Raw genomic sequence first — 72089 nt, 5'->3', positions numbered from 1 at the left:
AGTTTCTTGAAGAACTCAAGAACAACTCAAGAACATGAAGAACAAAGAAAGAACAAAGGAATTCTAGAGAGAGAAGTTGAAGATTGGAAAGGTGTGAGTTGAATGGCATGGAATGGGACTATTTATAGGAAAAATCTTGGCCCTCTCCTCTCTCTCAAGGCCGCCCCCCCCCCCCCCCCCTCTCTCTCCATACTTCAAATTTTGACACTTGTCAAGCACTTATGGAAGATCAAAGTCTAAATCCTAGGCTTGCATGGCTAGGATTTGTACTAAGGATGATTATGGAAGATTTGTTGGAAGGAAAGGAGACAATGGTACAAGATTTGGTTTTAAACAATTTGAAAGATGTACAAAGGAGGTCATTGGGGTTAAGATTTGGTTAGGAAGAGTAACCACCAAAGATTTGAAGTACAAGGAAAATCAATGATCAAGGTACACATCAAATCTCCTCTCTCTCTCTCTCCCTCTCTCTCCTCTCTCGGCTTTCTCTCTCCTCTCCCTCTCTCTCGGCCTCTCTATCCTCTCTCTCTCTCTCTCTCTCTCTCTCTCTCTCCTAGTACACTACATACATATATAAAAGTACAAGTAAACAATAAACAATGGGTACCTTTGGTACTAGAGTCAAGGAAACTTAAAGGCTAAGTTTCTCCTACTAACAAATAAATAAGCACATGTCCCCTTAAATAAATAAACTAGTGTACTAATGTACTCTAGGAAGTTCAACTCCCCAAATAAATTAATTCAATTGGGTACAAAACCCCAATATAAAATAATAAAAAGTACTTAGGAGAATCTTAGGCCTTAAAGGCTATTAAGTATTTTAATAATAAAATATATGTACTTTCATCACATGGGCAATTAGGAAAAAGACTAGTTTAATAAACCCATGTACTTGGTTGAAAGATGGGCCTATTACCCAATGGACAATAAATTCCCTAACTTTTATTATCCAATGGACAATAGTAACTAGGAAACTTTTATATTAAAATAATCAAAATTGTCCTTTAAAGCATGTGACAAAAGCCCTATATTTAAATATAGGTGTGGTACCAAGTACCCCAATTAAATAAAAAATGCTAGGATTCTCCCCATTAGATTATAATAGAGTACAAGTACTAGGAAATCTAGGGTTTAGATATACCCCTAATATTTTAATGCATAAAATCACATGAAAAATCCATACTTGATTATTTAAATAGAACCTTGTACTTGGTAGGAAGATTAGGGCTATTACCCAATGGATAATAATTTCCCTAGCAGGTAAAGACCAATGAATAAAAGAAGTACAAGTACTTTTATACTTAAAATAAGATTTGAAAAGACTACATGTACTTTAGTCTAATATAATAATGAAAAGCTTATTGTCCAATGGACAAAAATTACCCTAGCCATTATGGACCAATGGGTAAAGGCAAAAGGTTTAAGAGGTTCAAAAGGTCCAAAAGGTTCATCTAGCAACTAGGCAAGTTGGTTGCTCGATTCCTCCAACTAGTCGGTTAGAAACTAACTAAATTGGTCAAGTAGGGTTTCTAGTCGAGAGTTTAACAAATGACCAAAATCTAACTACGACGAGAATTAACAAGAAATCATATAGCCATTCAAGAGAAAATAAGTAATTCAAATAAAATTCAAATATTTAACGAAATTTTTACTGACCAAAAATCAGGGTTGTTACAGTGGGCGATCCCAAGCAAAAGTTAGAGCAGCCTGCTAGATCGAAAACCTAAGGAGGCGGTACTAGGCAAAAATAAAAAGGCAAAAGTCAAAAGCTCGCTAGACCGAAAACCTGAAAAGGCGGTTCTAGGCAAAAAGTTAGAGTGTAAAAAGGAGAGGTAAAATACACGAGTGAACCTTAGCCTGAACTACGTTCTGACCTGATTCCTTGAAAAGGGATACGTAAGCAATCTCACCTTGAGATTCGGTCATATTCTATCAAAGTTTTGATCCAGGGTTGATATTTTCTGGTCCACGTCGCAGTTTGAGAAGGTCGAGCGCAAGTCAAAGCCGCATTGAAGAGGATCAGAAAAAGGGGAAACCCATCGTCTTTCGACTTTATTGCAAATTACAACTTTTGATACATAAGCTGAGCATAAAAGCCTTAAAACAGTTAAAGCATGAAAAACAGAACAAAATGCTTAAGAAGCCTAACGGCTCGCAGTTTATTCTAAGCATAGCAAAGTGGCCCGGAGTCAGTTAATGTTTTCCCTTGCGTTTACATCCGCTCTCAGCCACTGCCTGTAGCGATTCCATAGCCTTGGGGCAAAATCTGGCATTTCAGCCTGAAGGGCTCTAAGGCCCCAATGGCTCTGGTAACCATTAAGTGTTTGGGCATTGAAATTCGGGACACGGAAGTCCCCAATACTGATGCGGTGATTCTCCTAAGAAGCACCCAGTTGGCGAAGGACACGGCCAGGAATGTAGAAAGTAAAGCTCGACAGTCCTGCAATCACCAGCCTATCGAATCCATCGGAGTGAATAGCCATATCTGGGAGGTCCAGCCAGGGGCACTACAGACGATCTCGTCAGGCTGCATTTGTTGCATGAACTCGTACCAGCCTTCTATATCCATGTCGGGGTACCGCATCTCCCTTTGATGAATCTCTTCGGAAAGAGATTCCAACTCGCCACTAGTGGGTGCAGTAGATTCAGTTTGTCTGACAACCACAGCTGCATGAGCGAAACGACAAGTAAGAAGTCAAATAAAGCCTGAGCGAAAAGACAAGTAAGGAGCTAGGGAGCAGCCTAAGCTGAGCGTCGAGGTAAAACGAGAATGTGTGAAATGCCGAAAAAAGGTGAGCTGAGTGAGGTTACCTGAAGTAAAAGCGGGCTCCCGCTGAAGACAGCTGACTGGCCCGTGTATACCAGATCCAAACCCAAGAGTGTCTCAGCCAGGACCGAAGGGATCATGTTCCTTCGTGCCCCCATCTAGGCAGCAACACTCACAAGTGAGGGGCTGACCTGCCCGTGGGCAGGAATGAGCAGGTAGGCGGCAAACAGGCAGATTACTAAGGCAAAGCGACGGCGCGCTTGAGCTTCGTCGCTATCCAAATCGCCGTCTGGATTGTACATCTCAATCAACCGCATGATGTTCATTTAGCCACCCTCAAGGATAGTATTCGCCAAACCCCGGGAGATGTTGAGCGAGCTAGCTAGCAGTTTGGGCATGCTCGCTTGATAAGGTGAAACAACAAGTGTAGGGGACGAGTAGGTTCGAAGGTATGCCTGGAATTCCTCAACGGTCGGGCACATCTCATCATCGCCAAAGCAAAAGACATGGACGTCAGGGTCCCAGAATCCAAGGGCAGCCCGTAGAAGCACTGGGCGGAGCGGCATGTGTCGAAGAAAACGGAATGAAGCAAGACTGTGATATTGAAAATTGAGCCAGTCAACGCTCAGAAATTGTGCCAACCAGGGCCTAAGTAAAGTTGGGAGGGGGTTGTCCATAGAAAATGCCAGAATATGCTGAAGAAAAGGGGAAGCAATGGAGCCGTGAAGGCCACAATGCATACATCCCAGCTTTATAGGCCTTGGCCATTCTTTCCATTTACTATGATTCATTCAAACAACATGCTAGCTTCCAAACTACACCACAGCAAAGGACTCTGCCTTCTGGGAGCTCAGAAACCGTGTGCAAACCGTGTGAGGATAAAAACAAAGTGCCCCCAGAAAAAGGACAGTTGGTCAGTCAAGTGGATCTAGCTCTTAGAAACCTGGCGTACGCCTATGCGTGTCCCCCACTTACTGGCGTACAGGGCCCAATTTCTGGCGTACGCCAGTAAGGTTCACCAGAAACCAATTTACAGCAGCTACTGCCTCCGCATGGTCGTTTTCAATTTCGGGGCTGGCTTTGCCCATTTGTTGGTTCCTACAGGTCACAAATGTCATTTGGGACTATGGCAAGGCATTGGATTCCAAAAGCCACGCCCAATGAAGATTTCGGACCCTCGGCGGCCCGTTTCAAGCTAAAATCAAGGATACAGGAGGTCAAATCTCCTTTTCAAGGGCTTTCGCCAAGTTTTATCATACCGTACATGTTACATAGGACTTATGTGACTATACGGGGGTGTTGGTTTCAGTCCGGGACCATGTCGAGTCATCTTTTGCGTTTTATGTCCATTTTTGTGGCATTTTTAGCTTTTCTTCAGTATTTTCCTCGCACCGGGACGATTGTACCAATTTTGGTAGTTCATACAAATCGTTATGCGCCTATGTTATCTTTTCAAAGGGTCAGTTTCCTTCGCTTAGGAGAATGTCGGATTTTGGCCTACTAACGCCCGAATTTCCCGTATCCTCCGCGTGTCTGGGATATGTGTCGTATCCTAGGACTTCTCTGTCCCTCTTTTCTTCGAGCTAAGTCAATCGTGTGCATATGCAGGTGTCTATTTGTTGATTCAGAGCATTCATCAATGCATGTTTGATATTAGTGGATGGTTTGTTCTTTTCCTTTACCAAATCTCATCAAAGCAAGGGAAAACGATAAATAGAAAATGCAAAAATTATATACTACCATATCAAAAAAAACAAAGGCAGAAATGTATCAAAGCGGCACAACGGCCCAGGCAGAACCAAAAAAAAAGGGGTACCAAGGCACACTCGCCCAGAAGTCAAAAGGGCACACAAGCCCTATCCCAAAAGTCAAGTATCTATCTTAAAATGTCAAAAGTAGCAGTAAAGTAAACCGAGGCTTGGTGATAGCCCTCAGTCATCAAAAAGGTCCTCGTCATCGTCGTCCTCCTCGCTCTCCTCCATCTCTCGCGGGTCCATTCGGAACCTAGGGTCGTCCGCGGAGTCAGAGCCGCTGCTGAGGGACGTTTGCTCCTCTTCTTCTTCCTCCTCTCTCCTCCTCTTTTGTGAAGGTCCCTCGGCAAGCCTCTTCTCCGTGGGCCTCTTCCTCAGTTCTCGACGGAACTGGAGCTCCTCGCTAGCTGGAGTGATCTGCACTCCCCTCTGCACGCTCGCCGCTGGCCGAGAAGAGCTCGGTGCTATCTTTTTTTGTGGAGGGGGCCGCGCGCTCTTCCTCCTAGGGGCCACCCTAGCACATCCCTGCATGTTCATTCAAATCATTTAGCATACGTTGTGCATATTGTATATATTGAAATGCTAAGTGCAGGAAATTTTGAAAGCAATCCTATCTAAGAGCAGAATGGGAGATTATACCTGAGGCTGCACAGCAGGAGCTGGAGCAGGCGGTGGGTAGTGTAGCTGCAAAGAGGCACCGCCGGCTATCTTGTGAAACTCTTTCTCCATGGCCTTCATCAAGCGCGCCACCTCCCGCACCCACTCCATCGGGGCCTGTGTTACAATTTTGGGCAAAATCAGAACACAAGCCAGATATATATGGTAAAAGTGAAGTAAGGAAACTACAAGGGATGAAGAGTATCGTACCGGTCCTGTGATCTCTGCTGGCTCTGTCCTGGTAGGCTCAAACCGAAATGTGGCCTCCTCTCCTTGTGCATCCCGCACTGCTAGGGTCCAAGAAAGCCGTGGCAGCCCAGTCGCTTCTCTCTCTCGATCGAGCTGCCCTGCTCTCCCGACTCTGCCTCTCCTCGCCAGCCTCCAGCGCCTCACCCTGCACGGCGATATGCTCCAGCACCCCGAGTGGCCTCGCCAGGCGTTGTCTCCGGTAAACGGCATAGTCATGCTCAGGCCTCAAGAAAGCAGCAAGGCCAGCCGGAACAATGAAGCGTCGCAGCTCAGCCAGAGTGTACTTGTCTATTTGAGAAGCATGAGGTGGAAGTGGCCCAGGAACCTGGTACTCAAGAAAGCCCAGTGACTGTCGTGTCACCCGGTCACCTAAGTACCACCGCCACCCAAAGGCTGACTCCAACAGCACCCGACTCGCTGTCACCACTCTGCTCCTCGCTAAGTACTCAGGCTCAGGCTCTGCATTACTCCAAGGGTCCCACTCTACCTGCAAAACAATTGTAAAGATTCAGAGTCAGATATGCATCAGCGACAGCATTAAAGCAATTCTAAAGGCAGAATGGTCGGTTTGACGTGTTGCTTACTTGAGTACCTGACAGCTCGTCAAGGTATGACCTGAAGGCTAGGAGGCTCCCCCTCGATTTCTTTTTACCGCTGTACATCGGGCCCCAGATCATAGCACGTGGGAGCATCCTCAAGTTTGGACACTTATTCTCCGGTGGGTACATCTTCAGCACCTCGTAAGCCCACAACTGCAAATGTTCAGACAATCAAAGCATCAGAATACAGTTCGTATTCAAATCAAAGACAAAGAGTAAGAAAGGAAAATGGGAAGTGAATTGCAAGCTTTGTTTCTTACCTCCCACACTCTCCAGTAACCGGCAGTTGCCTTCTTCCCCCGCGAGAACTCCCCCATGAAGCCAAAGCACGTTCCCAGAGCTGATCCCCCCCAGTCAAAGCGCGAAGCTGTGCGTAAGTCATAGAGGGCCGGCAAGTAAGACAGGTGCACTGTGGATCGCTTGTTCGGGTACAGCATAGCCCCGAACAAGTACAACAAGTAGGCCCTCACCATCTGCTCCGCCTCCTGCTCTGAGTCTGGCGCCCTCCCATGCAAAAAACCATTTGAACTGGTCATAATGGATGGTCTCTGCTTCGCCCGCCGGTGCCTGCCCTAAGAACCACTCCAGCGCCCCGGTATCTCTGTAAATCTCTGAGTCAAATGGGATAGGCTCTCCTCCTACCCTCAAGCTAGTGAGAGCTGCAAAGTCTGACGGAGTCACCGTCATCTCCCTGATCGGAAAGTGGAAGGTATTTGAGGAATCCCACCACCTCTCGACCAGTGCAGTAAGCAGGGCATGGTCACTCTTCACTGCCGTCAACGTGAGAATGAACGGCCGGAACCCCGCGGCATCTACCAAGGCCCTGACTCGCTCCGGCAGCCCTCGGTACAACTCAAGTGAGCTCGCAGGACCACCGTGACCCCGAGTGCTGGCTGCTCCTCTCTACATACAAAGACAAACAACAGAAAGAGGTTCATCAGCAATTGCAATCCAACTAGTCAGTCAAGCTCAGAATTTCAAAAGTAACTCTACGGTCGAAACAAGCATCATAAAGGTCGATCAAAGCTACCAGGTACTCATAATACTTTATCCAATTCTGCTATCGGTCGAATCAAATCTAAGGCATTTCTCAGTCAAGTTCTGAAATACGGGGCGTTATTTTTATCGAGACGCACTTCTCAGTCGATTTCAAAAGTATTCTGTTTGACATCCGGTCGATTCAAACTATTGGGCATGCCATCCTGGAACTTATTATGTCATGGCAATCTATCCAGCCGAATTCGAGTTCAAAGGACTATGTTATCAGTTGGGACAGCTTATGATTAATTCAAGTTTGGCCTTAACAGTTTTCGTCGAAGTTATGGGTGCTCTGCAAGTCGATTCAGCTATGTCGAGTATTCTATCAGTCAAGTCAAGTTTTAAGGTCGAGGCATACTATCCAAGTTCTGCTTTCTAAGTCGAGCAACAGTTCAAGGTTTTGACCTACGTACATTGCAAGCTATGCTACGCCAGTTCAAGATACGTACTGTTACAATGACAAAGCATGAATATCAAAGTGAGTTCAAAAGTATACCTGTGCCCAATCCACGGATAGGTGTCTCTGTGGGTCTCTCAGTATGAGCTCTGCGTCGTAGCTATCCTGCAGAGGTGCGAGGCTCTCAACCCCGGACGGTATGAACAAGTGTGGCTCGGGCAAGACATACGTATCTGCGACAAACCTAGCACGGGGTGCCTGCCGTAAGGACTCTGCAAGTGTCACTGCACGCTCAAAGGACCATACCTCCCCCTGAGCCTCCTCGGCTACCTCGGTCTCACGCGCAAAGGCCTCCTCCTCGGCCCTGGCTCTCTCAGCCTCTGCTCTCAAGCGCTCCTCCTCCTGAGCTCTCTCAACCTGTCGGAGCCGATCCTCTCGCGCTGCTAGCCCTGCAGCCACCACCCCCGGGTTCTCTCGGAGCAAAAGGCCAAGCTTTTCCTCTGTCACAAACTCAGCAAAGTCCCTACGCGTAATAGGAACGTGCGCCGAAGACCCCACTGTGGGCTTAAACTCAACCTCCTCCATAGGCACCTCCTCGGATACACCCTCCTCAACCACGGGATCCTTGCCCCTTGCTGGGTCCCTCGATGGTGTCCCCGGTCGATCATCACCACCACTGCCGCTACCGCCGGCCCCAACCGAACCCAAACCGGTGATCACTAACCCTTCCATACCGCTCCTTGCATCCAGACGACGAACCCGTGGACCCACTAGTCCAGCAATAGCTGGCGTACGCCTCTCTACTTCAGGCGTACGCCCCCCATTGCCGCCACCTGCCTCCGCTGCATGGGCACCATTGCCGTCGTGGCCGCCTGTACCTTCTGCACCAGTGCTCGACGAGGCCCCTACCGTCGATTGATCGTCGATTTGAACCCCCAAAGTTTTGATTTCCTCCCGAGTTTGCCTCTCCTCTTCTCCGACACCACCATTGCCGCCGCCTCCACCGAATTCAGCCATGGATGGACTGGTTTGAGTGTGTAATGGAAGGGAGTGAAAGGTTTTGAGAGAGATTGAAGTTTAGAGAGGGATTTGAGGGAAGTTGGAGTTGTTCGGAGTCCAAAACCGAAGGATGGCAGTTTCAAACATCCTGCAGAAGTTATGCGACGTGGGGGCCATGCTGGGCCGGGTCTGGGCCGGTTTGACCAAGATTTCTGGCGTACGCCAGTATTGTTATGCCGTACGCCACTATTGTTTGGGCCTCAAGCCCAACTCTCTTGTAAAGTCCAAATTTATTTCCAAGTCAAGGCCCAAGGTGGCCCAACTTTACATTGGTTCACGTGGACTCCCCTCAAAACATAATCCGTCCAATTTTAAATCAACGACGATCTATCCGTCCAATTTCAAATCAACTACGATCTATCCGTCCAATTTCAAATCAACGACGATCTATCCGTCCAATTTCAAATCAAACAGGTTCTTTAGAATTCTTGTATTCTTGATAGCCTCGAAGAGGGTGTCTAGAAAACCTTTGACATTACTTGTCTCCAGTCAATGGTACCCCAAGTGCCGTCAAAGGGGGGCTACTGTAGACACCCCATTCTGGACCATCCAGATAATGCTATTTTACGGTTTTTTGTTGCCCCAATGATGATTATGATCAAGAACAGTCTGAGGACGATGGTGTGCTTGAGCTTTAAGCATCCTAAACTCTTCTCAAATTGGACTCCATTCCAAACCCTTCAATCCAGAGCCAAATGACCTCAACAAAACCCTGCTTTCATACACCAGTACTGTGCTGGCGTGCGCTGGTAAGCTGCCACGTGTCAGTCATCAAACGTTGACTCAGTTTCAAATGGCGCACACAGGTATATAGCTAGCGCACGCCAGTCAAGCTCGATCAAATCAACTTTATTCAGCCACATGGATGAGACTTTTGTGCCACCCTGACCTGGGCTACAGTCCCCCTGATGATTACACTCGACAGGGACGTTTCCCCTCTCTCTTACACCTTCGATCAAGCCAAGTCCCATGCATTTAATGCATGGGAGGATCCCTTCTAACCTAACCCAACCTCCTAACCCAACTGATCAACCCCTTCCTCAGTCTCTCTCTCCCTTATAAATACCCCCCTTGCATTCATTTGCAAGGGGTTAACCACATAAAAGAGCCAAAAACCTTCTTTTCCTTTCTCTCTTTCCTCCTCCATTGAAAGAGGAAGAAAAGGAGTTCTTCAGTCACACACTCCACTGATATTGTAACGCCCCGAATTTTGGGTACGTTAAAGAAGACATTTTTATTGAAAATAAACTGAGTCTAGCTCTTTATTACAACAAAACTGAAAATAGGTACTTTTATTACAAACGGGAGGGAACTAAGGTTCCTAACTACTGCTCCGTTTGTTCTTCCATCACAGCTAGCTCCTCGGCTCCGAAGGCCTCCAAGGTATAAAGCTCGCCCTGCTCATCTATGAAATCTGACATATTATACCAGCGTCGCCACCGATATAATATGCCAGAGTCACCAAAAGGGCAACACCGTGAGCTTAAACGCTCAATAGAATATTCCAAACCCTCTAACCCTTAACTTACAACAATACAACATATAGTCAAAGATTTCCACATAGCATGCTTATCGAACCAATTTAACTAACAACAATGCATCCGTATTCGATAAATCAATCAACGTTGGTGTCCAAAATTTATGAGTTTCTCCTACGTGACTCCTCGTAGACCGTGTCAACATTTTCCATATTTCATAAACGTATCACCTTTTCAAAAACTCAATTTTTAACACACCCAACCTCGGTTCCGCCGTTCCGGTCTCCCGAGTATCCTCACAATGGTTCCGCCGTCCCAGGCTCCCATTGGCACACGTTGCATTGGCTCTGTAACGCGGATAACCAAGCCATACCTCACCATGGTTCCGCCGGTCCGGGTTCCCATGGGAACGCACACAACCTCACAATGGTTCCGTTGATCCGGAATCCCATTGGAACACACACATCCTCACAATGGTTCCGCTTTTCCCGGATTCCCATCGGAACACACACAACCTCACAATGGTTCCACTTTTCCCGGATTCCCATTGGAACACACACAAAACACACACCACACAATGGGCTACTACGTCCGGCCACATTGCGGTTTCCAAAACATTTCATACCCTTCAAAACACGCCTTTTCATAAACCACACCCTAGGTGTCATGTTTCTACTTTCTTGATTTTTGTGTCTCGTTTCTCATGCATAGACTCCGCGGTGGGACTTTTCACATAGGATATCATTCATTGTAATATTCAATCTAACAAGATCATACATTTCAAACTACTTGACATGCTTGAATCACTTAATAACGAACAACATGCATTTCATACGTTTCCAACAAAAGATAACATTATCTACTTTAAATGAAATGATTAAAGATACTTCCAAATGAACTTATGTTTGGGTACAAGACTATACTTGGGAAGGTAGGTAAAGATAACTACTTGGGATGGAAGATAAGGAGATCCTACCGTGCTTCTTGGCGGTAGTAGTAGGTTATGAAAATTCGGTCGTCGGTTTTGGATTTCGGCGGCGTAACGGCGTCGGTTTGCTTCGAAAGGAAAAGAGTTGTACTTTCTTTTCCTAGAAACAACTTTCTAACTTAACTAAGCTACTTTAAAAGATCTAAAGGTGGTTTTGGAAGGTGGTTTAGTGGTTTCTCTCAAGAACACAAGAAAACTAGAACTTTGAAAGCAAGAACTTTTGGAATTTCTAGAGAGAAGTTGGAGCAATGGTTTGAAGGTGTGAGTTTGAAGCTTGGAGTGAGCTTCTATTTATAGGCAAACTCTCCCTCCCTCTCTCCTTGGCCGGCCCCTCTCTCTCTCTCTCTAAGTCTCTCCTTTCTTTCACATGTCATGGTGATTGAAAGGTTGATGGGTGAAGTTAAGGCTTGGTTGGAAGATCAATGGCTAAATGGTAGGCTTGCATGGCTAAGATTTGTACCAAGGATTGGATTTTGGAGATTTGTTGGAAGATTTGGAGACAATGGTACAAGATTCTTTGTTTAAACAATTGAAAGATGTACAAAGGTGATAGATTTTGGAAGATATTCATCTTCAAAGTTTGAAAGGATGAAAGATATCAAAGTACAAGTCCCATCCTTCTTCTTCTTCCTCCTTCCTTCCTTTCTCTCTCTCTCTCTCTCTTTCTCCCTCTCTCTCCCGGCCTCTCTCCTCTCTCTCTCGGCCTCTCTCTCCTCTCTCTCTCTCTCTCATGTACTAGCTATATACATGTATATATGTACTACTAATGCAAGACAAAAATAAAATAATGGGTACTTTTGTACAAAAGATCAAACTAGTCTTTAAGGGTCAAGATTCTTCTCAATAAACTAACAAATGGGTACATGAGTACTAAGGCAATTTACATCATCCAAGTACTTATATAATATATACATATGTACTAATGTAATCTAGGGTTAAAAGGGTTAAAAGGGTCAAGATTCTCCCAATAAACAATTAAAAGGTACAAGTACTTTAATTAATATAAAAATGTACTTTTGTACTCCCGGGAATCTTAACAAAATATTATTTTAATAGGATAAGTACTTAGTTGGAAGATGAACTCATTACCCAATGGATAATAAAACCCCTAACGGTTATTAACCAAAGGATAATAAGGTACGAGTACTTTAAATACTAAACTAAGTTTTTTTGAAAAAAGACTACATGTCCTTTTTATTACACATGTGAATATATATATATATATATATGTACTTACTAAATAAAATAAAGGAAAGGCTTTTGTCCAATGGGTAAAGATTACCCTAACGGTTATCGTCCAATGGATAAAGAATAAAACCAAAACAATTAAAGAAATAAGTAAACAATTTCTAGTCTAGGGTTTTGAAAAGGTTCAAAAGGTTCAAGATGGGCAAAATGGTCCATCTACGGTTAGGGAAAATTAACTAGGTGACTTCCCAGTTTGGTTTCTCCAACAAGTCGGTTAGAAGCTAACTAGGCTTGCTAGGTAGGGCTTAAAGTTCAAGAAACGATCCTTGAGGGGCTAAAGTGCAATTAGAGTTTCTAGTCGAGGAATACGGTGATACGGTGTTCAATTGCTTGAATACGAACTACTAGGAATCAAATAAGAAAATCATCGAGAAATTAAGAAATCTCGAATAACAACGAGCTTTTATTGAATGAAAAATCGGAGTTGTTACACCAAAAATCTAACTACGACGAAAACAAGAAATCATATAGCCACTCAAGAGAAAATAAGTAATTTAAATAAAATTCAAATATTTAACGAAAATTTTTATTGACCAAAATTGAGAGGCGTTACAAATATACCCCCCCCCCCCCAATCCAGTCTCAACCTTCCTAAACCAAAGCTCAAGTCATCCATTCATCCCAACCAAAGGTATACCACCTTTGTGTTCCTTTCTATTTTCGACCCCTGAGGGGAACTAGTAAGGTCCAGGCTAGTAGTCAATACTAGTCCTGGCTTTAAACTGGTAAAACACAACAATCGTGTGAGATGAAACCTGGCGCACGCCAGTATAGCCAAGCCGTATGCCTGTCATGGCAGTATGTGCACTACTGGCATGGGGATCATGGATCGTCCATTTTTACTTGCTTACACTTCTGTTACCACCTTAGCATGCTAATAACCGATTTTACAGCTTTCCGTATCCTAGAATTGTTTAGCTGTAGCGTTCAATAATTACTTCTATTTGCTTTGGAGGGCTTCTGGAATCTTTCTGGTCATGTTCCTGAACCCAAACAATGCAAAGCCAAGCACTGGCCAAATGGTAAAACTGGCGTACGGCTTTTTAGGACTGGCATACGGCAGTGTTGCTAGGATCCAGTGGCTGGACCTTGCATCTATCTTAGTCTTGGCCTCCTTTCATGTCCCCACATTGTTTATGGGGTATTCTGTTTCTTCTCATGGTTTCTAGCCATTCCTGTTATCTATGGTTTTCATATACATGCTGATATGAATTGCGTGGTTTGTCCTGAGTGTGCGTTGGTCCCTTTCTAGAGCCCAGAGGGTTGCAAACAAAGATTGTGAGACCAGATAAGTGGAGTACGCCAGTCATGTGGTGGCGTGCACAGGTAGTACCAACATGCAGTGGTTCGGCTAGTGCATGCTGGTGCGGGACCTGCTCGCGTCCCTTCAAAGCAGTGTACTCCAACTTATCCGGACTGCTCTCAGTGCTTGTTCTCAATCTATATTCACCATTGTAAGTAAATCATCATCTATAAACATTTTGTCACATAACTACAACTTGTCACAGTTTTAATCCCCCATTAACTGTTTCCCCGCCCTAATTGGCTAAAAATATGATTAATGAGAGAAAAATGCAAAAGTTTTACAAAATGCCCGAGTAGAGACCGATCTCCAGATTGGGCGAGAGGGGTGCCATAAAACCCTTCCCCTCTCGTAACCTGGCTCCCGAACCTCAGATATTGAAGGTGACGACGGACCGATCTACGCCTTTTCAAAATCAAACAAACGTAGCAAACGTTTTCGAGTTCGGTTCCTTGGGTGCATACCGTGAAAATCTGAGTGGCGACTCTGAATCGAAGCGCTTCGCCGCGCTTTTCCAAAAAAAGAGGGCCGCACCCAATTTTATAAATGAAATTTTCTGGGGCACGTGCCCACATATATGAACTTCTATTTGGAGTGTATGATGTCCCCCCATACTGATGCGTTTCTAACGACACACCCCATCGGACATACTCTTGGAAGCTCCAGTCCGGCCAACCACTTCCATTCTTGTCCTGTTTACCACTCCCATTCTTGATCACCACCATGTTCCTCCACCATATCACCCTCTGACAAGAAAGTCTCTAGAGTTGATTTTAATACTCTGCTTTTAGCCTCTAACACACTTTTAGGCTCTTATACTACCCTTGTTAGATGCTAAAAGACAAAAAATTAAGTGAGCGAGATGCAAAATGGAGTATGATACCACATTTCATTTTTTATGGGTCTGTTTGCAGATGTGTTTGGTTTTCCATCTAACCAATGCATTCATTTGACAGCCATCTATAGTTGATTGCAGTAATATATACTAATATGTAACTTCCGACTCTAGGCTTGATAAGCTGCATTAGACTTTTGCTTATTACTGGTAAATGCTCGAATATAAGTTTTGCTTTCCCTTGTCCATCATAACCTGTGCACCTTGTAAGCTGAAGGGTTATGAATGACTTTTGGTTTGACGGGTTTCTTGCTGAATGTCATTTGTGTGTTGTGTTATAATCCTATTTCATATGTGTGTGATGACTGTTAGATGTTGTCTCTGATGAAGTAGTTCTTTGAAATATGTCGAGTAATATGACATGTAAAGTGTTTTTTTTTTTTCTCTTTCCTGTAATTTCTCCATTGTATGGTCTGATTTAATCAAAGGAGAGGTTTGTGACAGGATTGCTGCCTTTTGTTGTCTCTCACGTAACTACGGTACTCGTATCAGTAAGGATCTTTTTGCCTACTGGTTTGATGGCATATGTGCAGGTTTTGAAAGGTGATTTTGCTTTGGCTTTTTGGAAAGGCTCAGTGAAGTCTTTGCATTCTTGTTAGCTCATGGTCTATTTTTAATTATTGCTTTCTTATATTGTCTACTATTGGATGTTGAAGTATACTCCACAAAAGGATTATAGGATAGTCAATTATAAGAAATTGTGTAGCAAAGCCTCATAAAACTTAGGTACAAAAGTAGTGTGGATTGTAAAGCATGAGAGCACCCTCACTTCAATAGGTTGCTTTTGGGGTCGAGCATGCCGTGTTAGCACACTCTACTTGAGGAGGGAGTGTAACGAAGAGCACAAGGAGGATGTGAAGTGAAGTCTCACGTTGCATGGGTACAGAGTTATATGAAATATATAGTGTGAGGGCACCCTTAGTTAAGTAGCTACCTTTTGGGGTTGTATTCTACCTAAGACCGTGTGACATGCTATGAACACGTTGCACGTTAGGGCGTGAAGTGAAGTCTCATTGTACTTGGTTTCAAAGGTGATGTAAAGTACATAATCATGAGGGCACCTCCCTTCAACAACTAGCTTTTGAGGTTTAGTGCAACCCAAGATCGTGTAGAATAATTAGCCTGCATATAACTCTAAATAAGACAGCAAATGTGGTTATATTGCCAAATCAGTCTTTCTTTTTCTCGTTGCTTATTTTCTCTCTCTTTTATCTGCTGCTTTCATGCATCAAAATGTAACTGATGTTTTTCTAAAACCAGGGTTGATAATTTAATGTATCTGTGCTCTCCTGCTTCATGGTACTTAAGGTCATGCTCTTAATGCCATACCAGGGGCAAACCCATTGAATCCGATCGCCTTTGCGAGTCTCCATCCATGTCGTCCAAGCAGCCTCAGTTGGAAATTGTCTAGTCACACAGTGCTCCATGTAATGGTCTGAACTATAGGGAAGCCGCTCTGGTGCATCCCATACCCTCAGCTTCTTAAATAACCATACCTATAAAAAAACAAGGGAAAATTACAAGTTGTGAGAACACTTGAGTCAAAACAAAAGAGCGATGAGCGGAAGGATAACTTGGCAATAAATGACTGCTTGAGAACTGGGATGTTGAATTACCTTTCACTGCATCGAGACCCATCAAGGTCTCTGCTAACACTAAACCAGCAAAGCCCACATGTTTACCAATCTGTTGGGCAAAGTCAAGCAACATAGAATCAGCATGACCAGAGGAAGGGCCCAGCAAGTAGTAATGGAGAAGACAGGCGCATAGCGCATGAAAGCATGATTTCTGTCGAGGAACTTGAAGATGAGCTTCGGCTGTACCAAAGCGCCGAACAAGCTGTAGGGTTTCCAACCTTCCATTCACCATGAAAAACCTAACTTCATGTTTCTGAACTTGGAGCAAAGCCTTTAGCAGGTTGCCACGGTTAAACAAAGGGTTAAGGACAATGAGACCTTCTCTATCCAAATGACCCATGACAGCTGCAAACTCCTTGATAGTAGGGCACAATTCTTCTCTTCTAAATCGAAAGACATGAAGAACAGGATCCCATAAGCTGGTGGCCGCACGGAGAAAAGAAAAATTCACAGGAACTTGGCGAAGGGAGAAGAGGAAATCCATGCCAAAAGACCTAAAGAGTAAATGGTCAAGGCCATTGAAGGAATCCAACCACTGATCAAGATTTGGTTGTGCCATGTGTTAAGGACAGTTGCTGACAAACTATCAAAGTTCGTAGAACGTGTACTTATAGGCTAGGTCGAATCCCAGTCCGAATCAAAATCAGATTCTAAAATCCACATTAACCAAGTCAGTCTCTCAGCCAGATCTTTGATATAACGGCCGTAGGATTGATTCCCCAGCCCATAAAAATCAAGGCTGACTCAAAGTCAATCCAGGAAGACGAATCGATCCCTCGGCCGCTTAATTGATCTCTCGGCCGCCAGAATGACTGTTTTACAGAGAAGTTTCACGGTTTTGTCCAGTTCATTAAAATACGAATTTCATACTAAACAAAACAACACAAATGCAGCATACACAATCACATATCAGAGCAAAAGATTTTATTTCATATAACAAAAGCTTTTTACATCAAAAAGTGAATCATCCCACATTTCCTAAAAAAACTATACATCGGTTTCCTGTCAGACTAACCTATGCAGGAAGAAATATAGAAAAGAAAACAAGAAGGAGAAGAGGATGCCGAATCTTTCGGTGGTCCGAACACCAGAGACCAGTTGCAAAAAAGAAGAGGACACCCCCAGGGTGACGTATGCCAGAGAAGTACTATGGTGCAAAAGAGACACCACATGGCTCAAAAGAATCACCACATGGCCCAGAAAAATCATCATACCGCGTACAAGCGCCACCCTAGGAGTTCTGTGTCACGGAAGCAAACCCCCCATGCAAGGGTCCTTAATCAAGCATCAAGGCAAGATCGAGACCATTGTGGACTCCCTCTGCGATCGCTGAACGCATGTCACCCATGGCCCGGACCCGACGGGAATGAAGGATAGAAGAAGTGAAGAGGCTCTTGGTGGAGATCTTCGGTAGAACGGAACGAAGAGAAAAAGAAGAGAAATGGAAATAAAACGCCGAGGTCGTGGCCTTTTATAAAGCTCTAGAAACCAAGCGATTACACGACTGAGATTTTGATCCTTCGGCTGAGGTATCAATTATTCGGCCGCTGGATCTATTTCTTGGCCCCTTAATCAATCTCCCACAGTAGCATCAGTTTTTGCTCAGTGCACCAATCCAAGCAATTATGAAATTCTGGGTCCGTGACCGACAGAAACAATGATGGAATCAACCTTGGGGGCATGGCTGGGCAAGAAGAATGTCATACACAAGCTTTCTCCGTAGCGTAAGCTTACCGATTGCTGGTCATTTAAACTCTCACTCAGGCTCTACGCCTAAGTAACTTCACTCCAGAGCAAACAGCTCCATCAAAGCTACTTAAACAGACTCCACCATCCCAACAGCAAATCCATGCTCACCATACCACCACGTGCTTCTTGGCTCACTACCTCGCTATCCTAGCAGCATTGTGCTCAACCAGCCTCGTACTTACTCACCATCATCAAAGCTACTCCATCTTCACAACCCCGTAACCCTTGGCCACCTAACAGTCTAGCAGCACTCATCAGGATATTCAGTGGCTTCACATCCCTCCGCTTTAGCAACTCCATCATCACAATCAGCAACTCTAAGCTCGCCTAGCAGCAACGAGCTCGCCATCTCAGCAACTCTTTAGCAGTACCCACTACTATCAAGTCACTCAACAAATCCATGTCCATCCGTCCAACAGCTTTATACTCCCAACAGCATAGCATCCCAGTGCCCAAGTTACTGTACAACACCATACTCCTTGCACCATCAATAGCTTTATGCTTACTCAGTAGCTCTATGATCAACTACTTCAGCGGCTCTACGCTTGCTACTGGTTCACCATCTTGACAGCTCCACCTCAGCAGCTCCGTACTCGCTACCATCAAGCTATTCAGCGGCTCTACGCCCATGTTTACCCTCACCATTATCTCAGTGGCTCTACACCCGTATTCACCATCTCAGCAGCTCTATGCCCATACTCACCAGTTTAGCGGCTCTATGCCTATAACCATTCAGCAGCCTCGCGCTCTCTATCCCACTTCAGCAGCTTCACCCATGCAGCAACCATCTTAATAGTTTCACTACCTCCCAGCAGCTCACTCAGCAGCTCTATGCTCGCTATCAGCAGCTCCATGATCAAGTTACTCAGCGGCTCTACGCCCATGCTCACTACCATTCCAGCAAGTTCTACACCTTGAGCTCTGTAGCCTCGTATTTAGTAGCCTTGCGCTCGCCATCTCATTCACCCAGCGGCTCTATGCCCAAGTCCACTATCTCAACTAGCTCTATGCCATACCAATCAATAGGATATCATATGTTCTCAAGCTCTACGCTTGAATGCTCAAAATTCAACATTTTGAATACTCGATGCTCTTCGAATGCCCAACCACTGTGTACTGGATGCTCAAGTTCTATACTTGAATGCTCAAGCTCTACGCTTGAATGCCCAACCACTGCGTACTGGATGCTCAAAGCGTGTACTTTGAATGCTCGGATTCTACTCTCTGAATGCTCGAGCTCTATGCTCTGAATGCTCAAGTCTAGGACTTGAAAGAAGCTCTATGCTTAAAACAAGCACACATGCACGGGCCCGTGCACATATTGCATTATTCACTTCAAGTCTACATCAATTACATCACCATTACCATTATCACATCTAACTATCACCATCATATACATACTATATTTTGCATCTCTCTCATGAAATAGGTAAATCCTGCAATTAACTGGTTCTGTGCCTCAGTTTTTTTTGATCGATCCAATACCTCGATCCTTTGGCTCTACGCCAAAATTTATGATAGGAAAGATCCGTGCACAGACCTTCAGACTGCAACCGGCTCTACGCCTCGGTTCTATCAAGCTCCAAGCTCCAACATCCTAGGCTCTCGCCATATGATTGATACCGGCTCCGCACCTCGGTTCAATCACCTCAAGCCCAAAACTCTGACTCCTCAAGCTCTCACCTTATGATTACAACCGGCTCCATGCCTCAGTTTTCTCATCTCAAGCTCTGTGCTCCAGTTACTGGCCTTGTGCCCCCCATATCTCAAAATCGGTGTCCAACTTGTCTCCAGAAGATGGTTGGATTCCACCCCATATCTCAAAACCGGCATTCGATTGTCTCCAGAAGATGGTTTGGATTCCACCCAATTACATATATTCCATCAAGCTCATTCGCAAGGATAGGCTACCCTACCGAGTTCCCCTCAATCAAAGTAAGGATGATCAAGAAAAGCAATTGACTCACCCGCCGTGTATTGATCTACCCCAAAATTTTGAAGATGCTCTCCGCAAAAATTTCACCGGCAGCCCTGCGCTCCTTAAACTACTCTCCACCAAAATCCTGGCCTAGCCTAGGTACGTTGCACTATGGCTTTTTAAGCCTAAAGGTACGTCTTCTGTCTCTAACCTTCCAAACTTTTTATTTTTCTTTATTGCCCCTAAACTACAGTTGGTCTAAATTTCCCTTGTGGAATATGTAGGCAGCCTCCCGGCCCGACCATAACTAAATCCTTTTTTCAAAAACCCTTGGGATAGTGGTTTGACCAAATTGAGTTGCTTTTACAGCTTTGACTCTTATTTAAACATGTCTCGCGATCCATCTAAGTTCAGTCAAAGAGGGGCATCTGTAGACGCCCCAATTTGGCTTAATGATTATTTCAAGTCCCACCTTGGGAACCATCTCGATGATGAATGGATACATTGATTGCTATTGACTTCTCGTGAACCTTAGGACTTATGGTGAGAACTTTTAGCCACTTAAAGGACCCAATTCAGAGCCAAAAAGCCTTTCAGACAAAAATACAGTATCTTAGGAAAATCTATCTTTTGGCCGTAACATTGATCTCACGACCTCAACTTAATTCTTTCACCCGTGAAGCATGTTGCTTGAAAATCTCCCTGAGAGATTGATCATTCAGCCACCAGGCCTATCCTTTGGCCACTTAATCATATCCTCGACTGCTAGATCATCTATTTTCCAGATTATGGAATGTTCTGTCATACATTTGATCTGATCCTCAAAACCCTAGCAGCCTTTCTCCGATGCGTTCAGGCTACGCAGCAGATCGCGTCTAGAGATCTTTTTACCCTAGAATTCCTTTTTGATCATGCCATTTGATTGGCCGGAGTGAGTCACCAATTGCCTATATAAAGGGCCCTTAGGGTTCCGAAATTGATATGTCAATTCACCCTCTCTAGCCATGAAACTCTGCAAATATACTCTCTCACATCCCCTCTACAAAAGCCCTAACCTCCCGAAGGCAGCAGCGATCAGATGATCCAAATCCCGAAGTTCAAACCCTAACCCTAGGGCAAGAAGCAAATCAGTAAATCACCCTCAATCCGAAACAATCAAGCCCCTGAAGGATCAAGGTGGTGAGGCCCAGGGGCCCATTTTATTTTCAGTTTATGCATGCTAATTGTAGGATTTTAACTCTCTGTTAATCGTATAGTTTGGTGTGAGGAAGAACATCGGTTGGGAAATCAATCTCTCGACCGATACATAAAACCAAGAGGATTCCTTGGCCGTGAAATCCATTCACCGGCTGCGGAATCCATCCCCTGGAATAGATCTGTTTTATTCTACTTATTCTGCTGCATGTTTCAATTACATCTTGGTTCACCATTAACTGTTTAAAGGCTAAATAATCAGTTTATGTGTTAGAATTACATAGAGCAAGCATTAATCATGTGTCAAACAATTATGGGCCAGTCTCACGACTGGGCAAAGAGGGGTGCCTAACACATTCCCTTTATTGTACTTTTGGCTCCCGCACCCAGAATCTCTACTTGTTTTTCCTAGTTTTATAAACTAGGTGCCGACTCTGTTTTGATGATAACCGCTATCGTGTGGCAATGCTCCTAGCATGGGAATTTCCACGATCTTGGTTTATGAAGCAAACAACCAAACAAACAGCAACGATCAATCTCTATGGCGATGCCCCGCTTTGGGAGGTGTCTACACAAATATCACTGTGCCACATTAGTTGTTATTTGTTCTTAATGGGTAAAATCTAAAAGATGCCCCATTACCAAATGATTGAGCAGTCTGACACCTGTGGTTGGCCTGTAAATGGTAGGTCTTAGAGTATTGTCCTGGGGCTACTTGAGAAATCAACAAATCTAGTCTGCTGTGAGTTGTTTTTTGTGGTTAAAAGTGGGAAATGTCTGTCAACTGACCTCGATGTTTCTTGATACCTTTTTCTTTATGCTAAATTTTTGAATAGTTGGCTGCAAAAAGAAGTTTGAACAACTCAGAGGAACAAATTCAGTTTCAAGCCACTGATTGACTGTTCAATGATCTTTTGATTCTTTTGTGTTATGGCTATAATTCTGTATGATGTCTTGTGCTATATATAGTGGTTATTTCTCCAAACTTGATTTTCTTTTTTGGGTAAATTAACTATCCAACCTTAAGTTCGGGTTTGGTTTGAAGAAACACAATTAAAAATGATTAATAAAATAGCACCATAAAATGCAATGGCATATACATTTATCAACTGGTTTCTTGGCCAGTATTTTTTGCTCTTATGAAAACTATAATAACTTTTTTGGAAGTGTTTCTACAGACTGACAGAAGTTGCCACACAATATGGCGTTGTCTGATGAGTGGCTTACTTGTATTCAGTAATGTCGCCTCTGTTGTAAGTTTGCTAATGAAATCATCTCTGTGTACATGTAGTCACCACTTTTAGTGTTGTGAAATCAAATGTGAAAAGTAAAACTTTGTTGTTGTTTTGCGGGTTTTGAATGTGGAGCCCATTATTACCATTCGTTTTAGTATTGAGGTGTAGAGGAGCTTATTTAAGTTTAACACTATGTTTGCACCTGCCTGATTGTACATATGAGCTGTGAATCTGTACAAGTTTTGACATAATTACTATAATCATATAGTTGAAACTAGCGTATTGGAATTGGACATCTTGAGCATCTATTTCCTGCATATTGGATATTATTATAATTGGTTGTAACAAATATAAATAAATACTGGGTTAAATTGCTGACTGATATTATGTATGTGAATTGAATTCATTCCTTTCCCCACCTATTGAACAAAATTGAGCATCCACATTTTACTTTGTGTGGCTTGGCAAAAGTTTTGGTAATAATTGATCGACGACAGCAAATATCAGTTCTGGAGATATATATGGAGAGATGTGGACTGGTCATATGAGCAACGTTAATTAGAGTTGGTGTCCCAGAGAATCTTGTTATATTATCTTAGACATTTTATATGAGGACAATATGTTGTCCGTTGTCTCTCCGTGACTTTTTTAAATGCAAATCAATTCTCTGAACATTTATTGGAAAGCTATTGTTAAAAACTTTTCCCGAAGTTCGTCTATGAGATTTGTCAAAGCTGAAGATTTTTTAGTTTGTATACTATCTATGATTTTGCGTAGAACATGAATATCCATGTATTTGGTAAAGAGGTTCTTATTTTTTATTTTTTTATTTTTTATAGTAGAAGACTAGGTGATGTACATCATTACATTTGTAAAGGAACTAGTTTGAATATACGAGCTCTAGTAATCCTTCTCTGCACATTGTTAAACAATCCTACTTGCCGCATATCATGATATCTTATTCTACTGGCCACTAGGAGAAACGTACTGAATGTTGAAGTTTTCTTGGAAGTTATCCGCTGAGAGGTACCTATTGAAATGGCTTGCTTTATTACAGCTATTTCGGAATGTAAAATTCTAGTACAGATGGCTTGCTTACCTGTTTAAGCTGCTATTACCACACAGTATAATATTTGATTTATGTGCAGGCAAATGCAGCTTTGATTGTCCTTGGGTGCATAATATCTAATGTAAGTATGCTTTTTCTTTCTCTTGGAGGGTCGTTACGCTTAGGCATACACTGGTTCTCTTTGCCACTTTGTCTTCCTTGTTAGCATTGCTATAAATACATCTCTGGTTTTAACCACTAGTATGGTACACATTTTTGTTAGGACTTGACGAATACATTCACTATACCTCAAAAGATGTATGGGACCTTCGTTTATTTAAGCGGCTGCCATCAGTGTAAGTGTAGTTGGTCAACTAGAAAATGTCCTCACATGTGCATGTTGGGCCTTGTAAGCCAAGAAAAAAGTTGCTACATTTCCGATATTAACTATCTATAACATCGTTACCTTGAAGTGTCGATATTGTACAAGGACATAGTTGAGGAGCAATTTCATGTGCAATTAATATAGCTAGTTGCAGTCCTCTCGAAAAGGAAAAAAAAAAAAACTAGTAGCAAGCTTTTGCGGCTTGAAAATGTGAGTACCAACACTATTGATAGTGTTCTTTTCAACGAGCTGATTTTGTGTGCATGGTACTAGTACTTCTTTTAGTGATATTGGGGCCTTGTACATTTCCATTGAATCACTACGGAAATCATTAGCTTCGGTCCTAAAACCATTACTTGATGCAGAGGTCAGTGGTTGATTGTGAAAATGCAGCAGCCAATTGCCAAATTATTTGGTTGATGGATTACCTAGTCTACCATTCTCTTCAAGCTAGATTAGTATAATCAAAAGTATTGGCCTTTCTTAATCTTCAAGGAAGCATAGGTTAGTATTTCTAATTATAAGATACTGAAGTATGCTTTCACTGTCTGGAATGGTTTTGGAAATGTTTCTTTAGTTCTTTGGCTTCAGCTATGGACTTTCCTCCTCTAAGCTATTCCTTGTTTTTCTGTTGTGAGTCACAAAACCTTTTTCAGTTAAAAATAGCTTGCAAATCTTCCGTGGCTTTTTTGATTCTTTCATATCATACTGCATCGTTAAATGATTTGAGTTCAAATAGTGGACACTGGACAACAATATTGCACATAAATACTATGACTTTTGATTGTGCATACTTTTCCTTCAACTTAGTCCTTGAAAAAAGTTTTGACTTGAGTTGTAACGCCCCCAATTTTGGATACGTTAAAAAGACAATTTCATTGAAACCTCAAAATAGAGTTTGGCTCTTATTACATCATAATTCTCATATGAGTACTTTTAATACACAAGGGAGGGTATCTAAGGTTCCTAACTACAGCTCCGGCTGGTCCTCCATCCTTGCCAGCTCTTCGGCTCCAAAAGCCTCCAAGGTGTACAGCTTACCCTGCTCATCTACAAAGTCTGACACATTATACCAGCGTCGCCACCAGTATAATATGTCAGGATCACCAAAGGTAACACCATGAGCTACGAAAGCTCAGCAGAACAATCCCATACCCGCTAACCCATGACTTATAAACAATAGGTTATATACAACAGACAGTAACAATAACACATTCACATTCGCTATTCAAACTATCGTTGGTGTCCATGATTTTCTGAGTTTCTCCTACGCGACTCATCGTAGACCGTGTCACCATTTTTCATATACTGATCAACATTTCCAAAATTATTTTTCCGCACACCCAACCTCGGTTCCGCCGTTCCGGGTTCCCGAGTATCCTCACAATGGTTCCGCCGCACCGGGTTCCCATTGGCACACAAAACTTGTATTGGCTCCTCTCCGTGGATAACCAAACCATATTACCAATGAGGCTACCACATCCGGCCGCATTGGCAATATTCACAATGGGCTACCAAGTCCGGCCACATTGTGGTTTTCACAATCCACGCAATGGGCTACCAAGTCCGGCCACATTACGAGTTTTCATTCACACAACGGGCTACCAACACTACAAGAAAAATGAAAATTGGTGACGAAAAAGTGGCGACGAAATTTAATTTTGTCACTAAATGAGTATATTTGGCGACGAAAAAATAAATTCGTCACCGTTTTGACAACTTCCGTGACGAAATAATTTTGTCACCAATTATACCTATTTAGCGACGAAAAAAATATTTTCGTCACCAAAAGTACCCATTTGGAGACGAAATACATTTTTCGTCACCAAAAGCTTAAAAAAAGGTGACGAAATTATTTTTTGTCGCCAAAGATAATCATTTGGTGACAAAAAAAAATTTTCGTCACTAAATGAGACCAATTTAGTAACGAAATATTTTTTTTGTCACCAAATGCTTAACTTTGGTGACGAAAAATAATTTCGTCACCATTTTAACGCTTTCAGCGACGAAAAATATATTTCGTCATCAAATGGGTACCTTTTGTGACGAAATTTATGAATTGCGCTTTGTCACTAAATGTATTTCGAACATAACTCTTTACTAAAAACTCCGATTGAGATAATTCAAATTGGGTTTGAACAATAACTCAATTGCCTACAACTTTCATGTTTATCAAAATTACTAATTTTAATGTTTAAAGGTTCAAAATTACATTTGAAATATATTTTTATGTTAAACATATATGTTATATATTAGATATTTCAAATATTTATTGAAAAGTGTGTGTGGTGCAGTTGGTTAGAGCTTGCGCGAAAAACTCAAGAGACTCGGGTTCGAAACCCAGCAAGAGTAAGAAAGAAGGATTTTTTTCCCATATGAAAATGTCTTTTGCAATAAAAATTTTCGTCACCGATGAGACTCATCAGTGACGAATTTTTTCGTTGCCAAAAAGAATAATTTATGACAAAAAATTTCGTCATCAAAAAACACAATAAGTGAGGAAAAAAATTTCGTCACAAATTATTCACTTTTTGATGACGAAATATTTCGTCATCAAAAGACACTATAGGTGACGAAAAATAGATTTCGTCACCAGGTAGGAATCCTCGACAACCTTTAGTCGACAAATTTTTTTTCGTCACCTATATTATTTGTGACGAAAAACAAGCAATTTGTGACGATATTCATTCGTCACCCAATGCAATTTTTCTTGTAGTGCAAGTCCGGCCACGTTGCGGTTTTCACAATCCACACGATGGGCTACCAAGTCCGGCCACATCGCGGGTTTCCATACACACAATGGGCTATCAAGTCCGGCCACATTGCGGTTTCAAAACACATCTCTTCATTAACCACACCCTAGGTGTCATGTTTCTACTTTCTCGATTTCCGTGTCTCATTTTCATGCATCGACTCCGCGGTTGGACTTTTCACATACGACATCATTCATTGAAATCTTTAAACTAACAAGATCATCCAACTCAACATTATACCACAAGTAATGCAAGCAATTCACGTAAGCATGCACATAACGCTTTTAAAGATCAAATTCCGAATAGTTCCGTTCAAGCGATAACATTCCAATCTTTTAAAAAAAATTCGTACTTTCTTCCTTTGTGGAAAATTCTAAACAACATATGTTTATTAATGTAAATATCGATTATTCAACATGCTCATACTTCCATTCGCCAAAGCTAAGTTCATCGTGCATTCCAATCATTATAAACGATAGTAAACCTTATCTACTTTAAGGAAAATGATTAGGAAAGTTATGCTAGGGAGAATGAGTAGAGATTAATCTACCTTGATCCAAAACTAGTCGGGGCCGAATAAGCTTGTTGGAAAATCCTACGGGTGGTGAAACTCGCAAATCTGGACCAAACTCTGGTTGGCATTAACTCAGTCAATCTCTAGCCGAATACGATCGTTCTTGGGTTGAAATCGAAGCTCTAGAAGCGCTCTACAACTTTTGTGAAGGAAGTTGATCCTAGAAACTACTTTAGGTAGGAGAAAAATGGTGATAAAGGAAGAGACAGTATGCTGTCTGGAACTGGAAATCCGAGATTTTTACTGAACTTCGGATATCAGTATCTTTTTTGTTTCTCGACCGATTAGGGTGGTTCTAGGGCCTAACTTGAAGGTCTTGAAGTGCTCTACAACTTTCCCGAAGGGAGTTGGTTCTAAAAACAACTTTAAGCATGAGAAAAATGAGGATTTGCGAAGGGACAGTAGCTGTCTGGAAAACGAAATGGTTTCTAGAGAGAAGTGAAAGCAAAGGAGTGAAGGTGTGAAGGTGTGAGTTTAAGCTTGGAATGGCTTGCTATTTATAGGCCAAGGCTCCTCATCTCCCTCTCTCAACCGAATCTCTCTCTCTCTCTCTCTACATCTTTGATTTCTTTCACTTGTCAAGCTTGATTAAAAGCTTGATGGGTTAGGCCATGGGGCTATCTAGGCTTGCGTGGCTAGATTTTTGTACTTTGGGTTGGATTATGGAAGATTTGGTAGAGGGAAGAAGGGTTTGTACAAGATTTGGTGTTTAAACAAACATAAAAGGACAATTGAGAGGTAGATTTTTGGCTAGGAAGAATATACACCCATGAATTTGAAAAGATGCAAGAAGATCATGGCAAGGACAACCAAATCTTTCTTTCTTCTCTCCTAGTACACTATATATATATATAATATTGTAGAAGTACAAAGGTACTAGATTTTCAAAATCAAATATCCCATTAAAGAATTCGAATTAGGCACATGTTTCTATTAAACTAATAGATATTGTACTTTTGGAAATCTATATCTATATATAATATTGTATATATGTACACATGCCTATATATACATAGGTACCAAGAATATATGGCTTAAGATTTCCCCATTAAAATATGATATAGGTACTAGTACTAATTCATTAAAAAAAATACTAAAAATCTAGAGTTTAGATTTACCTAATATTTTAATGCACAAAATCACATGGGAAATCCAAAACTTGATTATTTAATAAAAACCTTGTACCTTGTTGGAAGATTAGTGCTATTATCCAATGGGCAATAGTTTCCCTAGCGGTTAATAACCAATGGATAATCGGGGAAAAGATATCTAATAAACAATGCATATTTGTCCTTTGCACATGTGAATATACACCAATATATTGCTATATCTTTGTACTAATCAAATTATTCTAATGAAAGGCCTATTGTCCAATGGACAAAGATTACCCTAGCATTTATCGCCCAATGGGTAATGGTCCAAACGTAACTAAATGAGTTTGGAAGGTTCAAAAGGCTCATCTAGGGTTAGGAGAAAGTAACTAGATGAATTGGTAGTTAGGTTCCTCCAACTAATCGGTTGGAAACTAATTTGATTTGCCACGAAGGACTTCTGGTCAAGAGATAAAATTTTAAAGGACTAGAATCAACTGACGACGGATTATTAAAAGGAATTTTGGAAGCAAATCCAAGTAATTAAAAATAAAAATTCAAATTTTTAACTAAATTTTTACTTACTAAAAATCAAGGTTGTTACAATCTATCCCCCTTAAAACAATTTTGTCCCCGAAATTGGCGCATGGCTACGGATTAGACATATTTGCCATACGGGTCTTGAAACGCCCCAAAATGGTTTGGTATCACACGGTCACTGTCCAAAGCTTCGGCAGGCCCTAGGAGTATCTCGGAGTAAGACGACAGCGTTTCTGGCATTCATCACAATCCTTTGCATCAAATTAAGCCTCATCACCTACTTACCCAGGCGGGGCTGAAGTTGCTTCTGCTGTCGCACAATTTTCCTCGTCGTACGCCTTTGGTAAGGTTTCTACCGTAAACACCAACGTCAAATACAAAACCTCTACCAAATCATCATGCGGACCCGTATCCTACAAACATTCCTTAGCACGTCCTTGTCGAATCCGCATGCTTCCCCATCTAACGATATTAAACCTATTTCCAAAATTTCCTTCAATTGGGTCTTGAGCTCCATTAGTTCAGCAGGGGCCATTTGGTATGGTGCCATAGAGATTGGTGCCATTTTCTGGTTGGAATTCTATAGAGAAGTCTATCTATCTTTTGGGTGCTAAGCCAGGAAGTTCTTCAGGGAAAACATTGGCGTACTCGCACACGATGTGTGGTAATCCCACTTCCATTCTGTCGGCTTCTTCCAATTGGAGCCTAGCTAGCCATCCAAATAGTTGATTCTGTAACAGCCCTGATTTTTGGAAGGTAAAAATTTCGTTAAATATTTGAATTACTTATTTTTACTTTCAGTAATCCGTCGTAATTAGATTCTAGTCCTTCGGGGCCAATCTAATTAGATTCCAACCGACTACTTGGAGGAACCGAGCAACCAAACTCACCTAGTTACTAGATGAACCTTTTGCCTTTACCCTTTGGTCAATAGAAGTTAGGGTAATCTTTGTCCATTGGATAATAGGCCTCTCATTAAAATATTTTGATAAGTACAAAGATATAGTATTATATATATTTTAAACACATGTGCAAGTACATATATGCATTATTTATTGGGGATTCTCCCACCCTTCTATTATTCATTGGTTATTAACCACAAGGGGAATTAATACCCATTGGGTAATAGCCTTAATCTTCCAACAAAGTACAAGGCTTTGTTTTAATAATCAAGATTTGGATTCCCATGTACTTTTATGCATTAAAATATTTTGGTATATCTAAACCCTAGATTTCCTAGTACTTTGTTGATTAATTTAATAGTAGCAATTTATTATTATTTTAATAGGGAGAATCCTAGCCTATTATTTAATTGGGGTACTTAGTACCAATTCTATATTTAAATTTTGGGCATTTGTACATGTGTATCAATATCCTAGATTTGCAAAAGTACTATATCTAATTGTTTATTAGAAACATGTGCCTAAATTGGATTTCTTTAATTAGATTTTGGGAAATCTAGTAGTTGTACTTCTATATTATTATATGCATATATATATATATAGTGTACTTGAGAGAGAGAGAGAGAGAGAGAGAGAGAGAGAGAGAGATGCCGAGAGAGAGAGAGAGTAGCCGAGAGAGGGAGAGAGAGAGAGAGAGAGAGAGAAAGAGAGGAAGAAGGAGGAAAGATTTGGTTGTACCTTGATTGATTCCCATGATCTTTCTTCATCTTTTCAAATCTTTGGGTGTATATTCTTCCTAGCCAACATCTATCTCCCCATTGTACTTCTATTATTGTTTAAGCACCAAATCTTGTACAATTTATCCTTTCTCTCCATCAAATCTTCCAAAATCTTCCAAATCCAATCCTTGGTACAATCTAGCCATGCAAGCCTAGGGTTAGGCCTTGATCTTTCAAAGATTGCTTGACAAGTGTCAAAATTTGAGGTATGGAGAGAGAATGGGGAGGCCGGCCTTGAGAGAGGAGAGAGAGCCAAGGTTTTGCCTATAAATAGGACCCCATTCCAAGCATTTCAACTCACACCTTCACTTCTTGCTCCAACTTCCCTCTAGAATTTCTTTGTTCTTTCTTTTGTTCTTCTTGTTCTTGAGTTCTTCTTGTGTTCTTCAAGAAACTCATCCAAGACCGCCACTAAACCACCACCCGACCACCCTTCGATCCATAAAGTAGAGTAGTGTTAGCCAAGGTCAAGTTTTGAGAGAAACCTTTCTCTTTCGAAGCTCCCGTAGGAAGTTACTCCGTCCGACCGCCGACGTACCGTCCGTAAGCCGTTACTACTGCCTAGAAGAATGGTAAGGAAATCCTTACTTACTTACTTACTTACTTACTCAAGTATAACGTTGTTGTTTTGAATTTCTAAGAGAGAACGGTTTTTCGAAAGTTAAAACGTTACCATGTGATTCAAAGTATTCGTATTTTGATATTTCAAGGAGTATGAGTTTGTATACATGAATTGATTGTGTTACTTATGGTATAATATAGAGTTGGATGATCTTGTTAGAATGTTTCATGCTTACTTTTGTCCTACCGCAGAGTCTTTGCATGTAAACGAGACACGAGAACCGATAAAGTAGAAACATGGCACTTAGGGTGTGATTAATGAAAGGAAATGTTTTCCAAGGAAGGAAACATTTTGAAACTACATTATGACCGGTTTTGGTTGCATAATGTGAGTTGTGTATGTGCGTGTGTAAAAAAAAGATTTGTGAAAAACCCAATGAGAACCCGGAGCGGCGGAATCATTGTGGAGATACTCGGGAACCCGGAGCGGTGGAACCGAGGGTTTTGAATTGTGGCTTGGTTATCCGTGGTATGGAGCCAATGCAATTGTGTGCCAATGGGAACCCGGCGCGGCGGAACCATTGTGAGGATACTCGGGAACCCGGCGCGGCGGAACCGAGGTTGGGTGTGTTAAACAAATAATTTTGGGAAATTGTTGATTTGTATATGAAAATGGAGACACGGTCTACGATGAGTTGCGTAAGAGAAACTCGAAGAATCTTGGACACCAACGATAGTTGATTAACGAATATGGATGTGTCATTGTTAGCTGTGTATACATATATCATGTGGAAATCAATGATTGTATAACCTATTGTTTGTAAGTTATGGGTTAGCGGGTATGTGATTGTTCTGCTGAGCTTTTGTAGCTCATGGTGTTACCTTTGGTGACCCTGACATATTATATTGGTGGTGACGCTGGTATAATGTGTCAGACCTTGTAGATGTTCAAGACGAACAGTTCACCGTGGAAGCTTTTGGAGCAGAGGAGCTTGCTAGGATGGAAGAGCAAGCAGAGTAGTATTAGGAATCCTAGTTTCCTTCCTTGTTGAATAAATGTACCCTTTACTTATGATGTATTTATGATGTAATAATGAGCCAGACTCTCTTTATTATGTAATAAATGCCTCATTAACGTACCCAAAATTCAGGGCATTACAGATTCTGCCACCTGGATCTTCTCCTCGTCGAGCTCACCGTCTGTCTATCCCCCTTAAATTGGAAATGAGTCCCTTCGGGGGTATACACGGTCACCATCTTCTGATGGTAGTCTATGACCACTCGATGTGCTGATTTTCAGTCCATCCCTGGGATTACATCGAAATCCGCCATGTTGATTACTTTAAGATCGTAGGTTAGGCGCAAGTTGGCTACCTCTAGTTCGCACCCTCTACACATTAGACTAGTAGCTATACTCCCCCCAAACGGTGATGTTATTATCATACTCGTACTTAGGGGTTCTATTTCTAGTGCTAGTGCAGTTTTGCAGGCATCAGACATAAGCAAGAGAGATGCTCTAGAGTTGAACAAAGCTTGTACGCAGGTATTATAATGGCGTACCTTGGATCACAGAGGGATCCTGCTCTTGTTCCTTAGTCTGTAGCGCGAAGATACGCCCTCCAGTGCCTTGCTGGGTTTCCATGGGCTGTTTTCCCTTGTTTTGCCCATTCTGCTGCTGTGATGAGCCTCCAGGGTTTTGCTTCACAAAACTTGTCTGTCCAAAGCTCCCATTACCCTCCTTCTGAGGTTGCGGGCATTGGCGACTGTAGTGGCCCATAGCCTGACAGTTGTAGCACCGAACTGTCGTTAAGTCCCGACCATTTCTTTGTGGTTCGCCACGCCCTGGTGTAGTAGTCTTCCAGAGTTGGTTGCCTTGAAGCAGGTTAGAGGGTTTGGTGAGGTAAGGTTCACGGTTGTTGCTTGGTGGATGGGTTCGGATCGGTCCACCGGTGCTGTTATTTGCCTTCCTCCACCGGGTTTTGAAGTCATTCTCTTCACTCTCTAGCCGGAGAGCACACTTCATGACTTCAGCATATGTGGTAAAGGCTTGAGCCACCACAGCCCTTCTAGCAGTTGTTAGCCCCGACTCAAACCTTCTTGCCTTCTTGTCCTCGGTTGGAATGGAGGTTAAGGCATAACGGGACAGTTCCTTGTAGTTGGCCTCGTACTGAGTGACGGTCATTGTTCCTTGCTTAAGGTTCAGGAACTCTTGTTCCTTGGCCAGGCGAAGGGGTGTGGGGAAGTATTTGTCGAGAAATAGGGTTTCGAACTCGGCAAAGGTCATGGTGGCTATGGTATGGGTTGCTTCCATCAGGTACCACCAATAGCGGGCTTCTCCCTTCAATTGGTACGTGGCCAAGGCCACACGGTCTCCGTCCTGGGTGATCCCTAGGGTTCTAAGGATCATCTTGACTTCGTTTAGCCAAGTCTCGGCCATGACGGGGTTGGTGTCTCCGTGGAAGGTCGGGGGTCGGCGTTTGCAGAACTCGTTCATTGCTTGGGTTCGGGTCATGGGTCCGTAGTTATGGTTATGGTTTTGGCAGTTGGCGTTCAAGGCAGCGACAAACGCTTGCATGATTTGGGTTAGGTCGGGGTTTGCATTTGAGGGTTCTCCGTTATCGTATTCTAATCCGCAGCGCGTATTCACCATCTACGAGGGGAAATTGAAAGGGGGTTTCAGTCTACTAAAACAAATTTTTCTTTTTGCAAATGGCGTTTATTTCAAAAGTTGAAAGTAGTTTATTAACAGTACTTTTTTTTTTCACAAATAAACAGGAAATTACAATCATAAGCATAGAGTTCTAATATAATGGCAAGTAGGGACCTAAGATAAGATTTTTCCTAATACAAGTTGAAATGATCCTTCATACTCCTATTCCGTGGTTCTATACGTTATCAGGTTTTAAACCTACACTGCTACTACTCCACTCTATGGTAGAACAATTCCTATAATCTTTCCCAACCACCTCACGTAGTTCGAGCAAACAGGTTGGCTAGGTGGTTATCTATAAAGACAAAGTTTTATAATCACTAAGGAAGGCTTTCTAGGTTCCACAATTGATTCTTGATTTAAGTCATCATCCAATTGTTCGGGAATTCCCAGCTTGGTGGTACTGCCAATTTCCAACACCTTGCTTCAATCCGAAGATTGTTTTGTCAGAATTCCACCCAATTTGGGACGGTAAACTTAAACTTAATTCACGTTTGTGCAACGATCAAACTATCTCATGGTCTACCCATTCTACCCATGGCCGAGGTTTTGAACCTAAAGCTCTGATACCAAGTTGTAAAACCCCCAATTTTGGGTACATTAAAAAGACAATTTCATTGAAACCTCAAAATAGAGTCTGGCTCTTATTACATCATAATTCTCATATGAGTACTTTTAATACACAAGGGAGGGTATCTAAGGTTCTAAACTACAGCTCCGCCTGGTCCTCCATCCTTGCCAGCTCTTCGGCTCCAAAAGCCTCCAAGGTGTACAGCTTACCCTGCTCATCTACAAAGTCTGACACATTATACCAGCGTCGCCACTAGTATAATATGTAAGGGTCACCAAAGGTAACACCATGAGCTACGAAAGCTCAGTAGAACAATCCCATACCCACTAACCCATGACTTACAAACAATAGGTTATATACAACAGACAGTAACAATAACACATTCACATTCGCTATTCAAACTATCGTTGGTGTCCATGATTTTCTGAGTTTCTCCTATGCGACTCATCGTAGACCGTGTCACCATTTTTCATATACCGATCAACATTTCCAAAATCATTTTTCAACACATCCAACCTCGGTTCCGCCGTTCCGGGTTCCCAAGTATCCTCACAATGGTTCCGCCGCACCGGGTTCCCATTGGCACACAAAACTTGCATTGGCTCCTCTCCGCGGATAACCAAGCCATATTACCAATGAGGCTACCACGTCCGGCTGCATTGGCAATCTTCACAATGGGCTACCAAGTCCGGCCACATTGTGGTTTTCACAATCCACGCAATGGGCTACCAAGTCCGGCCACATTACGAGTTTTCGTTCACACAACGGGCTACCAAGTCCGGCCACGTTGCGGTTTTCACAATCCACACGATGGGCTACCAAGTCCGGCCAAATCGCGGGTTTTCATACACACAATGGGCTACCAAGTCCGGCCACATTGCAGTTTCAAAACACATCTCTTCATTAACCACACCCTAGGTGTCATGTTTCTACTTTCTCGATTTCCGTGTCTCATTTTCATGCATCGACTCCGCGGTAGGACTTTTCACATACGACATCATTCATTGAAATCTTTAAACTAACAAGATCATCCAACTCAATATTATACCACAAGTAATGCAAGCAATTCACGTAAGCATGCACATAACGCTTTTAAAGATCAAATTCCGAATAGTTCCGTTCAAGCGATAACATTCCAATCTTTTAAAAAAAATTCGTACTTTCTTCCTTTGTGGAAAATTCTAAACAACATATGTTTATTAATGTAAATATCGATTATTCAACATGCTCATACTTCCATTCGCCAAAGCTAAGTTCATCATGCATTCCAATCATTATAAACGATAGTAAACCTTATCTACTTTAAGGAAAATGATTAGGAAAGTTATGCTAGGGAGAATGTGCCTATATATACATAGGTACCAAGAATATATGGCTTAAGATTTCCCCATTAAAATATGATATAGGTACTAGTACTAATTCATTAAAAAAAATCCTAAAATCTAGAATTTAGATTTACCCAATATTTTAATGCACAAAATCACATGGGAAATCCAAAACTTGATTATTTAATAAAAACCTTGTACCTTGTTGGAAGATTAGTGCTATTATCCAATGGGCAATAGTTTCCCTAGCGGTTAATAACCAATGGATAATGGGGGAAAAGATATCTAATAAATAATGCATATTTGTCCTTTGCATATGTGAATATACACCAATATATTACTATATCTTTGTACTAATCAAATTATTCTAATGAAAGGCCTATTGTCCAATGGACAAAGATTACCCTAGCATTTATCGCCTAATGGGTAATGGTCCAAAGGTAACTACATGGGTTTGAAAGGTTCAAAAGGTTCAAGTAGGTTTAAAAGGCTCATCTAGGGTTAGGAGAAAGTAACTAGATGAATTGGTAGTTAGGTTCCTCCAACTAATCGGTTGGAAACTAATTTGATTTGCCACGAGGACTTCTGGTCAAGAGATAAAATTTTAAAGGACTAGAATCAACTGACGACGGATTATTAAAAGGAATTTTGGAAGCAAATCCATGTAATTAAAAATAAAAATTCAAATTTTTAACGAAATTTTTACTTACTAAAAATCTGGGTTGTTACAAGAGTACTAAGATAGGTAATTTTTATGTCTGCGGCATAACGGTATCAAGAGTATCAAATGTTACGTAGTGGAAATCGGTTGTAGCAATTGTGAATTTTTAAAATCTTTTTTGATACACAAAATTTTAAAATTGCTAAAAAATCACCCTTTAACGGTCAGGTGTTAGCCATAACCATTGTGAATTGGTCTGAATTGAAAATGGATTGATATGTAATGGCAACGGTCAATATGCATATGCTTTCCATCTCACTTGTCGAATCGTATCGGAAGGTGCCAAAACCGTTATGTATTGGTCGATACGGTATGTAACAGCCAATATTTAGAACCTTAGTTCTTTGTTACACCGACCAGCTATTGATACCCATAACTTATCTTGATAATACTGGGAGTTGCCACTCCTTATGCCTACACACCTTCCCAAGAAATTTATATGCGAGGATTCGCTCTACCGAGAAACCTAACCAGCAAATTTGTTGGTGCCTTTGTAACTTGAGGACTTCGAATGTATAGTATTATAGTATCCATGTTGCGAGGTTCGTTTGATATTCATATAAATCCTGAAGCTTTGTGTGGTTCTATCTTAACTTGTTTCATTTGTACGAGATTCCTGTATCTTATTTCAATAGGATCTGTAATCTCTAGTATCTATCCCTTTGCAGGCCAGTCTTATGCTTCATTTCATGTTATTTTTCAAGAAGAGGCTCTCAAGTAAGCAAGGATAGCTTTCTTGATGTCTATTCAGTCATAATTTTATACTCTGAGACTTTGCTTGAAAACAGTGGGAGCCATTTCAGGTTTAAATAAAAAAATAAAAGCATGACAGCCTCTTTTGTAGTTTAACTTGACCTTTTCCAGTATTGTTTTTTGTATGTAGATTGCCTTATCTATGAATGCAGCCTTTTTAGGTTCACTACCCATTCCATCATTGTCTAAAGGGACTTGCATGCCCATAGTTTGGAGTGTATTGATTGGTCTAAACCATGGGGTGAGAGGTTGTGTCGATCTTTTAGAACAACTTGTGTTTTATTTTATTTGTTTGGGCATCTTATTATCTACATGTTTAGAGTTAGGACTTCAAACATGTGTAGCATACATGTTTGATATTTGAATAACCTACAGAGCTTGGGAGATTACTATGGCATTCTTGTCTGTAATCTGTCATCTTTCCTTTTGTGCAGGGTGACCTTCGTGGCAGTTTACATCTCAGACAAAATCTCTTGAGGGCAGTTTTGGCTCTAGTAAATTGGCAGGTTTGCTTGTTTACTATATTGTTTATCTTTCCTGGTTGTTCTATAACATCTATATCTGTTGGGTGCAGTGTTCTAAAATAAGGTATTCCTCGCCGAGTACTCACTCCAAGGTGCCTGGCTAAGGCGACTAATCCCAACTCGGTGGGCATTACTCACCGACTTACGTCAAGTAATTGCTCTAAGGTGCCTGGCCAAGCTACTACCGAGTAGCAAGTTTTAGAACACTTGGGTTGTAAAGACCAGTAAATTCGTAAAATCTATTTAAATGTTTTATAAGGAATAAAAAGGAGGAAATTGATTTGAAATAATGAGATTTTGGGTTAATGTGTTAAAATTGTATACTTGAAGGGAAAATGTGTGATGTGTGCATAGTGTATATGTGTGTGGGGTGAGGGGGCAGGGAATTTTATTTCCCTTTTCTCTCCATCTCCCCCGTTCCTCTCTCCCTCTCTCGGCTCCCACTCTCCCACTCTCACTCTCACCAAATTTCACCCAAACAACTCAAAACCCTCACAAAACTACCTCCAATCTTTCATTCCTATGCGTATTGGAGTTTGTTTCTCATTGGATTAAGATCGGAGGAAGCGTATTTCATCCGATTTCATGTTTTGGAGCTAGGGCTTGGAAAACCCTTAAAATTCGTCCTTCAATCTTGAGGTAGGGAGTTCTACCTTTCAATATATGTTTATGACTTGTCTCTACTGCTTGATTTGTGCCATTGATCGTGGTTATTGTTGTTGATGTTGTTATGGTTGAGAAACCCATGAAAATCTGCTCGAATAGCTTTTATTATCTATACCTTAGCCTTGTTATCGATACCTTTGTGTTCCAAAACCCAGAAAATCACTTGTTATCGATACCATTTGCCATTGTTATCGATACCCTTGCATCTGGAACCATTTTTGACCAAATGGTATCGATACCCTTGTGCTAGGTATCGATACCTATTGCTTAACTCCAACTTTTGCTGTTTTGCTTCGTACTTCACCGTTTTGGTTTCTATTCACTTCTAACCCATTCAAACACTTCCCGAATGATCCCTAACTTAATTACTTGTAATCGAAGACCTTGTTGAACATTCCCATGACCTTAATGCTCATTTGAACTTGATTTCACAGAAATCATTTTATAAATCGTTGTTGGATTAGAAACGCATGAATGTGTTGACAAAAGGATTTTGAAACTTACGGACACGACGAGAACATTTCAAGACATCCCGAATGGGTAAAGTGCCTGGTAGAGGATATCGGGGTCCTTTAATTGGCCCGGTTTGAGCTATATGCTCGTATTTGATACTTCAGGACATCCCGAATGGGTAAAGAGCCTGGCAGAGGACATTGGGGTCCTTTAATTGGCCCAGTAAGAGCTTCAGCTCATGACACATGTACGAGACATGTTTTGACATATGGTGTTTCAAAGTTTGTTTAGTAAGACACATGATTGGTTTTGAAAATGAAAGGTTGGAATTGAATTACTATGGTTGCCCTTCTATTGGTTTTGAGTTGCCATCTTTCATTCTGTGACCGATCCTACATTTCATATGGATACATTGTTAGATTAGAGCTTTCTACTAGGCTAGTGTGGCGCAGACCTTACGTTATCTTTTAGGTACTAACCTTGGGCAGTAGTTGCATGCTTGGAGTGCTTGGGCGTGGACATGATTTTTTTTGAAAGCTAACCTGAAGAGTTACTAAGGCTTTGTTCGGTTGTTAATTTAGTTTTGTTTTAGTTTTGTTTTTCAATCATTATCCTACTTCTTTTTTCAATCATTATCCTATTTCTCAAATTATTATTTTCTCATTTCTCTCTATCTCGCTCCAATCATTACTCCTATTTTCAATCATTACCCTATTTCTCTCTCCACCCACTACCAAAACTAAACTAAACTAAACTCTCAACCAAACAAAGCCTAAGTCATCATTGTGATTTATCTTTTGGAAGATGTTTTCGTAAATGTATTTGTAAATCTTTTGATTAAAGAATATTGTACATTCTTAAATCTGATTTGATATTCTGTACTATGTTGATTTGGGCCATGGAGCCAAAGATGTACTATTTGTAAACATTTGGTCGTTGAAATGCAACTAATGGAAATGAGAATGTTAAACTGTTTTGGGGTATCGTATGGATAATTGTGAGGTTTTATTTATGGAAATTTATTTATTATTATGTTTAAAATCGAGGGTGCGACAACTTGGTATCAGAGCGAAGGTCTAGAACACCTAGAGACCGTGGGGAGACGTTTCGTCTCATGGGTTCAAAATGTCGCACCTTCTAACATAACTTGTGCATGCTTGTGTGACTAACATCTATGTGACTACTTGACATTGCATTTTTGTCATCGTAGAGTAGTGTAGAGTTGTTAACCCGAGTTGGGAAGTTGGGGCTTGACCTCATGGTAATAGTGTTATGATTAATAGTTTTCCTTTCTTATATCATGTAGTAAGATGCCTCCGAAGACGCGTGTTAGACGAAGTGGGGCTGGAACCCGGGGTGGTAGAGGCCGTGGTCGTGGCTGTGGGGTGCCACCTAAGGACGAGGTTAGTCAGCTCGAGGAGAATCCTGGTGGAAATCCGAGGGCTGGGGTCGGTCGAGGTGGAGGAGTACCTCTTAATCAAACTCAATTTGCTAGGGACCTCGTCGCAGCACTTACAGCTGCAAATCTTCTGAATCAAGCTCTTAGGGAGAATATCGAGGATCGCGCTATGGTAGCAATGAGGGAGTTTAGCCGTAGGAACCCTCCGATGTTCGATGGGACTAGTAGCAACCCATTGGTAGCCGACCACTGGCTAGCTCAGATCCGCAAACTCTTTAGAGCTCTAAATATCACCGAGGACAATATCAGAGTGGGTATTGTGGCCGTTCAACTAGTTGGAGAGGCTGGCGAATGGTGCGAATCGATCTTGGAGAGTAGGAAGGATGCAAGGAGGGCGGCAAGGACCGCAGCTCAAGTGAACGAACCAAATGTTGAGAATTTGACATGGGCTGAGTTTGAGACGCTCTTTGAGGATCAATACTTTTCGAAAACTTCACGTGAGAATCTAAGGGATCAATTTGAGAAGCTAGAATAGGGAAATATGACCGTTTCAGAGTACGTACAGAAATTTCAATCCTTGTCTCGTTTCGCTCCAGAGTTGGTGGCGACGGAGGAAAGGAAGTCTCGACGATTTGAGAAAGGGCTGCATAACACTGTGAGGAGAATGGTGATAGCCCAATACAAGATGAAGTTTTCCGAAGTGGTGGAGTGTGCAAGGAGCATTGAAGTTCCGAAGGAAGCTCAACGAAATGCAAGGGCTTGGGAACCAAGGCAATCAATGGGAAGTTTGAGTTCTTCTTCGAGTAGTTTCGGGAGCCATGGGCAAAAGAGACAGAGAGAACTGTCTCAGCAACCACCTAATCAATCCAACTTTAGGGTGCCTTCTTCTTCGGGAACTCGGGGTGCCTCATCTAGATCTCAGATTGTGTGTTACAGGTGTAAACAACCCGGGCACGTCCGTACTCAGTGTCCTCAGCTTTCTAAGGCGTGCTATAATTGTGGTATGGCGGATCATATTACTTGGAATTGCCCTCAAGGGGCAGGAGCGCGTAGTGAGTCAGGCTCGGTACAGCAGCCGGGGGTAGGGCGTGGTGTTGGCCAGCAGTCCTTCAGGGGTACTCAGAGGCAGCAGCAGCCTCATTCCCGCCAGACATCATCAGTTCAGAGTTCTGGGGTCGACCGAGGAGCGAGTTCATTCGCACCTTCTCAGGCTTCCGGTCAAGGAGGAGGTTTTGTGCTGGGTCAGGGTACCTAGGGGCGTGTTTTCAACATCAATACCAATGCTTCAACTTCAGTTTCTCAAGCTCCAGAGGCATCTGTTGTGAGGGGTACTTTTATTCTATTCAACTCTTTCACTAGAGTACTCTTTGACTCTAGAGTATCGCATTCTTTCATTGTTGTGTCATTTGTGTGTGCATTGGAATTGGACACCAAGAATCTTGATTCACCTTTATTTGTTGAGACACCATTAGGGGGAAAATCATCTTTGAGTCGTATTTGTAAAGGCTGTGAGCTCGTTATCTGCGACCATCGCTTCGTCTTTGACTTTATCGTTCTTAATGTGTCGGGGTTCGACCTTATTTTGGGAATGGATTGGTTGTCTACGTTCCATGCCACGATTGATTGTTTTCGAATTCCATGGGGAGCGTCGGGAACCTTTAGCACTATATTTGTGTGGGTCTCGGGAAAGGGAGTCGATTTATGCTATGTTGGCAAGCTTGACGTTAGATGAGGATTTGTCGACACGTGGGGAGTTACCTCTAGTGGTTCGTGAGTTTCCAGATGTGTTTCCTGAAGAGTTACCCGGTTTGCCTCCCGAGAGAGAAATCGAGTTCACGATAGACTTGCTTCCAGGCACCGCTCCTATCTCGATTCCTCCTTATCGTTTCGCACCCGCCGAACTTAGAGAGTTGAAAGTTCAACTGCAGGAGTTAGAAAATTTGGGGTTTATTCGTCCTAGTATATCACCGTGGGGAGCACCGTCCTTGTTTGCCCAAAAGAAGGACGATTCACTTCGTTTGTGCATCGATTATCGCAAGCTTAACCGTGTGACCATTAAGAATAAATATCCCATGCCAAGAATCGATGACTTGTTTGATCAACTCCGAGGTGCCACTTGCTTTTCCAAAATTGATTTGAGGTTCGGTTATCACCAATTAAGGGTTCGTAGAGAGGATATTCCTAAAACTGCTTTTCGTACTCTTTATGGCCATTACGAATTCGTTGTAATGCCATTCGGTCTGACAAACGCTCCAGCTACTTTTATGGATCTCATGAACCGTATCTTTCGTGCTTACCTTGATCATTTTGTGGTTGTATTCGTCGACGACATTCTTATCTATTCATCTACAGAGGAGGAACACCAAACTCATCTTACCATCATTCTAGAACTCCTAAGGGAACATCGTTTATACGCTAAGCTTAGTAAGAGCGAGTTTTGGTTACCCGAAGTTAAGTTTCTGGGTCATGTGGTTTCGAAGGGAGGAGTATCCGTTGATCCGGGAAAGATAGAATCCATTATGAACTGGCAGCGACCGAAGAACGTGTTTGAAATCCGAAGCTTTTTGGGGTTGGCCGGATACTACCGTCGTTTTGTTCTTGACTTTCTCGTCTAGTGGCACCGATGACTAGGCTAACTCGAAAGGGGACCCGTTTCGTTTGGAGTGACTCATGTGAGACAACTTTTGAGGAATTGAAGAAGAGGTTGACTACCGCACCTGTTTTGATTGTGCCCGAATGTGGAGTTGGCTACTCCGTGTATTGTGATGCGTCTAAAGAAGGATTGGGGTGCGTATTGATGCAAGCGGGGCGAGTGGTAGCGTATGGTTCGAGGCAATTAAAGACTCACGAGCGAAACTATCCTACTCATGACTTGGAACTTGCGGCCGTCGTCTTTGCTTTGAAGAGTTGGCGTCACTACCTTTATGGTGAGAAATTTGAAGTCTTCTCTGACCATAAGAGTTTAAAGTATCTCTTTTCTCAAAAGAAGCTTAACCTGCGTCAAAGTCGTTGGATGGAACACATAGAAGATTACGATTTTGAGCTACATTATCATCCGGGTAAAGCGAATGTTGTGGCGGACGCATTGAGTAGAAAACCGATACATTTAGCAAGCTTAGCTATACGTGAGTGGAAGATGGTGAACGATTTAGGCCATTATGCCTCGCACTTCGAGGAGGTTTAGGAAGGGGTCACATTATGCAACTTGACCGTGCAATCGGCTTTATCGACTAGAGTAGTGGAAGCTCAACAACACGATGAAGAAGCGGAGGAATTTCGTACCAAATTTCTTAACGGTGAAGGTCGAGATGGGTGGATGATTCACGTAGACCAAAGTTTATGTTATCAAGGGAAGTTATTCGTACCCGTTTCGTGTCGGGAAGAAATCCTACGAGAGTTTCACCACTCACCGTTAGCCGTCCATCCGGGAGGAACTAAAATGTATCATGACTTACGTAGGCAATTTTGGTGGCCTGGGATGAAGCAAGATGTTGTGATCTTTGTGTCCAAGTGCCTTACGTGTCAACAAGTAAAAGCCGAACATCAACGACCTGCGGGAGAACAACAACCGTTACCGGTGGCCGAGTGGAAATGGGAAAATGTGACGAAGGATTTTGTTACGGGTTTGTCGAGATCGCCAAGGGGGCATGATGCCATTTGGGTTATCGTGGACCGTTTCACCAAGACCACTCACTTTCTACCTATCCATGTTACTGATTCCGTAGAGACGCTTAGTCGTTTGTATATTCATGAGATTATTCGACTTCACGGGATTCTCGTATCCATTGTGTCCGATTGAGATCCGAGTTTCACTGCACGTTTTTGGCAGAGTTTGCAGGCCGCTTTGGGCACGAACCTCTTGTTTAGTACCGCCAATCATCCGCAAACCGATGGTCAATCTGAGCGAACAATTCAGATTTTGGAAGAAATGCTTCGGGCTTGCGTTATGGATTTTCGAGGTAATTGGGAAGACCATTTGCCATTGGTAGAATTCGCATACAACAATAGCTATCAATCGAGTATTGAGATGGCTCCGTATGAAGCATTGTATGGGAGACCATGTCGATCACCCGTGTGTTGGACCGAATTGGGAGAAGCCACGTTAGTGGGGCCGGACATGATCAAAGAGACTACTGAGAATATGAAAATGATTCGCCAATGACTTTTTGAGGCTCAAAAGAGAACAACCGAACAGGTCAAGGTGATTCGTCAAAGGTTGCTAACCGCTCAAAGCCGACAAAAGAGCTATGCCGATCGTCGTCGTCGCCCATTATCATTCGAAGTGGGAGATCATGTGTTTCTCAAAGTATCGCCACGTCTAGGCTTGTCATGTTTTGGGAAGAAGGGAAAGCTTTCACTACGTTATATCGGTCCATTTGACGTTATCGATAAAATCGGAGAGGTTACGTACCGTTTGGCCTTGCCGCCAAGATTATCGAATGTGCACGATGTGTTTCACGTATCTATGTTAAGAAAGTACGAAACCGGATCCGTCACATGTGTTAGAATGGTCCGAACTTGAATTGGAAGCCAACGAATCTTACGGAGAAGAGCCAATACGTATCCTGGATACGCGTGATCAAGTGTTGAGGGGTAAGACGATACCACTAGTGCGAGTGTTGTGGAAGAGTCAGGGTAGCGAGGAATCGACATGGGAACGAGAAGATGAAGTTAGGCAGAAGTATCCATACCGATTTTTGGAATGAATCATGTGTTAAAATTGTATACTTGAAGGGAAAATGTGTGATGTGTGATGTGTGCATAGTGTATATGTGTGTGGGGTGAGCGGGCAGTGTGGGCAGCATGCCCTTTTTGGAATTTTCGGATTCCAAAAACGCGAGGGCGGGAGCGCTTTAGCTGGACATCAAGGGCTCGCAAAATACAGAGTTGCCACTTGGGTTTTGAAGGTCCGACACCCAAGGAACCGTATTTCGAAGCACTTGCTGCGCTAATTTGATTTGAAAAGGTTAAGGCACCGGTCCGTCATAACCATATCTGGGTTCGTGAGCCAGGTTACGAGAGGGAAAGGGTTTTAAGGCACCCCTCTCGCCCAATCCGGAGATCGGTCTCTACTTAAGCATTTTGTGAAAAAGTTTGCGATTCTTCTTTTATTAATCAATTTTTAGCCAATTAGGGCGGGGGAACAGTTTAATGGGGATTAAAGCTAGGGGTGGCAAATTGAACCCAGACCTATTAACAAACCCATACCCATCAACTAAAAAATAGAGCCAACCCAACCCATTTATTAATTGGGTAAGAATGGGTCCAAACCCAACTAACCCATTATTAATTGGGTCTTAATTGGGCATCAATTGGGTCAACTTAAATGACCCAATGGGTAATGAAAGTAACCCACCAAATTCCTGCCTCTTTACCAATTACTAGGTTTCCCGTCTCTTTTGCAATTGGGAAGCCGAGGAGTATGGCCCTCTCTCTCTCTCTCTCTCTCTCTCTCTCTCTCTCTCTCCCTCTCTCTCCGAGGAGTATGGCCTTCTGTCTCTCTTTTATTCAATTGTTCTGTGCTAAATCAGACGCGTCCAAAAATATTTTGGACGGTCCGGATTAAAAACCAATTGTGACCGGTAAAAATTATTTTAACCAGTCAAAATTGAAAACACATCTCACCTATTGATTGCGAGAAAAATGCCCAAAACAGAAGCCCAAAAAAATCCAATCGATTCTAGAGAGAGAGAGTTATAGAGCGAGAAGCACGATACATATAGAGAGAGAAAACTAGAATTAAGAAACTCAACCACAAAGGCACGAACGAATTCATGAATCAAAATTCTCTTTCTATTGATACCCTCTTTGAAAAAAAGAAAAGAAAACTACTCTAGTTTTATTGTGCTTTTTTACACACGCACAAACACCTCGCATGTACGCAATTTCCCACACACACACAAACGTTTCTACGATTCTTTCCATAAACAAAAACAGAAAAAAATTATTAGTAAAAGAAAGATAGAGAGAGAGAGAGAGAACGGGAAGGATTAGAGAGAGAATGGTAGTCCCGTATAGGGTTTGGATTAAAAAATTGACTTATTTTTTTGTTCTTATTCAAATTTTTTTTTGTTTTGTGTCAAACTTTTGTGACTTATTGATTTGTTTCGATGAAAGGAATCGAAAAAGTAAAAAAGTTTGATCGAAACTTATAATTTTTTGAATAAAGACAAAAATAAATCAATAAGACAAAAAATTTACTTATTCTCGTCTTTTTGAAAAAATTTATGAGTTTCGATCATAATTTTTTTTTACTTTTCTGATTTTTCGATCATAAATTTTAGTATATATGTAATTGGGTTAATGAGCGGGTCGGGTTTGCTTTAAAATAAATGGGTTGGATTGGGTATGGGTAATTAGACTTATAGTTAATGGGTCTAAAAGGGTCAATGACCCATTAAAGACCCAACCCACTAACAACTTACCCAATTTGACCCAAACCCGCCCGTTTGCCACCCCTAATTAAAGCTGTAACATATTTGCAGGATGTGATTAAAGACAATATGAATGGATGGCATGCTTGAAGGATAAACGAGATAAAACCCAACACCATTATCGGGTATCAAAACAGCGCGTTGGCATGAATTAGGCACAAGCAGGCGCCAACTTGCATGCATGGCTCCACCAACATGCAAGTAAACTGTTGCGCGACTAGCTCAAACCATCGCGCGATGGTTATATCCCTCCAATCAGGTTGAATTTCATCTCCTTCTGGGCTCTGGAAGGACCAGTGCACACCCAGGGTTCAAACCAAACAGATTATATATACTGAAAGGAAATAATTATTACAAACAGAATGACTAGGAGATAAGTACAAACCCCTAAACAGTGGGGGCATTAAACAATGGTCATGGACCAAGCTGCCCATGCAAGGGCAACTTCTGGAAACAGACCGACCATCGCAAGATGGAGCCACTTCATCGCGCGAGTGTCACGACTGGACTTCCAGGAATTGCTTTGCATGCCTGAGCTCTGAGACATATTCAAAAGCAACCCAGGGGCATTCCAAAGTTAAATTACTGATAGCTAGGAGTCAAACTACAAATTTTATCATGCAAGACAGAGGGTCTGCTTTTAAACATGCTTTACAGTTATTTAAAATACTATGAACAGAAAATAATTAGCATCCCATCCCCACGAGGACTATCACGTGCTAACTCAAAGCATCGCGTGATACAGTGAATCCATTGCGCGTGGTTTTGCTTGCTACACGGCTCTTGTAACCCTGCTGACTTTAGAACCAGGACTGATATTGATTATTAGCCTTGGCTCTGCCAACCCCCCTCAGGGATCAAAACAGTAAACAGTAAAGGGGTTATACCTTTGCTTGTGTGCTACGGAAATGGATCAAACTAGGTAGTGTGGCTTGGAAGATGAGCGTAGGGGAATGACTTGAGTAAAGAAGTAGGAGGAGTGTTTGAAAGTAGTATTGTCTTTCTTTCTTGATTTTTTTTGTAAACCCTTTGCAAGATGAACAATGGGGGGTATTTATAGGACAAGTGAGGGTGTGAGGTGGGTGAAGGACTTGGCCTAGTGACCAGCCAACAAGGCTGGCCAGCCCCCCTTGGTGGAAGAAGTGGCCAACAAGGTGAGGGGAGTGGTTGTGAGGGTGGTGCAACCTATGCACCTGCAAACGCTGTTCAGCCCACGAAAACGGGGTTCCCAGATCAGTAGCCCCCTGATCATCACAAAATCCAGCTGGAAAAAGGTGAAAACGACAGAAGTTGACCATCGTGCGAGGGACTGGGTTCATCGCGCGATGGTTTTACCTACCCACGCGATGGTCAACAGTCAAGGTTTGACTTTAACCAACACCTGGCAAATAGTGCATCGCGCGAGAGAATCAATGGGTCGCGCGATGGTCAAGCCCTGTGGTCGGGGTTTTGACTTAGAGTTTTAGGTTTCAATAGGGATTTTGCCTACTCCAAGCTCAAGCCACTCCATTCTCAATACTGTTTTTTATCTGATTCATCATCGGGGAAACAAGAAATCGAAAAAGAAAGTAAACCAATTGGGAAGCCAGATTGGGGTGTCTACAGTAGTCCCTCTTTGACGGCACGCGGAGCACCATTGGCTGGTACGGGTAACGTCAAAGATTTCTAGACACCCATCCAATTTACCCAAAAGCCGATAAAATGGAAAGTGCAAACAATCATGTAAAAATACCGTGCACCGATGGATCGGAGAGTTGATCAACCATTTGAAGCAATTCTCCCAGGAAACAAGTAGATCGGACAGATGGATCATCGCTGATTTTGAAAATGGACGGATAGATCGTCGCTAATTGAAAATCGAACGTATGGATCGTCGCTGATTTTGAAAATGGACGGATGGATTGTCTCTGATTGATAATCGAACGGATGGATCGTCGCTGATTTTGAAAATGGACGGATAGATCGTCGCTGATTGATAATCGGACGGATGGATCGTCGCTGATTTTGAAATGGACGGATAGATCATCGTTTATTGATAATCGGACGGAGTCGCTGATTTTGAAAATGGATGGATAGATCGTCGTTGATTGATAATCAGACTGATGGATCGTCGCTGATTTTGAAAATGGACGGATAGATCGTCGTTGATTGATAATCGGACGGATGGATCGTCGCTGATTTTGAAAATGGACGGATAGATCGTCGTTGATTTTGAAAATGGACTGTACACGGGCAGACCACTGCTGGGGATATAAATGCGCCTCAGATTTAAAAGTCCTCAACTCACAATAAACTTCAAAATTGTTGTAGAACCTAAGTGAGAACCTATGGGCTCTTAAGGGTGGATAAGCATGATTGGGCCTGTCCAGAAGCTGCATTGGGCCTAGAGGCCCAACCAAACCATCGCACGATAGAGTCACTCCATCACACGAGGGTTTCCTGTTCAGGCCTGGGTCTGGAAAGAGCCCAGACCCAGCCCAAACCTGTTTTCTTCCATACAATCGACGGGGACGTTCTGAAAATCGCTCAAAACAGTTTGAAAATCTCTCCAACTCTCTTCTCTCTCAAACCTGTAACTCAAACCCTTTGATTTCTCCATTAAAATTGATAAACCCACGCGCAAGAACACACCCATGGCGGATCACGGCAATGGTGGCTGTGGAGGAGAAGTTGTTGATCGTCCGGGGGACGAGGGAGGACGAATGGAGGTTGACACAGGAGATCAGAGGGCAACAGAGGTGACCATGGGTGCCGGTGCAGCGGCTACAGGCAGCGGTGATGGCATTCATTGCCGCGAGCAGGAGGTTGGTGGTAGAGGCGAGCATCGCGCGACGGAGCCAGATCGTCGCCCGACGGAGGAGGCTGAGATGACGGGGTCTGTTGTTCGGCCCTTGGACCCGAGGATGGTAGTGGAAGGCTTGGTGGTGATTGGTAGTGGCTCTGGAGACGTCGGTAGCAGTGGTGCTGGTGGTGATGGCACTGGGCCGAGTGGGTCTCCGCCGAGGGATCCGGCAAGAGGCAAGGGTGTGGCATCCGAGGAGGTAGAGAGCACGGGGATCCCCTTTGCATACAGAGAAGAGGATGTACTCTTCCGGCCGGCGGCCACAGGCCGATCACAAAATAGGATGTTGCCGAGCTTCTGAGCGACGAGCAACTTGCTCAACTGTTAGAGGACAACCCCGCAATAGGGGTTGCTGTTTTGGAGGCCCGGGAGGAGTGCGAGAGAGTGATAGCAGCTTCAGAGGCTGCAGTGAGGGCCGAAAAGGAGAGAGCCGCTGAAGAAGAGGTTTTGAGAGGCTTAGAGGCCGAGGAGAGAGCCGGAGTTAGGGTGCATGGGCCTAGAGTGATGGCGGTGACAGAGGCGGAGGGGTTGACCCGGGCTCCTTTTACAGCAGAGGGATATGTGCCACCCACACCACACTTGTTTGTGCCGTCGGGTTTCGCAGCGTACAGGCCACGGCGGACAGAGTACGACTACGAGCTCGTTTTGAGAGATCCCGAGACCCACATTTCAAGCAACTAGACAGAGGTAACTTTCCAAAATCCCCCTTTGTAGTTTCAAATTTGAATTTGCCCGCTGGTGCTTGACTGTTAAAACGTACATGGTAATTCTTGAAAGAAAAGACCAATGTTGCAAAATCATGAACTTGACATTGAATACCGTGCATGCTAACATAATAACTTGAACCAACCATCTGTAGCCAAATTGTATTGATTATCTAGAACTTTGAGAATGAAGGCCTCGCATGCTAATATACCCTATTATTGCTCGTATTATGTTTTGTGTCTGACACAGGAAAGAGCGAGGTAGAGGGATATCCGTGGCTTTGGAGGTGCATGCAGCTCTTTGGCATTGTACCAGGGTTTGCCTGCCAGGGTGAGGCAGTTAGTGGATGAGGCGGGCTTTGGCGAGTTCATTCAGACACTTACTCCGGTCAGAAACAATCATGCTATCTTGGTAGCACTCGCAAAGAGGTGGAGGGATACTACCAACACCTTCCACCTACCGCTCGGGGAGATGACAGTGACACCTGCGGATTTCGCAGCGATCACCGGTTTGAGAGTTGGGGGAGAGCCTATTCCGTTTGACTCGGGCATTCACGAAGACTCAGTGGCCCTAGAATGGTTCTTGGGAGAGATGCCCAAAGTTGAGGAGGGGATGGCGAGGTACGGACAGTTCACCAGGTATCTTAAGAAGAAGGTGACGACTGAAGAGGAGGCGAGCAGATGGCCCGGGCATACCTGTTGTACCTTTTTGGCGCGACCCTGTACCCGAATAGGCGCAGCAAGGTTCACTTGTCGTACTTGTCCGTGCTGAGGGACTTAAGGACGGCCTCGCGGTTCGACTAGGGTGGAGCGGCACTGGGCGCGGCCTATGGCTTCTTGGGCAACTCATCGAGGACAGAGGTGAGCACAGTCAGATATTGGAGAATCTGGGAGGTATGATTTCAATAAAGGAAAGCACAATTTCATATTATACTTATTCATTTGATTGCACGGCCTGCTTGACTGTATTTTTACATGTACTGATGACTTGCTTTGCTTGTGAACCATGCAGCTTTGGGCATACGAGGTTTTGAACATGTGACGTCCAGCGTCCAAAAGCTTGGACTTGGGGGTCCTCCCGCGTGCGCACATTTGGAGCAAGAAGAACATGGGAGAAAAGAAGGGGAGAGGCGATCTGAATGGCTTCAGGGTATACTTGGACGAGCTCCGGCCTTCACATGTATAACATGAAACTTTATCGAGCAGAAATACACACCCCTTTCTATTGCTTTAATGCTGTCGCTGACCGATACTTGCATTGTCTGTCTATCACATGTACAGGTCGAGTGGGATCCTTGGAGAGTGGCAGGGCCTGAGCCTGAGTACTTAGCTAGGAGTAGGGTTGTGACGGCGAGCAGAGTGTTGCTGGAGTCTGCCTTTGGTTGGCAGTGGTACTTGGGAGATCGGGTGACACGCCAGTCGCTTGGCCTTTCTGAGTTCCAGGTGCCTGGGCCACTTCCACCACGGGCCTCACACACAGGAGAGTACACACTGGCCGAGCTGGAGACGTTCACGCAGCCTGACACCGACCTGACATGCCATTTGCGTCCTGAGATGGACTACGCGACATACCAGAGGGAGCGTTTGACAGGACCACTGAGAGTTTGGGAGTTCAGAGAGGTCCGGAGTCAGGCTCATGGAGCTGCTAAGGAGAGGAGAGCTGCTGAGGAGAGACAGAGGGATGGCGAAGGCTGTGTGAGACGAGGCCTGAGTGGTCCAGTGAGAGGTGGCCCACCAGAATTGCTGTGGAAGATAGCAGTAGTAGACTCCCAGGGCAACCCAGCTGAGCTACACCTAGCACCTGCCAGAGTTGAGCCTACGCCGATCACCGTTCCAGTAAGTCACCATTGTTTCCTTTTATTGCATGTCACTAGAATAGAATCATTGCTGAAATATCTGACAAATCCCCATTCACTATTGCAGGTACCAACCGAGTGGGCGAACGAAGCTGTTCTTCGCATGCTTGCACTGGAGAATGTAGTAAGAAGAGCAGCAAGTGGTTTGCCATTGGACTTGCGCTATCCAGCGCAAGCTTCTTCATTGGCGGCTCAGAGATCTCAGGTATACCCTTCAGAAAATGATACATTCCTGCTTTTGATACTTGATACATGCCTCCTTGCCCGAGACATATTACACTTTGATAGATGTTGATTTGAAATCGATCATACTTGCTTTCAATCATACAATATGCACAATGGATACTAATGCATGAATAATTACAATGCAGGCACAAAGACAGGCGGCTCCTAGGAGGAAGAGCGCTAGAGAGCCTCCGCAGAGGATGCTAGCAGAAAGGGTTCCTTCTCCTCCAGTCACTACTAGACGACAGATGAGAGGCCCACAGCCGAGCGCCGCGAGTGAGGAGGCAGCCCGAGAGGCTGTGGCGCACGTTGAGGAGCGCTACCAAATTAGGATGCGCCAGAGGCCCTTGCAAGATGAGCCGGCCCGTAAGAAACAACTAATCCTGCCTGAGGTCTCTGAGGAGGAGGACGACGATGAGGAAGAAGGAGAGGAAGAGGAAGAAGAAGAAGAGGGGTCATCTGATGACAGCTGCTCTGACGACACCGCGGACGATCCCAGATACAAGCAAGACCCTAGGGAGATGGACGACGACGACGGCGACGGTGATTGGCTAGGAGAGGATTGAGGGCTACTGCGAAGCCTCATTTACTTCCTGCACTTTTGATTTTTTTGCTTTCGGGCCTGCGTGCCCAAGTAGATAGGTAGATGGTGGGTGAATAGGCCTCAGTTGACATTCGGTAGCTGTTTTGAGGCCTGCGTGCCTTTTGATTTGTGGGTAGATGTGCCTGGGAAGACATGATGATTTTGATAGGCTGAAGTGCCAAACATGCAGTAGTTCTCTTTGCTTCAACATGGATAGATCATACTTTAGCTATAAAATTTGCATTTGCACGATTTATTTACTCTTGCACTAGATTAGAGCAATTAAAACTTACCACTAATACCAAACTTGCATTGATGACATGCTGAGACTACCTACAGACACAAAAACATGTATAAATATGGCCAACTTAGAAGAGAAATCAAGGATACGACCTAGGACACGACTAGGATACGAGGATACAGGAAATATAATGAAATTTTGGGTAATAACTATCCAAAACTCCAAACACTCGAATCCTGGTGAAGCCTAACCTCCCATAAGGTCAAATACGTACAACATGACTCGTACGAATCGACGGAACTGAAAAATACATTCTAGAGCAAATTTTAGACCTGAAAGTGCTAAGAAAACACAAAAATGGACACCAAATGCAAAACATGACTTGATTATGTCCCGGACTAAAACTGACACCTCCGTACAGTCACTTTAGGCTCATATGACCTGTACAGCATGAGAGAACGGGGTGAGAACCTCTAAAACACATTCCGACCACCCGAAGTTCCAATTTGAGCTTGCAATGGGCCACCGAAGGTCCAAAATTCTCGTTAAATGCGATATTCCGAGTTTGACACTTGGACACAGTCACATATAACCATAATGACTTACTGGAATCATCAAAACTGCAAAACAACCTTTCGAACGAAAAATGACCAAAGTTGGTCAGTAGCTGATGCAAACTGTCAAATTGCAGATTGAAACATCGCGCGATGGACTGGTTTGATCGTGCGAAGGAGAGACCATCGCGCGAGAGAGTGAAACCATCGCGCAATGGAGGGTCCCTGATAAGCCACCTTTGTTTGACCAATCTTGAATTTGAGACGTTGAATGCTTTGTCACTGTCCTTGGCCGTCCAGAATACACCTGGGGCAGTTCACAGGTGTGCCTTTGCATTGAAGGGGGCAATGCCACCTTGCTTGGATATTTGCTTTGATAAAAAAGAGGTATTTTGAACATGCTTTGGCTATAAAAGGTTATGTTCCTAGAGATGTGAGGCACTCCCTCCCAGAGCAAACACTTCCAACTCCCTTATAATGGCAAATAACCTTCCAATCTTGATCAGCCCGTGGCTAACGACTTTTGTAGCCGGAGATTGGCTATGCTTTCGCTCCCATGGGCTGGCCGCTTTTCGTTTTCTTCGCACTGTGAGGGTCCGCCCCGAAATTCTGATGGCAGCACTACAGTTTTGGGACCCAGAGGTTCATGTTTTCAGGTTCAGGGACAACGAGCTGTGCCCTACCGTAGAAGAATTCCAAGCATATCTTTAGGGGTTTGGTTCGAGCGTGATTATCGTACCGCCTTATTGGAAGAGCATGCCAAAATTGCTGCAATCATGTCTCAACATCACGAGGGGAGCAGCTGAAAGTCTGTTAACTGGAGGGCAAATAAATATCATGCGTCTGATGGAGTGGTACGGTCCTGAAGGAACAGAGGACACCGCCTTGCAGGCCCAACGTCGATTCGCCCTAACAATCAGTGTCTTGGCCGCTTACTTGCTAGTACTTCCGAATGGGCAAGTGAACCCTTCACTGGTGAGCGTTGCCGCTCAAATGGGTACTCGAAGGAATGTGGTGCCGTTGGTTTTAGCAGATACGCTCATAGGTTTGGATTTGATTTCTACTGGCCAAACAAACATATTCAGCGGTAGTCCACTCCTACTACAGGTAAATTCTCACTCAGCTCACTTTTTTCGAGTTTTCGCACACTTACTTTTTACCTCATCTCTCGGTTTAGACCACATCGGGGCTCCTTACTTGTTTTCTCACTCAAGTTTTATATGGCTCCTTACTTGTCTTTTACTCTCAGCTACAGCTATGGTTATCCGACAAATTGGGATTGTTCATGGCGCCAGAGGCAAGCTGCCTCATCTGCCTAGTCGGATGCATCAGCACGGGATGATCTACCCGGAGATGTCCACAAGTCAATGGTATACGTTCATGAAGGAAATGCTCCCAAGTGAAATCATCTGGAGACATGAGGCCCTGGACGTACCAGACATGGCCCTTAATTCTACAGGTTTTGAGAGGATGGTGATTGTAGGTGGATAAATTCAAGTAGTGCTCTGAACAGCACTGGAATGCAGCGGCTTCACGTGCCTCTTGAACGTAACCCTAATTCGTCAGAGAAACCCTTATCCTGCAAAACAGACAAGGAGTGAGCGCACCTTTGCCTCTCGTGGCAAAGGCCCTCCGATGCCTTTGTTAGTATTTCGTACTAATGATCAAACCCTAATTATCAGTAGGAAAGCAATAAGAATGCAGTGTATTGCGTACCTTTCACCTCTAGGTTTACCTCATATTTATAGATTTATGGATGCTTGCTGTCCAAGCATCCATGTTGCCATAGGATTCCTAACTCGTATAGGAAACCCAGGATATCAAGGAGTCTCGTTTCCTTTATCAGTTTATGGAAAAGAGTCCTTTTAGGAATCTTTTCCTTTAAGAGCCGAACATCCCATATTCGTTGGGTATCTTTCTCAGATCCTATATTCTTGGGATCTTTATCCCTTTATGGGATATGACTACTCTGGAACCTTCCAGAATGTTCCCTCAAATAGTACTTCTCTCTCTGTTCGGCCATCTCATGGCCGAACAGATGGCCTGGACCAATTACCTCACGTGTTACTGGTCCTGAGGAAATAATTTGAACCATATCCTTTGTAAGGAGCTTTCCTCCTGTTCGGCTCTCTCTTGCCGAACAAGTTTCTATGAACAGTGGCATCTCATGTCACTTTTCTTGTATTTGGTCCTAATAACATCTCATGTTATTGTACCGAGAATCGTACAACCTTTCTGGACTATTGACTTCTCATATCAGTGGTCCACAATGCGTTGACCCTCAGTTGACCATGCTCGGGCTCATTTTGCACCTGTTCGGGAATACCTCCCTACAGTGATAGCCGGGCTGACCGCTTTCACATTCTACATTCCCGGTCGCATTCTCCGTCAGCTAGGGATAAGTCAAGGATTGCACCGAGCTAGAATCGAAACTTTCAATATCCCCGCATTCACTGCATAGAATTTGGCTGGATACGAGCGCAAATGGGGCCTGCAGCAACTTGGCGTAGCAGAACCAGACTTCAGCACAGAGCTCATGAATCGATACAAAACGTGGCTAAGAAGGGAAATTGCACGAAGACAAAGTGACAACTGACTCCTGACAAACTCCAATGATCTAGAATAAATCGTGAGCCTGTTAAGGCCTCTAGCATTTTATTCTGTTTTCATGCTTAACTGTTTTAAAGACTTTGCTCAGCTGTGTAATAGAAGTAGTAGTTTGAATAAAATCAAAAGATTTAAAACTTTCTCCTGTTGATCCAAATGTTGAACACCATGCCGCTTTGAACATTGAAGATGATTCCAAAATGGTAAACCACGGATAATGTTGATGGAATGTGACCGAATCTCATGAAGAGATTGCCTACGTATCCTTTTTCAAGAAATCAGGTCAGAACGTAGTTCAAGCTAAGGTTCGCTCGAGTCTTTTACCTATCCTTTTACAACTAACTTTTGCCTAGTGCCGCCACTTCGGGTTTTTGGCCTAGCGAGCCTTTGAGTATTGCCTATTTATTTTTGCCTGAATCGCCTTCACAGGTTTTCGATCCAGCAGGCTTGCTCTAACTTTTGCTTGGAACCGCCCCACCCTTGTGGTTTTCGGCCCAACGAGCTTCTCTCAGGGGTAGTAACGTTTGAGTTGATCCAGGTTCACCAAAGTGGAAAATTCGTTGCCGTCGAGATCTATAAGCTGAGCTGCTCCCCCAGAAAGGATGGTCTTGATGATGTAAGGCCCTGAACACTTCGGACGGAACTTGCCACGGGGATCGAACACAGGCGCCCATATCTCCTTTGTAACCATGTCTCCTTCAACCAAGTCCCTAGATTTCACCTTCTTGTTGAAAGCCCATGCGATCCTTCGCTGATATCCCTGAACATGGTATAAAGCGCGGAGTCTCCTTTCATCGTAAAGCATTAGTTCAACAAACCTCTCGCTGAGCCATTCAGATTCTGTGAGTCCACACTCTGCCATAATTCTCAATGATGGCACCTCAAGTTCAATAGGGAGTACTACTTCCATCCCGTAAACCAAAGAGTAGGGTGTCGCTCCTGTCGATGTACGAACTGACGTCCGGTACCCCCATAGTGCTAGAGGTAGTTGCTCATGCCAGTCCCGGGCGGACTCAGCAGACTTTTTGATAATCGTCTCAATATTCTTATTTGCTGCTTCAATAGCTCCATTCGTTTGAGGGCGATAAACAGTCGAATGATGGACTTGGATTCTAAACTCTTCGAACAACTCCAAAACCCTACCTTTGAAATGGGTCTCATTATCTAATATGAACGCTTGAGGCACACCATATTGATAGATGATGTTCTTTCTGATAAAATGGGCCACCTGAACTGCAGTTAGGGTTTTGTAGGATTCAGCCTCCACCCACTTGGTAAAGTAATCTATTGCCACCAAAATGAACCGGTGACCATTCGAAGCAGACGGTCTGACCATGCCAATGACATCAATGCCCCACACAGAGAACGGCCAAGGAGAAGTCATGCCAAATAGGTTAGAAGGGGGAACATGCATTAAGTTGGCATGGATTTGGCACTTATGACAACGCCGTACATAATCTATACACTGAGACTCCATCGTGGACCAGAAGTAACCCTGTCGTAGGATTTTCCTAGCAAGCATGACACCACTCATATGAGGACCACAGACTCCCTCATGAACCTCCTCCATAATCCTTGTGGCCTCAGAGCCATTGACACAGAGCTTGTGCATCCCACAATGGGATCTCTTGTATAATTTTCCTCCACAAAGGATGTATTGGGCCGCTATCCTTCGTAATGCAAGTTGATCCTTCTTAGAAACTTCAGCCGGATACTCCCCACTTTCAACAAAATTCCATATGTCGTGGTACCAGGGTAGGCTATCATCCACATCATCGATGGCATTGACATACTGATAGGCAGGACAGTCCCGTTGTTCGATCAGAATAGGGCGGAGTTTGACACCCAAAGGAAGTTTGACCATGGAAGCCAAGGTTGCCAAGGCATCAGCGAATTGATTCTTCAAGCAGGGCATATGAGTGAAAGTAACCCTATTGAAATGAGGAATGAGATCCTCCAAGTCCTGATGGTAAAGCTTCAACTTTTCTTCACGAACCTTGGCCAACCCACTTGGGAGAACTCGCGGAATAGCTGCTCCAAGCTTCCCTGATTGAAAGATCCCAGCCAGTCAGTCTTGATCTTAGGCTGATTGAGCTTCTTCTTGAACTCCACCCTTGCTGGCTCCTCATCACTATCCGACCAGGTGTCGTTAGCGAAAATCTCAAAACCTGGGAGCAGTTCCCCCGTTTTTGGGTCAACAAAGGGTTCAGCCTGCCCTGTGTAAACAGTGCTTCCCTTCTCGCAGACAAAGTAGCTGTCGGGATCACCATAGCGAGTTCGAGGTTTTCCCGTACATTTCCTTCTTCTGGCATCATTGGCCGAGGCGATGTACCCCAAACCAAAGCGGCCCTCGCAGGAAGGAAAGGTAGGGAACTCCAGGATCCCTTGCTGGTGAATCCCTAAGCCCAAACCAGGTAGATGAGACATTCTCCTCATGATGTCTAAAGCAACAGAACTTATGATGAAGTCCCCATCCACATTGATGGCCAAAACAGAGCCAGATGTATCAAAGGAGAAGCCTCCGAGATCCACGTCTTCTTCGCCATGCATGATTCCCAAAATTGGGGTACCATCCTCCTTGAGTGGGCGAACGCCTGAGTCCCCACAAATTGTTAACGTGCCAGTAAGAAGTCCCAGCATGACCTTTTGATGGAGAGTAGACGGGACAGCCATGATGTCAGATCTGTGGAGCCATGGTCTACCAAGCAGAAGATTGAAAGTAGCAGGGATGTCAACAACATGGAATTCAACATCCATTTCGAAGCCCTCAGCATCGAGCTTAAGCATTAGTGTGCCCTCAACCACGCGACGAGTGCTGTCGTATGCCTTAATAGCCATATTGGAAGCTGCAAAGTCCTTTTTGGTCAAACCTAGACGGTAAGCTACCCTCAAAGGGCAGACATTGATTGCTGAACCATTGTCGATGAGGACGGTCGGAATCCAGAGCCCTCAGCATTTGACAGTGATGTGCAAGGGGCGATTGTGGTCGATCCCTTCAACTGGCAGGTCCTTATCGGTGAAGATCACAATGTGCTTGGAGGTAGGTGGGAGGACGAGAGATATCATCGCTTCGGGAGTGATATCAGCCGGGATCTCAAGACGGGCAAAAGCGTGGCAAAGTTTCTCACGGTGCTCACGGGAAGAACAAATCAGTGCCAAGATTGACATAGCAATGGGAATCCGCTCAAGTTGTTTCTGAATTATGTCCGTGTCAAAGGTGCCAGCAGGTACCTCAAGTGGTGCAGACCTTGGGAAGGTAGAGGGTTCGTTCCTTTGGTTAGAAGGGTTGGACGAGCTTCCAGCCTGCAGATTAGCCGGCTGAAAAATCGGTCCACTCCTCGTAACGTTGTGAACATTTCCCAAAGAGGGCACGACCTGAGGGTCTTGATCAATATCCCAGAGATCGACGGGGACTTCCCCTAACTTGCGCTTCCCTTTGTCGGGCGCTGTTGCAATCATAGGAACTTCCAAATCTAAGCCCAAATCTTCAGCCAAGTCCTTCACTAAAAGCGTATCCCAAAAGTCCAGGTCCTTGACTGCCGCAACCTCTGCAACAGGTTCCGCATTGGCGATGAATAGAACATGCCAAAGTCCACTATCGGCTAAAGAGCGATTGACTGTCCAAACTTCTGCCCCAACTTGAACATTAACTGTCATCGACATCCTAAAGATCGGTCGGCGGGACAAGGTCTGTCATCATAATACTGCAATCTTCCATGGCCGGAGAAGGAACGATAGGGCGTGGCAATCCTTCATCAACAATGTAGAAAGTAGGGTCATGCTCGATGTCAGATATCGAATTGCTGAGCCTGTCGAGGGTAGAAGGGCGGAAACATTCCCCCAAGACCCGAGGTTCTTCTTGAACGAAATCGTCCACCACAAAGTGAGTCATGTAATCTGGTAAAGCGTAGCCTTGAAGAGGATTAGTGTCGAAATCCAACGGAAACTGCCAGGTGGGTTCAAGATCCCAATAGTATTCATCTTCGGGAAGCATGGGTTCAGGTTATTGGAATAGTATGTACAAGGAAATACCATCCAAAGGATCGAGCATCGCCTGTTCGTGTCCGACTTGCCGTTCCTCATCCCAGGCCTGGTCATGCTGAAGGTGTGGGTGATACTCGGGGTGAAACAGGAAGCCTTCTAGCTCGAGCTGGTCCCATTCTTGGATTATAGGAGCGGCGTAATCATCACCGTCAGCTATGGACCAGCCCACGGCCTGCATGCCGAGATCAGGCTCTCACTCAAAGTATGACGGTAGTGCAGCCCTGAACTGGCTTTCAAAATCCCGAGAAGAACTAGGATCCCTTATGACCGGGATAGGATCACGACGAGTCGAGGTGGGGCTAAGTCGCACAGGCTGAATGGGGTCATCATGGAGATCACCCATCATTTCGTTGAAGAGATCGAAGCCTGACTGGAGAAGTTGAAGGCTTGGATTAGAACGAGAAGGTTCTCCAATATACAGGAGTTCTGCTTCTGCCTCTAAAGGCATAGGTACAACTGGTTTGGGCTGGTTCACTGGGATTATGTGGTCAGTGGGGTTGAATATGGTGGAGCAAGGGTCGATTTGAGTGGAGCTGGAGGATATATGGTTAATATATGGAGCAACATTGTGCTTTGGCATGGAGTTAGAGAGGATGGTTGGTTTTTGAGATGGTGGAGGTGGAGCCTGAAGGGTCCTTCCATCTATAAGATCCTGAATCGCATGATGGAGACAGAAGCAGGAATCTGTAAGATGACCAGCCCCTTGGTGATAGGCGCAGTAGAGATTGGCTTTGAAACTGGGTGATGAATTTTTGGGTAGAGGAGTTGGATCAAGGGGTTTCAAATGTCCTAACTTGATTAATTTCTCCATAACAGAGGACAAAGGAGCCTCAAATGCAAAGAAACTGCGGGGTTGGTTGCGAGGACGGTTGTTCTGTGGAGTCTGCACTTGATGGACATCGGCAATGTGATTGGCAGTGTTGGATGAGGCATTAGTGCCACTGGTTGCTATGTTGGAGAAAGTCCCACCCCCAAATAATGCATTGGTGTTGCCAGAGTATGCCCGAGGTTTTGACTTCTGAGGGTTAGAGGATTCTCCTTTCGATAGGATGCCACTTTGCAGCGCATCTTCGATGGCCAGGCCGGAGTCGAAGAAGGTTTCAAAGTTTGCTGAAGCTTGAACAAGGACCAGATGCTTAGCATAATTCGGCTGAAGATTGCGGGAAATGATGCGGAGTTGATCCTTTTCACTCGGACGATCGGTCATTAAAGCAGCCTTAGCCCTCCAGCTCTTGACAAAGTCCACGAAGGACTCTTTGGCTTCCATCTTGGTGGATTCAAGCTCCCGTGTTGTCACTTTCAGCAAGGAATTATAACTGTACTGTGAAATAAACACAGTGGCAATATCCCCCCAGGTCCTCCTCTTGGCAATGTCGAGTGACAAGAACCAATGAAAAGCTGGACCGGAGAGAGTCTGAGGGAACAGCTGTGACATGGCTTCGGGCTCGACTAACAAGAGCTTCATAGCAGCGTGATAACTATAGAGATGAGTCTTAGGGTCTTTATTGCCATCAAACTTGGCTAGATCTGGCATTTTGAACTTGTCGAAAAGCTTGGCGTTGGGATACAAGCAGAGACGGTCCAAGTCAATTTCACCGGCACTGATCCTTTCAGACTTAGAAACAGATTCCTCCAGTTTGGTGATTTTGGTCATAAGAGCAGCCAAATCAGGATTTTGAGTAGGCCTAACAATAGCAAGGTCAAAGTTTGCAGCTATTGGACGAGCTTCTCTTGGATTGGGCTGAACTATGAGCCGCCCAGCATGATTTGGGTCCTCGACAAAGACGGGCTCTACATGAACATCCTCATCGACCTCGCCTCCCACTTCTGCTACTGGTGGAAGACAAGTGTTGAAGAGATCATTCAAACGGGTAACATTAGCATCTATCTGAGCAGCCCTCTATTGCATGGTGGCGATGCTATTCTGAAGGCTTGTGAACATTGCTTCCACAGTGAGCGGTTGAGGTTGATCTGCCATGACCGGTGTTTCAGAGGAACTTGATGAAGATGAAGGGGTTGGCGATATCGGGGGGCTTAACCTCCTGGAGAACTGAAGGCGAGCCTGACTGTAGAGTAGCCAACAAAGAACGTGGAGAATCTTCTGTTGTGACTGACTGGGATTGCAACCTGACTAGCCTTTGAACCGGATTCTGATGCAGACATTCCCAAATGGGTTTGCCCTTCTGTTTCGATACTCTCCGTGGTGGTACAATGATTCAGAACTTTGCTTGCAGTAAAGTAATAAAAGGCTTAATCGGGGCCCTTCAATAACTTTAATCTAAATAAAAGACTAAAGCGAAAGTGCAATCACCGTCGTCAGTGTCGTCCTAGACTTTGGATCTAGAAGAGAAGTCTGTCTCAAAAATGTTCGGACACTGCCAGAACCCTCGGAAATCTTTTCGAGAGTGTCCCCTTTGAATAGATTAATAAGGCTGAACGGATGTCAAAGTAGCCTGAGCTTTTGACCATTCCATTCTCGAGATTTCAACTTTGAACTTGGAATAAGTTGGTCTAGATGACATGATACTTTAACCTGGGCGGTGTAAATGGCACAGCACCATAGCCTAAACGGTGTACGTGCTTCGCACGATAACCAAAGAGGTGTAAGCATCACGGCATTTTCTCCGTTTGTTCCTTATTTTCTGTTTGAAACTTCGATTGGGCATTTAGACAAAGGTTCAGAAAGGTTTGATATCCCAAAGCCTCACTGATCTAAGGATTTGGAAAAACTGATAACATGCACCATCAAGATACATGACTCTTCATTGGGTGCGAAGCAGTGTCCTTACAATTTAAGACAGACTCGAAGACTTGAGAACCTAAAAGCCGCCCTAAACATGCTCCTACGCAAGCGGTATGTATGTACAGTGCATGCGATAGGGAAAGCAGTAACACGAAGATAGTATATGGGGGTTAGATGCAAGCAAAATCTTACCCTGCGGGTTCCTGTCCTAGTTTGAAAAGTGCTAGTGCTTTGTATATATGCAAAGGCTGGTTTTGGCTCGTAATGGGTTCCTCGGACTAAAGCCAAGATATACCTCCCGCTGCCCGCGTAACCGCAGAGCAACAGTCGAATGGTAGAATGACTTATCATCGTTGAAGGTTGTTGGTCATTCGGGGTCCCCGGGCTCCGATAAACCGTGCCGGATTGCCAAAACGATCCAAGGAGGCATATCCCACATCAATGCAAGTGAAGAATGCTAAAGATTGATTTAAGAAAAGAAGAATCACAAAATCACAAAATGCTTTTTCAAATTTGGCTCACTTTATTTAGTCCATTTAAAGGGAAAAAATACACAAATGATCAATCGAAAAAGTCCCAGATTGGATTGGCCGGACACAAGGTCCTGTTAAATCACCATTCCGACCTTTGGCAGCGCGAAGCGCACCGTTTTGACAGACTTTTAAGGGATTGTTCATAAGTGTATTTAAACTTTTAAGTATGGATTAATATTGGTTCAATCCCCAATAGAGTCGCCACTGTGGGCAGCATGCCCTTTTTGGAATTTTCAGATTCCAAAAACTCGAGGGCCCGAAATCGAGGGAGCGCTTTAGCTAGACATCAAGCACTCACAAAATACAGAGTCGCCACTTGGATTTTGAAGGTCCGACACCCAAGGAACCGTATTTCGAAGCACTTGCTCCGCTAATTTGATTTGAAAAAGTTAAGGCACCAATCCGTCATAACCATATCTGGGTTCGGGAGCCAGGGTACGAGAGGGGAAGGGTTTTAAGGCACCCCTCTCTCCCAATCCGGAGATTGGTCTCTACTTAAGCATTTTGTGAAAAAGTTTGCGATTCTTCTTTTATTAATCAATTTTTAGCCAATTAGGGCGGGGGAACAGTTTAATGGGGATTAAAGCTGTAACATATTTGCAGGATGTGATTAAAGACAATATGAATGGATGGCATGCTTGAAGGATAACGAGATAAAACCCAACACCATTATCGGGTATCAAAACAGTGCATTGGCATGAAATAGGCACAAGCAGCAGCCAACTTGCATGCATGGCTCCACCAGCATGCTAGTAAACTGTCGCGCGACTAACTCAAACCATCGCGCGATTGTTATATCCCTCTAATCAGGTTGAATTTCATCTCCTTCTGGGCTCTGGAAGGACCAGTGCACACTCAGGGTTCAAACCAAACAGAGTATATATACTGAAAGGAAATAATTATTACAAACAGAATGACTAGGAGATAAGTACAAACCCCTAAACAGTGGGGGCATTAAACAATGGTCATGGACCAAGCTGCCCATGCAAGGGCAACTTCTGGAAACAGACCGACCATCGCAAGATGGAGCCACTTCATCGCGCGAGTGTCACGACTGGACTTCCAGGACATGCCTGAGCTCTGAGACATATTCAAAAGCAACCCAGGGGCATTCCAAAGTTAAATTACTGATAGCTAGAAGTCAAACTACAAATTTTATCATGCAAGACAGTGGGTCTGGTTTTAAACATGCTTCACAGTGAATCCATCGTGCGTGGGTTTGCTTGCTACACGGCTCTTGTATCCCTGCTGACTTTAGAACCGGGACTGATATTGATTATCAGCCTTGGCTCTGCCAGCCCCCCTCAGGGATCAAAATAGTAAACAGTAAAGGAGTTATACCTTTGCTTGTGTGCTACGAAAATGGATCAAACTAGGTGGTGTGGCTTGGAAGATAAGCGTAGGGGAATGACTTGAGTAAGGAAGTAGGAGGAGTGTTTGAAAGTAGTATTGTCTTTCTTTCTTTATTTTTTTTGTAAACCCTTTGCAAGATGAACAATGGGGGGTATTTATAGGACAAGAGAGGGTGTGAGGTGGGTGAAGGACTTGGCCTAGTGACCAACCAACAAGGCTGGCCAGCCCCTCTTGGTGGAGGAAGTGGCCAACAAGGTGATGGGAGTGGTTGTGAGGGTGGTGTAACCCATGCACCTGCAAACGCTGTTCAGCCCACGAAAACGGGGTTCCCAAGTCAGTAGCCCCCTGATCATCAGAAAATCCAGCTGGAAAAAGGTGAAAACGACAGGAGTTGACCATCCCGCGAGGGACTGGGTTCATCGCGCGGTGGTTTTACCCACCCACGCGATGGTCAACAGTCAAGGTTTGACTTTGACCAACACCTGGCAAATAGAGCATCGCGCGAGAGAATCAATGGGTCGCGCGATGGTCAACCCCTGTGGTCGGGGTTTTGACTTAGGCTTTTAGGTTTCAAGAGGGATTTTGCCTACTCCAAGCTCAAGCCACTCCATTCTCAATACTGTTTTTGATCTGATTCATCATCGGGGAAACAAGGAACCGAAAAAGAAAGTAAACCAATTGGGAAGCCAGATTGGGGTGTCTACAGGCAGGGAATTTTATTTCCCTTTTCTCTCCATCTCCCCCTGTTCCTCTCTCCCTCTTTCGGCTCCCACTCTCACTCTCACCAAATTTCACCCAAACAACTCAAAACCCACACAAAACTACCTCCAATCTTTCATTCCTACACGTATTGGAGTTTGTTTCTCGTCGGATTAAGCTCGGAGGAAGCTTATTTCATCCGGTTTCAAGTTTTGGAGCTAGGGCTTGGAAAACCCTTAAAATTCGTCCTTCAAGCTTGAGGTAGGGAGTTCTACCTTTCAATATATGTTTATGACTTGTCTCTACTGCTTGATTTTGCCATTGATCGTGGTTATTGTTGTTGATGTTGTTGTGGTTGAGAAACCCATGAAAATCTGCATAAAATATGCTCGAACAGCTTTTGTTATCGATACCTTAGCCTTGTTATCGATACCTTTGTGTTCCAAAACCCAGAAAATCACTTGTTATCGATACCATTTGCCATTGTTATCGATACCCTTGTGTCTGGAACCATTTTTGACCAAATGGTATCGATACCCTTATGTTAGGTATCGATACCTGTTGCTTAACTCCAGCTTTTGCTGTTTTGCTTCGTACTTCACCGTTTTGGTTTTCAATCACTTCCAACCCATTCAAACACTTCCCGAATGATCCCTAACTTGATTACTTGTAATCGAAGACCTCGTTGAACATTCCCATGACCTTAATGCTCATTTGAACTTGATTTCACGAAAATCATTTTATAAATCGTTGTTGGATTGGGATGGCATGAATGTGTTGACAAAAGGATTTTGAAACTTACGGACACGAAGAGAACATTTCAGGACATCCCGAATGGGTAAAGTGCCTGGCAGAGGACATCGGGGTCCTTTAATTGGCCTGGTTTGAGCTATATGCTCGTATTTGATACTTCAGGACATCCTGAATGGGTAAAGAACCTGGCAGAGGACATTGGGGTCCTTTAATTGGCCTAGTAAGAGCTTCGGCTCATGACACATGTACGAGACACGTTTTGACATATGGTGTTTCAAAGTTTGTTTAGTAAGACACATGATTGGCTTTGAAAATGAAAAGATGGAATTGAATTACTATGGTTGCCCTTCTATTGGTTTTGAGTTGCCATCTTTCATTCTGTGACCGATCCTGCATTTCATATACATACATTGTTAGATTAGAACTTTCTACTGGGCTAGTGTGGCTCAGACCTTACGTTATCTTTCAGGTACTAACCTTGGGCAGTAGTTGCATGCTTGGAGTGCTTGGGCGTGGACATGATTTTTTTTGAAAGCTAACCTGAAGAGTTACTAAGTCATCATTGTGATTTATCTTTTGGAAGATGTTTTCGTAACTCTATTTGTAAATCTTTTGATTAAAGAATATTGTACCTTCTTAAATCTGATTTGATATTCTATACTATGTTGATTTGGGCCATGGAGCCAAAGATGTACTATTTGTAAACATTTGGTCGTTGAAATGCAACTGATGGAAATGAGAATGTTAAACTATTTTGGGGTATCGTACGGATAATTGTGAGGTTTTATTTATGAAAATTCATTTATTATTATGTTTAAAATCGAGGGTGTGACATGGGTGTATTCGTAAAGTCGGCACTAAAGTGGGCTGGGATATTCATTCAAACAATTTGAGGCTCATGAGTAAAGAAAAGTGATGTTCTGCCTCTAGGATACTTTTAGGTCGTGGTATTTTTCTTGAATTTATAAAGTTATCATATTTTGACTTTTCGGCCAATGAACCTCGCTTCAATAGTGGGTAAATTACACCAATCTCCACTAATGTGTGTGACAATCAGAAGCCTAACGTTAGATTTCTGAGACGACAAAGACGTCCCTTGTCAGACATTTAGCCTGGTGCTATGAATGGAAATTGTAGTTATACTTGTTATCAGTTCAATTACTCTTACAAAGTCAGATCGTCGGTGCTGCTAATAAGATAGAAGCTAATAAGGTAGAATCTCACTTACCAGTTACGGCAGGACAAACCTTAGCATCCCCTGTTTTATCTTCTTCTTGCCATCAAGCCACTCTCCCTTGCACAAGATCTCCACCATCGACTCATCTCTATCTCTCTCTCTCTCAACTAGTGTCATCATATTCCACCATGATAAACATAGCTTTTCCATCCAACACAAAAATCACTCATCTCATATGAATATCACATCTCTCCCTGCATGCCAACCGCCACACCATTGCAAATCCCTGCAGTACCTAAACAAAACACCCATCATAACCCCTCACAAATCCTGTCAACCACAGTAATTAGTGACCAACTGCAATAACCCCCTCCATGTCCAAGCCAGCATATCGAACACTGATTCAGACTGATTATGCTTCAAACTTAGACTCTTTAGGGCTCTTTGAGCGAATCCAAGGTCAATCGGACTGATCCACATGCGATTAGGAAATCCCACTTTGTTTCCTATTTGCAATTAGCTGATTTTGCCACTGGTGCACGATGAAGACTGCAGAGGGAGAGTTAGCATATAGAGAAGTGGTTGAGATTTCGGTATGCATAGAGTGTAGTTGAGACTGGGGTATTGTTAGCAGAGAGAGGTTCACAATTGTTTGGTGGAATAATGTGGCTAGTTATTTATGGGTTTTGTAGAAACCTTCACAGAATTTTTATTTGAAATAGTATTTTAAGGTCGATCTGATTTTAATAATGGTGAAATGGGAAGTTATTGAATGTAACTGGCTGCCTCAGCATTAGCGACACTTGGTAATGGTGATTGTATTGAAGGGGGATTTTATCAAGAGTTATTTAATGAGAAGGGAGGGCAGATTCATTTCTGAGACCTCAAGGGAGATCCCTGGTATTGTTAGACTCGAGGGAGGTCTATGTAGTTTACACTAAAGATAGTACTCATATGGTTATATTCTAGTTGTCTTGGAAAATTAGCTATTGGTATACAATCACAAACTATCAAGGGTTTACATGATTCATGGTTGAAGATAGCTTTTGAAAACATGTTCCTTCACATCCCACCCTTCATTGGCTTTTCTATCATTTCTGATTTTTGCGGTAGTTAGACTGTCAAATGCTGATCCAAGATGGTAGTTTACCCAGAAGGTGTAGTTGAAAAGAGAAGAATTTTGTGAGTGTATGAGAGGTACAGTCCATTGCATGTGCATGAATCAGTTGAATTCAGTACTTCGTTGGTGGATATTTTGTGTCAGTTTCCTCAATTCTCTAACTTGTTACTTTACAAATCATTTAACTGGGTTTTCAGATTTTTCTTCATTTAACCTGTGATATTTTTTAGAAGTAAGCGTCACATTCTTATGCAGGATTGTCCTATGTTGAATGAGGGCCTTGTAAGATTTTTGCCAACAGATGTTTATGCTCTTTGTGCTGGTTGTGCTCCTTTGCCACTCGATTGCAAGGAACTTTTCCCGTATCACTCATCCATGAATGTTCTTGTGGAGGAATGCATCAAGGTACATATTTGATGATCTTTTCTGATCATCAGTTGAAATCTATTCTGTACAGACTAAGTTTGCCGTATCGAAGGTCAATCTATCACTTGTCTAGATGATATTTTTCCTAGTTGACTAGTAAATCTTAATTCAAACTATTACCAATATGATCTTTTGAATTGAGGTTGCAGGGGGAGGATTTTGAAAATGACAGTCTGCATGAACTTTTCGAATGCTCTGTGGAAGTCCTGGCAAAAATTGATCATGGTTCTGTTCCTAAGGTGATAGCTTTATCTTCAGCACAATCATTGTTTGATTTTATTTATTTTCTTCAACATCAGTTAGAGTAGCCATGTATTCCCCAATCGGTGGCGGTATTTTTTGTTCATTTTTTACTTTTTATCAGGGTTGATTTTCAGGTTTGTCAATCCCACTGCTACCAAAATGTACGCCTTCCCCATCAGGTAAGAGTTTCGCTTCTCCAGGAAATGGAAACCTATATTCTTGAAGCTTTATTGGATAAAGAACTCGAATAGAAACTTCTATGTGACCTCTTCTATAAGTGTGTCCTCTGTAGACACCTCCCAAAGTGGGGCATCGCCATACAGATTGAACGTTGTTGTTTGTTTGGTTGTTTGTTTCATAAACCAAGATCGTGGATATTCTCATGGCTAAGAACATCGCCACACGATAGCGGTTATCATCAAAACAGAGTTGCCACCTAGTTTATAAAACTAGAAAAAACAAGTAGAGATTCTAGGTGCGGGAGTCAAAAGTACAATAAGGGAAGGTGTTAGGCACCCCTCTTTGCTCAGTTGTGAGACTGGCCCATAATTGTTCGACACGTGATTGATGCTTGCTCTATGTAATTCTAACACATAAACTGATTATTTAGCCTTTAAACAGTTAATGGTGAGCCAACACTGTAATTAAAACATGCATCAGAATAAGCAGAATAAAACAGATCTGTTCCAGGGGATGGATTCCGCGGTCGGTGAATGGATTCACGGCCGAGGAATCCTCCTGATGTTTTTCCACACACCAGACTATACGATTAACAGAGAGTTAAAATCCTACGATTAGCATGCATAAACTAAAAAAAAATGAACCAAAGGCCCCTGGGCCTCACCACCTTGATCCCTCAGTGGCTTGATTGTTTCGGATTGAGGGTGATTGACTGATTTGCTTCTTGTAAACCCTAGGGTTAGGGTTTGAACTTCGAGATTTGGATTGTTGGATCGCGGCTGCCTTCGGGAGGTTAGGGCTTTTGTAGAGGGGATGTGAGAGAGTATATTTGCAGAGTTTCGTAGCTAGAGAGGGTGAATTGACATATAAATTTCGGAACCCTAAGGGCCCTTTATATAGGCAATTGGTGATTCACTCCGGCCAATGAAATGGCGTGAATCAAAAAGGAATTCTAGGGTAAAAAGATTTCTAGACGCGATATGCTGCATAGCTCGAACGCATCTGAGAAAGGCTGCTAGGGTTTTGAGGATCGGATTAAACGTATGACAGAACATTCCAGAATCTGAAAAATAGAAGATCTGGCGGCCGAAGGATAGACCTGGCGGCTGAAGGATCAATCTCTCAGGGAGATTTTCAAGCAACATGCTTCACGAATGAAAGAATAAAGTTGAGGCCGTGAGATCAATGTTACGGCCGAAAGATAGATTTTTCTGAGATACTGCATTTATGTCTAAAAGGCTTTTTGGTTCTGGATTGGGTTCTCTAAGTGGCTAAAAGTTCTCACCATAAGTCCTAAGGTTCACGAGAAGTCAATCAGCAATCACTGTATCCATTCATCATCAGGATGGTTCTCAAGGTGGGACTTGAAATAATCGTTAGGCCAAATTGGGGTGTCTACACTCTCTTATCTAGTTTTGTGTTTGGTTCATATATAACAAGGTCAGTCAATTTGTATCAGGTTTTCATATACGATTGTCAATCTTGGAAATACATTTATCAGTATCAATTTGGTGGGGTTGCATTTGTGTCGGTGCGGCAGTTCCTTGTCTGCTTCAGACATGTTACACTGAAGGTAGGAGACTGTTTTTCGTGCTTACTCAAAGCATTGACTGAATTTACTTCCAGCCTATGATGCATGGACACGGGAACACGGACACGATGGGAGACACGCCATGTGTATATTTATATATTTATTTATATTTTTTCCTCAATTTTTCCAAAGTTTAAATGGCAAAATGTGGACAAAATGAAAAACATGTAGTTCCAATAGCATTCAAACAAAACAAGAGATCCATAAATTCAATACAACCCTATTGAAAAATTGTAGTTTGATCCCTAATTTTTTTAGAAAATTACAGTTTGACCCCTATTTTTTTAAATTACATTTTGACCCCCGCCATGTCCCCATCAATGTCCCCCCGTGTCCCCAGCCTTGTCCCTCTCAAAAATTTGAATTAAGTTATGGAACATGCACCGTGCAATACATCGACCTCTAGAGTTGTCAGTATTTCATAGTTCCAGCACTGCTATTTATATGCCAGTCATTTGTCCCTTTTGTCTATTTCCCTTCTTTCAAGTTTCTTCGTGTTTTCTATTTTTGCAATTTCATGTGAAAATGTTCTCTCACGATGAGATGATTTTCGTTTTGAACATAGGAAGTTATACTTTCTTTTCTTGTTTTTGTAATTTTAGTACTTATACTGTAACGCCCCGAATTTTGGGTACGTTAAATAAAACATTTTATTTAAATAAAAACTGAGTCTGGCTCTTTTATTACAACAAAAGCATAAAAAGGAGTACTTTTATTACAAACGGAAGGAAACTAAGGTTCCTAACTACAGCTCCGCTTGTTCTTCCATCACGGCTAGCTCCTCGGCTCCGAAGGCTTCCAAGGTGTAAAGCTCGCCCTGCTCATCTATGAGATCTGACATATTATACCCGCGTCGCCACCGGTATAATATGCCAGGGTCACCAAAAAGGCAACACCGTGAGCCAAAAAGCTCAATAGAACTATTCAAACCCTCTAACCCTTAACTTAAGGACGTAAGAACATAATAACAACAATTCCGCTTAGATCATGCATATAGTCCAAACCAGTATTCAAATCCACAATCCTTACTTGACTAACGTTGTGTTCATTACTTAGACTCATCGTAGACCCTGTTTTTACTTCACTTTCCTTTTTACCCAAAAACTCCTTTTTAAGTCACCCAACCTCGGTTCCGCCGCGCCAGGTTCCCGAGTATCCTCACAATGGTTCCGCCGCGCCGAGTTCCCATTGGCACACAACCGCATTGGCTCCGTACTGCGGATAACCAAGCACACACCCAACCTCGGTTCCGCCGCGCCGGTTT

General features: G+C 43.3%; 2 protein-coding genes across 2 annotated transcripts; one reads left to right on the top strand and one right to left on the bottom strand.

The window, feature by feature from the left end:
• Positions 1–31950: 31950 nt before the first annotated feature.
• Positions 31951–33079, bottom strand: LOC131317415 (uncharacterized). The gene is made up of 2 exons (XM_058346970.1): positions 32530–33079; positions 31951–32084 (listed from the first exon to the last, which is right to left on the bottom strand). Exons 1-2 carry the CDS (start codon positions 33077–33079, stop codon positions 31951–31953), a joined length of 684 nt encoding a protein of 227 aa, XP_058202953.1.
• A 3768-nt stretch (positions 33080–36847) lies between these two features.
• LOC131315792 (serine/threonine-protein kinase ATM-like) lies at positions 36848–69334 on the top strand. Its single transcript, XM_058344985.1, has 5 exons — positions 36848–37116; positions 37310–37381; positions 68641–68790; positions 68961–69050; positions 69189–69334. The coding sequence occupies exons 1-5, from the start codon at positions 37018–37020 to the stop codon at positions 69303–69305; spliced, it is 528 nt and encodes a 175-aa protein (XP_058200968.1). The 5' UTR covers positions 36848–37017; the 3' UTR covers positions 69306–69334.
• The last annotated feature ends 2755 nt before the right edge of the window (positions 69335–72089 follow it).

Source organism: Rhododendron vialii, chromosome 2a (assembly GCF_030253575.1).
Source record: "Rhododendron vialii isolate Sample 1 chromosome 2a, ASM3025357v1".
In the NCBI taxonomy this organism is placed as follows: domain Eukaryota; kingdom Viridiplantae; phylum Streptophyta; class Magnoliopsida; order Ericales; family Ericaceae; genus Rhododendron; species Rhododendron vialii.
This window is presented reverse-complemented; position numbering and strand designations above follow the sequence as displayed.

Bases quoted from the DNA above. Each gene is read 5' to 3' on its own strand.
- LOC131315792 (XM_058344985.1), top strand. From the start codon at position 37,018: ATGAATGCAGCCTTTTTAGGTTCACTACCCATTCCATCATTGTCTAAA. The intron at 37,117-37,309 runs GTGAGAGGTTGT...CCTTTTGTGCAG, and splicing joins TGATTGGTCTAAACCATGGG to GGTGACCTTCGTGGCAGTTT. The intron at 69,051-69,188 runs GTGATAGCTTTA...GTTGATTTTCAG, and splicing joins ATCATGGTTCTGTTCCTAAG to GTTTGTCAATCCCACTGCTA.
- LOC131317415 (XM_058346970.1), bottom strand. From the start codon at position 33,079: ATGACCTTTGCCGAGTTCGAAACCCTATTTCTCGACAAATACTTCCCC. The intron at 32,085-32,529 runs GTAATGGGAGCT...ACTGAAAATCAG, and splicing joins CCCGCAACCTCAGAAGGAGG to CACATCGAGTGGTCATAGAC.